This window comes from Nannobrachium achirus, assembly GCF_963921795.1.
Source record: "Nannobrachium achirus genome assembly, chromosome: 11".
Lineage (NCBI taxonomy): Eukaryota > Metazoa > Chordata > Actinopteri > Myctophiformes > Myctophidae > Nannobrachium > Nannobrachium achirus.
The window spans coordinates 1,266,218-1,338,306 of record NC_137820.1 but is presented as its reverse complement, the minus strand read 5'-3'; the positions used below and the strand labels follow the sequence as shown (position 1 = coordinate 1,338,306).

The window sequence follows — 72,089 nt, the reverse complement described above, 5'->3', positions numbered from 1 at the left end:
AAAAGGAGAAAAAAAAATGTTTCTATCACACAAACCCTAGGGTTCCCGGACCCCCTGTTGAAGACCCTTGCCCGAGGGGAATCTGTACCAGCTACTGAAAGTTGGGGTCCCGTTAACTTTAATATACAGGGGAAAAACACAAAATAGATCTGCTTTAAGTAGCAGGTGAGTGAGAGGTCAAAATAGGGATTTTCATGATTCTGCTTCAGATTTAACATACCATCAGTACAGCGTCCATAGCAGGTCTCCACATGTCTTCAGTCCGTGCAGAATAAAGTCTCATCTTTCACACATCCTAAAACACAAGCTGGGATGAAAAAAATAAAAATAAAAAATAGGTGAGTGAGTAGACTGTATATGAATATCAGTTTCTTAGTTTCTCTCTAGACTCATAACCCACTGCTGTCCAAGGATTGTTATAGTTAGTATTAGAGTAATTAATTATTGTTAATTAAACATTTATTAAAACTAGAGAAAAATAAGAAAAAATGTGTTAGTTAACTGGAAAAAGAAAGAAAAACAAAAGGCTTTGCAAAACAGAAACCCATCGCCATTTTGAGGAGGGTGAGGCAGCCAGATCGCCAAACGTCGCCTTGGGGATCATTTTCTGATCATTTTGGTATTTTTTTGACATTTTTTGAGCTATAAATGACCTTTCTAGCTTAATTTTAGTCTAAAGTTACATATTCGAAGGAAGTGACATCATCGATGACGTAACCCGGAAGTCGTTCGGCCATAACATAGAATGGGCCTTTTTACAGCATTGAATGTTGACGTTTTTCTTATCAAACTTTACCATTTCTAGACCGATTTTCATTCGGAAAAAAATGGCTGGACTGACAGATTGGTCACTCAAGAGCAAAAACGAGTGTAAATGGCGTGCGCACGACGTTCGGATCGTGTTTTATAGCTCCCGTTCGGCGGACCGGGAGACATAATGGCCGCCAATGGGCGCCGCCATTATGGGTCTACTGCTGTCCACTCGCTAGTCCAGACTCTAGGAGATTATCGTTGGGCACACTCTAGTGGATAGTACTAGTACTACATTCTTCAACAATATGATCCCTGTTGGGTTAGATTAAAGCTAACTTGGAAATTAATAAAATTCCTGGCAGTATAGGCGCACAAGCCTATTGTAAATGGCTGGGAGAGAGTTAAGTGAAAATTAACTTTTTTTTTTTTTTTTTTTACAAAACCAAGTAAAACTAAACAAAACAATCTGAGTAAATGCCCTAAATCACGCACTGACCTTTTTAAATCTCACATCCAGGGCTGTCACATTTAATACATAAATCGTCTAATCGCAATTGTTTGACATAATCACAATTATTTTGTCATAATCGATCGTGAATGTTGGAAAATGTCATTTGAAGAAATAGTGGAAATAGCAGATCTACAAGCTCACAACGCGTCGTGAGCTTGTAGATCGGCTATTTCCACTATCAACGTTATTTTTTTAATTATAAAGTTGTCAAATATGTCAGTCACTTCTTTCTATATTCAGGTTATGTGTCATATCTGCCATGTGCAACTTCAAAGCCTACAAGCCAAACAGAAATGTGATTGTCAACGACAACAACACAACTAAATTGATAATCGCAATTATTTGAATGACAATTAATCGTCATGTGAAATGTCATATGGTGTCAGGCCTACTCACCTCTTACAAACACCCAAGTAGAATAAAAAAGAAAAAAAAAATAGAAAAAAAAAGAAAAACTAAAACTGAACTAAAGCAAAGCTGCTTCAAGAACCACTTAAAACAAAATGATAACAAAAAAAACTAAAGACTAGTGACAGCAGAACTCCTCCAGTCTAACCTGATGTCTCCTATCATAACTCCTCTAACCTGATGTGAGCTGCTGTCTGTCAGTGCACTGCAGTCCTGCTCATCTGCAGACAGGTGTGTGTGCACGTGTGTGTGCGTGTGTGTGTGCGCGTGTGTGTGTGTGTGTGTGTGTGTGTGCGTGTGTGTGCGTGTGTGTGTGTGTGCGTGCGTGCGCCAGTTGCGTCAGTTCAGTAAAAGCTAAGGTATGGCAACATGACTGGTGTCTTGCACGCGCGCAAAGGCGTGCGTGCAAGACACCAGTCATGTTGCCATACCTTAGCAACAGGCATGATACATTTATTGTAAGAAGTACATTCTATTTTTTTCCCCCGTTTCTACGGTTTCTTGGGCTGGATATGGCAGCCTGGAACGGTTGTTCAAGTGCAGCTAAACTTGGCATGTTAGTAAATGTGCCACAATTAACAATAATGCATTGCACCTGTGCAGCTGACCTGCGGAACCTGGGAATATACCATTCTGTCAAGATGGGGAGAATACAAGTGTGGAGAATATAATTATAATACCTTGTTAAAGTGACCATTTTGTAAATTTTTGCATTTGTAGTTATTTTACTGTAATTTAACAACATAATAACCAGAGCAGATAGACAAAGAGACATTCATGGATTTATATTTAAAAGTAACTTTTATTTTCCCTCCTGGAATCAGGGTATGGCAGCTGCATACCCCTGCCATACCCAATTGACGCCCCCGAGGTGTGTGTGTGTGTGTGTGTGTGTGTGTGTGTGTGTGTGCGTGTGTGTGTGTGCGTGTGTGTGTGTGCGTGCGTGCGTGTGTGTGTGCGTGCGTGCGTGCGTGCATGTTCCAGTGACACAGCAGCAGCCGCTATGCGTCATCATGATAATCCTGCTATCTCTCAGTCAGTGTGGTGACAGTGGAGTCTCTGTACATCAAACACATTCATTCATTCCACAGGGAAAGAACCAACATACCGTTACTCTGCTACTGGACTGGACCGGACCAAAGCAGCGGTTCTCAACCTGTGGGTTGAGATTAACTTTATGTGCAACATTGTTTTCTCACTCAACAGCAAACAAGCCAACATACAGTTTAAGTGTATAGAGGGTATCTGCACATTTCTAAAGTGACACATTGAGGACTATTTAATGCCTCTAAAATGGATAAATAAATCTTGGACAAATGTTCTAATATTAGAGGCAGAAATTGTGAAAATAGCTGATCTACAAGCTCACAACTTCGCAACAAGAGAGCATGTAGATCTGCTATTTTCAATAGAACGGTGTTATACAAAATGTAATTGGATGTCCCCAGTTAAACTGTGATTATTTTGGGGGTCCCCAGTTAAAATGTGATTATTTCGGGGGTCCCCAGTTAATTATTTCGGGGGTCCCCAGTTAAACTGTGATTATTTCGGGGGTCCCCAGTTAAACTGTGATTATTTCGGCCCCAGTTAAACTGTGATTATTTCGGGGGTCCCCAGTTAAACTGTGATTATTTCGGGGGTCCCCAGTTAAACTGTGATTATTTTGGGGGTCACGGCCTGAAAGGCTGAGAACCACTGCACTACTGGACTAAAGACGAGTCCACACCAGAACAACTCCTCCGTTCTCCCCAATGACCGCTGCATGGAGTTGCCCTGGTGTGAAACATGGCCTTAAAACGTTGTTGTTGTTGTTGTTGTTGTAAGGAGTTGCAACTTGTTGCATTGGTGCCACCTGGTCTTTACATACAGTAAGTTACAAGTTACTATAATATAATAATAATAGATTACAAGTTACTTCAGATCAGGGTCCACTCGCTCCTAACTGCATCGCAGACGTTCCAATAATCAGGGTAACTCAGTCCCATTACAACCTCCATACTTAGAGCCATCTCCCTCTGTCTACAGTCTCTACTCTACACTGAACCTCTTTAACTCAGACAGTCCCATTACAACCTCCATACTTAGAGCCGTTAACCTCCGTCTACAGTCTGTACTCTACACTGAACCTCTTTAACTCAGACAGTCCCATTACAACCTCCATACTTAGAGCCGTTAACCTCCGTCTACAGTCTGTACTCTACACTGAACCTCTTTAACTCAGACAGTCCCATTACAACCTCCATACTTAGAGCCGTTAACCTCTGTCTACAGTCTCTACTCTACACTGAACCTCTTTAACTCAGACAGTCCCATTACAACCTCCATACTTAGAGCCGTTAACCTCCGTCTACAGTCTGTACTCTACACTGAACCTCTTTAACTCAGACAGTCCCATTACAACCTCCATACTTAGAGCCGTTAACCTCCGTCTACAGTCTGTACTCTACACTGAACCTCTTTAACTCAGACAGTTCCATTACAACCTCCATACTTAGAGCCGTCTCCCTCCGTCTTCACTGAACCTCTTTGCTGGGCTTGGCATTGTGAGCTTGTAGATCTGCTATTTTCGGCTATGTAAGCGCAAACACAGCCATACTGCTTAATTGGGTTTAAATCCTATTAGTAGGCCTCGTATCTGTACTGTACTGTACTGTACTGTACTGTACTTTTCCTATGCAATCTGATAATAAAGTAATCAATCAATCAATCAATCAAAAAATAAAGCAATTTTTGGCTTAAAGGGGAAGGCCACCCATTTTCAATATTGAACTATGTCATTCCCCCCCTTCTGTGTTGCCTAGAACTGGAGGATTGATTTTGGGGTTTGTATTGTAAAGTACAATGTGTGATGTCATCAAGTTGTACTTTACAATACAAACCCCAAAATCAATCCTCCAGTTCTAGGCTACACAGAAGGGGGAGCTTTTTTTCTATTTCCACACAACTCCTCTAAGGTATATTAATGATATAGTTCAATATTGAAAATGGGTGGTCTTCCCCCATTAAATTAATGTAATGTAAAATGTGTGCTGGACCAACATAACACAAAGACACTTCCCTGTCTTTCGAAAATAAACCGTTTCTGTTGTTCTTCCAAATATTTCTGCCAACGACACAAACAAACCACTGCACAAACAAAGTTCTGAAAGGAAAATAAAGTTCTTTGAATTTGAATTGAATTGACAGTTCACACTGACACCATGAAGGGTTAGAGATATGTCTCTCTCTCTCTCTAGCATTGGATTTGGTGTGCAAGGCTGTGCGGAATCGGCGCTGCGGATCCCAAAAGGAGTCATAAAAGGAGTGATGAGTTTTTAACCGCATGCGACAAGACACACAAATCGAACTGGGTTCGATCGAGAAAAAAACTCGTCGCACGGCTAATTCGGATCCGGTGTGCATGAGGTCATAGAGAATCATTGTTTTCTTTTAAAAGAAATTGTCCGTTTTATCCGTACGGATAAACGCGCCTGTATGCAAAGACCTTAAAGGGGGACTGTCACCTAAAGGGGTACTGTCACTTTAAAAAGTCATCTTAAAATATGAACTAATATTTTTATGATGTCATTGTGGGAATGCGCAATTATAAGCCAATCAAATTAATTGAATGTACTTAGACTACTTACTGTACTGGTCAGCTGTTGTTGGGGGGCGAGGGGCAGATTACACTGTGACATGAGTTTCAGACTGTTTCAGACTGTTTTCAGAGAGACCACGTGACCTACTGTATCATACTATTATACTTTTGGGGCGTGTCAGCGGACCTTTAAGTAAAAGTATAAATATTATAATATAGAAATAATCTTTTAGTAAAAGTACGGAAATTCTAAATGTACGTAAAGTAGGGCATTAACGACTTGTGATTTCGACTCCACTCAGTAAAAAGTTGAGTTGAGGTTGTTTGATGACGTCATCACATCACACACAACCCCCCAATTATTTTGGAGGGTCCCCAGATGATTAACTTAATGTTGTAACATTGTTTTCTCAGTCAACTGTAAACATTACACTGTAAGTGTATAGAGGGTATCTTCACATTTCTAAAGTGACAATTTAAGCTTAAGTTAAAATCCTTGGATAATGATACCATACAGTATGAATGCGAAATGTACCATTTACAGTTAATAAAGATACCATACAGTATGAATGCAAAATGTACCATTTACAGTTAATAAAGATACCATACAGTATGAATGCAAAATGTACCATTTACAGTTAAAATGGCAACATTTAAAATAAACAGTATTCATAAAACCACTGCTGTCCTCACATTTATAGCAATACAAACATATAACATACGTATGCATGCGTGCGTGTGTGTGTGTGTGTGTGTGTGTGTGTGTGTGTGTGTGTGTGTGTGTGTGTGTGTGCGTGTGCGCGTGCCGTGCGCGCCTCAGGGGAATTCTCAGAGTCAAGGAACGGTGAATCCTCTGTGAGTCACACAGAGGAGAGGAGCTCTTTGATGTCCAGGTGTGAGCAGATAGCATCAGATAGCAGCACACATTTCATTAGTTATTAATATATTATGATCTGCTGACCCTGGACTGATATTTATATTAATATATTATGATCTGTTGACTCTGGACTGATATTTATACCTGCTGCTTCGAGAAGAGGAACTGTTGACCTTAAAAGGAAGTCTGGTCTAAAGTTAATCTAAACCTGACCTATAAAATATATCGTCGTTGTCAGGTGGAAACCTTGTATGTCCAAAACTGTTCATTTTTATCATTTAAAAAAAAGAACTAAACTAGTGAAAACATCTGCTGTTTTTACTAGTTTTGTGCAACAGCCTTGTCTGATGAAGCAGGGCTTTACTTTGTGAAGAAAACGTGCACATTTGAAACTTGGAGATACGAGGTTTCTGCCCGTCAGTGACGATATGGTCTAAAAGTTAATCTAAACCTGACCTATAAAATACATCCAAAGCACGACCTTGTTATTCTCCAGAACAAATTGGTTCTCAAACTTTTCAGCAACGCCCCAAAACAATCATATTAGAACTGGACACCCCCCCCCCCCCCCATCTTGAATCAATGGGGGTACATTTATTATACTCAAATGACTGTCTTGAATGCGACAAAAACAAACTATAAAAAAATACACATTATTGACCTCAAGTCTCCATGGGGTTTGGTAATCAATAGAAGATTCATGATTATTTTGGGGGTCCCCAGCAATACTGTTCTGTATTGGTGTTCACCTTTGTTGCTTGGAGCATTGAATGACTGCACTCTCCCACAGTAATGAGGACACATATTGACCACATATTGGCCATTTTTACCCTTTGAATGCCAGCAGAACAACACTTTGGAGGGCTCTATACCCCCCCCCCCCCCCCCCCCACATATGCTCCTAATCCCACACATACCCCATGCTTACAAGCTGTACCTCGTTGTAAAGGTGACTAATCAATGATAAAAACGATATCAAACACAATACCAAGTGTTATTATTGAAGGGGAGATAGAAGGGACCGAAGTCAACTTTCGCCTAACCTTTTAATACAAATTAGGGCATTAACGACTTGTGATTTTTGCAAGTCGACACGACTCAGTAAAAAGTTGAGTTGAAGTCGACTTTATCCTTTGATGACGTTATCACATCACAAACGACCCCCCCAATTATTTTGGGGGGTCCCCAGATGATTAACTTAATGTTGTAACATTGTTTAAGTGTATAGAGGGTATCTTCGCATTTCTAAAGTGAGAATCTAAGGACAAATTGTCAAATATAGAGGCAGAAAATGTGAAAATAGCAGATCTACATGTTCACATCGCGAGGCGTTGTGAACATGTATATCTGCTATTTTCACAATAGAAAGTATTATTATTATTATTTTTTTCTTTTCAACTACGACTTTCGACATTCTCTGGTGGGAGTCGACTTGTGTAATGAAGTTTTCGTTAATGCCCTAATACGAATGTTTTATTCAAAAACAGAGGTAGGCAAGTAAAAAAAGTGATATGAGCTGCAGTACCATTACCACACACACACACACACACACACACACACACACACACACGCACACACACACGCGCACACGCACACACACACACACACACACGCACACACACACACGCACGCACACACAAATGCATAGGAATATCAATCTAGAAACAAAATACAATAACATAGTTAGACCACGCACCTAATCAGTAAAAACGTTTCTCTGCGACGGAACTCGCTATATAAATAATCAAGATAACACACTGGTCTCTCCTTTCAGGCGAGACCACAATAAGTAAGGGATAATGAATGGCTCCTTGGGGATTGACGGTACATAACAGACCCACGGCCTGATATCAGGCTGAAGGGCTGTTATGTACCGTCAATCCCCAAGGAGCCATTCATTATCCCGCTTATTACCCGGCTACTAAATAAAATTAATAATTTGACTCAAAACTAAAAACAAAACAAAGTATTTCCTTGTTTACAGACGGCTGAAAGTGTTCCACAAGTGTTGCGCTGGGCGTCCCCCCCCCCAACGCGACACGGTCGCCTTGGAAAACAAGGAAGTGCGGATCAGATAGAATCCATTTTTCTGATACTACGTCGTCTATTTTCTCGCTGTGTGTTTGTTTACATGGCTGACATGTTGGATACGGCACAAGATTCACGCAGCAGGTGCTCTGAGTCGTACATACTTCGTCCTTACATGGACTGAAGCCACGCGGAACTCCATATTTGGGCAAAACCGACGTCATACCAGATGACTTGTGATGAGAGGAGATCTATTTAAGAGCTGATTCCACACAGTGTGAGAGGCTTGGACATCACAGGACACTTCCTTGTTAATCAGCTGTTTTATGATAGTTCCACTCATCGTCAGCGTGTAGAAATGAAGTCTGCCAGTGTTCTCCTTTCTGAAGATCAGTTCCTGTGTTCTATCTGTCAGGATGTGTTCACTGATCCAATCTGCACTCCGTGTGGACACAACTACTGTTCTATCTGTCAGGATGTGTTCACTGATCCAATCTGACTCCGTGTGGACACAGCATTACTGGGACTCTAGTGATGTGTGTCAGTGTCCACAGTGTAGAGAAACCTTCACTATGAGACCAAAAGTATCTGTCAATACTTTTATTTCTGAGATGGTGCAACAGTTCAGGAGTCAGAAGATGAAAGAAGAATATGACAGAAAGACTGAGGCTGAAATCCAGCAGATGGTCCAGGACAGACACGTGAAGATTCAGGAGGTCCAACACTCAGTAGAGCTCAGCAAGAAGGATGCAGACACAGAGATGGAGGTCAGTGTGCAGGTCTTCACTGCTCTGATCAGCTGTATTCAGAGAAGCCAGGCTGAGCTCATTGGTGTGATTGAAGAGAAGCAGAAAACAGCAGAGAAACAGGCTGTAGGCTTCATCAAAGATCTGCAACAGGAAATCACCCAGTTGGAGAAGAGAAGCTCTGAGCTGAAGCAGCTCTCACACACTGAAGACCTCCACTTCCTCCAGAACTTCACATCCATCAACTCCCCTCCACCCTTCAAGGACTGGACAAAGGTCAATATCCAACTGTCTTCATGTGTGGAGACAGCTTTGAGGACAGCTGTGGCTCAGCTGGAGAAGACACTCAGTCAAGAGATGGAGAAGAAGCTGTGTGATGTTGAGCTGAGGAGGATCCAGCAATATGAGGTGGATGTGACTCTGGATCCTGATACAGCACATCTCACCCTCATCCTGTCTGACGATGGAAAACAAGTGCATTGTGGAAACGTAAGGAAGAATCTGCCAAACAACAAAGAGAGATTCTCTTACTGCTCATGTGTCTTAGGAAAACAAAGCTCCTCCTCAGGAAGGTTTTACTATGAGGTTCAGGTTAAAAGGAAGACTGGCTGGGATGTAGGAGTGGCCAGAGAGTCCATCAACAGGAAGGGATCAATCTATTTGAGACCAAACAATGGTTTCTGGTCTATATGGTTGATGAATGGAAAGTACAAGGCTCTTGCTGACCCTTCTGTCCTCCTCCCTGTAAGAGAGGAGCTCCAGAAAGTGGGAGTGTTTGTGGATTATGAGGAGGGTCTGGTCTCCTTTCATGATGTGGAGGCCAGAGTTCACCTCTACTCTTTCACTGGCTGCACCTTCACTGAGAAACTCTACCCATGCTTCAGTCCAGATTTACACCATAATGGTAGAAACTCTGCTCCTTTGATCATCTCTCCTGTCAATCACACTGATTAGACTAATCATTAAATGCATTTCAACATGGAATGAAACATCCTGTTTTTGCCTTGCAGGTTGGAAAACAAAATAGAATAAAACATAAGAAAACAATCTAAAAAGAAAAAAGAAAAAGAAAAAAAATCACAGAATAATATACATTGGGAGGCTTCACCTCCCAATGTATAAATGAATGGAACATTGTAAGCGCTTTGAGTTCGCAACTTGCTTAGAAAAGCGCTATAAAAATGCAATCCATTATTATTATTACAGAATGTTGTGTTTACAAAACTAACTAAAAACAAAATAAAATCTTGGAAAAACTGCCCCGTGTGTGAAAAACCAGCATAACTAGAAAAGAAAATTTCTAAGAAATTTTAAGTGTGCCTGCAGCTCGCTAAGTCTGTGCAACCTTGTGTAGCGGTTGGTGTTAGCATTAGCGTTACATTTTTTAACATTAGCATTTTTTGCATAAGCTTTAACATTATGGTTCTTCATAAGACACCACCCACATGTCTGTACAACAAACGGTTCACGAGATAAAGGGTCACTTCCTGTTTGGTGAGGGGCACTTCCTGTTTGGCGAAATAGGCCCCAATTAAGGTTAAGGACTCTTAATCAAGTCATTTGATGCCACCCACGCGTCTGTACGACAAACAATTCACGAGATATAGGGTCACTTCCTGTTTGGTGAGGGGCACTTCCTGTTTGGTGAAATAGGCCCCAATTAAGGTTAAGGACTCTTAATCAAGTCATATGAAACCATCCACGCATCTGTACGACAAACGGTTCATGAGATGTAGAGGCACTTCCTGTTTGGCGAAAGGCACTTCCTGTTACAGAGGGGGCGGGGCTTAATCAATTACAGCTCATCCCTATTGGCCGGAAAAAGACCAAAGTTGTGTGTGCATTTTAAAGTTTAAATCACGTTGCTAGGCAAAAGTATGGCAGAGTTATGTGGCGCCAACGTTTCTGGGTTTTTTTCGGAGTCCCCCATTCAAAGTCAAATGGGTTTTTGAGCGTAGTTTTTTTACGAATTACGTTGCCATGGTAACCGCGGATTGGAAAGAAAAGTAATAGCACACCATTCCCGGCCGAGCCGCACATTTTGATGTATATATTGTGAGGGTGGCGTAAATCTTGCGGCAGTTATTACGTGCCGAAATTTCCCCCATTCTAAGTCAATGGGGTTTTTGGGCGTCGTTTTTTGCGAATTACGTCGCCATGGTAATGCGGATCGGAAAGAAAAGTAATAGCAACCTATTCCCGGCCGAGCCGCACGTTTTGATGTATATATTGCGTGGGTGGCGTGAATTGTGCGGCAGTTATTACGTGCAGAAATTTGCAAGAACATTACTGACTGACTTACTTACTTAAGTATGGCGGATTACAATAAGTGTTTTGCCATTGCATTGCATGGCAGGCACACTTAACTAAGTATGGCGGATTACAATAAGTGTTTTGCCATTGCATTGCATGGCAGGCACACTTAATTATGCACCCCTCTTTTCTTTAGGGCCCTTCTCACTTCTCGCCCTTAGGGCGTCTTACTGGTATGTTATTGTATTTAAACGTCTTGATGAGTTGAATACACAGGACCTCAACAGAAACAACAACATCAACTGCTTGCAAGTTGCAACCATCTCCTCCCCAACGGCAGTTTGTAGGAGTTACATTGGTCTTTTGCAACACTGTTTTGTGGTAAGGAGTTGTGACTAGTTGCATTGGCCTGACACATTCAATGCCCAACAATGTTTTTTTTTCCTACCCTTGAAAAATTGAAAAATATTCTCTGTCGTGCGTGCACGCGCACAACTCTCGTAGAATGCGGGGAAAGAATGTGTGCGCGATCGTCTGCTGTTATCAGATCGCTCCATAGACAAACGTGGGAAGTGTTTTTTATTTTGCCACTTCCAAAGAAAAACTGCCATTTCAGCCATGTGATTATTAATGATGTCACTAGTGGCGTTTCCATAAAGCTGTTTAATGTGCATTAAGGCTTTTGCACATAAGGATTTATGTGCAAAAGCCTTAATGCACATTAAATTGTTTCATGGAAACACTTCAAAATGTGAATGACTTTCATTATTCGCAGAAACATTTATGTGCTTGGAGGAGGTGGATTTTGAGGCTTTATCGAAAAAAAAAAGAAAAACAATGGAAACGGGTCAGCCAATAAAAGCGAATAAATGATGACGTACTAGTCCTCCAAGTTAACACTTTGCCCTGCCACTTAGCGTCCGTTGTATAGCAAAACAAACTGGTTGTTACACACAGAGTGACACGGACCGTGTGTAAATTCCTCCCGTTTTCACAACGTGCCAGGCAGCTGTAGCTCTTTTTACAGACTGTTGTGCAAAGACAACCTTCGACAGAACTTAAAACCAAGATTTGTTCAAGCTAAACTTATAACACAAACTGTCTCAGTTTCACGTTCAGTCTCTGTTTACGTGTTGTTTGTTTGTGTCGCTCTTCTGTGACCTGGCGTTTCCCAAGGACCCTAAGCACAACGGTGGGGGCCAGTGGTGGGCACTAGGCAGCGCTTCACTGTGTTCAGCTGGACCGCTGAGCCGACTGTAGCGGCCTCCGCTAATTCGAATGACACCTGCTAAATTCGCTTTGTCTTAACCCTTAAGTTCTGTTCGGGTCATTTTGACCCGTTTTACATTTTCATTTGAAAGAAAAAGGTAGAAGTTTAAATTTTTTCCATCTGAAACTCACTCGCCTTAAAGATTCTACTGTGATTAACATGTAAAAAAAATGTTTTCACTCACTACACCCATGCTACACCCCCCTCATTTATTTTGACCCTCTAATGCTGTTCGCGGGTCATTTTGACCCGGGGGATATTTGGTTTTAAAAAAAGACAATACTAATATAAATTTTAACAAATCATCATCATACATTGACTTTGTCTCAATTCCAAACAATCCAAATGATAGAAATGGTCAAATAAACAGTGAACTTAAAGAGAAAGTGCTGTTCAGTGTGTCCTACAACAGCAGACAGGAAGACAGACTGCTTGCAGGAGGTGCAAGAAGCTCATACTGTATGTGCCAAATATCCTAAGCTGTAATCCTGGGCTCTGCTCTCCCTCTCCACATCCCACAGTAGTCCAGGCGTTTCGGGCAGTATTTTGATGGAATCGTGCACTTTATGAAAGAAGCATGAAGCACAGTTAGAACATGCCATATGGAACATTTTTGGCTATAGGGCCATCGCAGATTTGTCTTGGGAGACTTGTGGGAGCCAATCAAAGTAAAAAAAAAATACTCTATGCTTCAAGTAGCATGTGAGGGGTCAAACTAGGGGTTTATCGGGATTCTGAATCCAATGCAAGCATTTGTTTTGCATGAAAAACATTCCTTGGGGTAAAAATGGCACCCATAAAACCATGGTTTAGTGATGAGTCATCACTTTTCACATTTTTGTGGGGGCCGTTTCTCTGAAAAGGAATATTTTTCGTGCAAAACAAATGCTTACATTGGATTCAGAATCCCCCCCCAACAAACACCTAGTTTGACCCCTCATATGGTACTTAAAGCATATTTATTTTTTGTATTATTTTACTCTATAGTAAAGTAGTATATAGTATAGCAACTTTGATTGGCTCCCACAAGTTTCCCAAGACAAATCTGCGATGCCCCTATAGCCAAAAATGTTCCATATGGCATGTTCTAACTGTGTGCCAAATGTCATGCTTCTATCATAAAGTGGACGATTTTTGCCTGAAACGCTCTGACTAATTGATTGGTGTGACCTTGCAAAAATGGGTCTGTAAATGCATGGGGAAACAAATGAATCGGATAAAAAGGCTTCTTATTAAAGAACACAGAGGATACAGGCAATTATAGAATGCTGTACCGTATTTAGTATGTGTGAGACTTTACTAACCACTTAAGCCCCATATGAGAAGCCGGCTTCCCATAAATGGTAAATGGTGCATTTATATAGCGCTTTTATCCAAAGCGCTTTACAGAGATTCTGCATTACATTCACCCATTCACGCACACATTCATACACCGGTGGCGGAGGAAACCATGCAAGACACCAACCTGCTCACCGGGAGCAATGTGGGGTTCAGAGTCTTGCCCAAGGACTCTTCACATTAACTCAGGGGGAGCCCGGATTCGAACTGGGAACCCTTCAGGAACCCTTTGTGCTCTAATAACGGTTTCTCTACCCCTGAGCTATGCCTGAGCTATGCCGCCCCCATAACCCATAACCAGTCACACAACTGTTTTTGTTCTGTTATTGGTCAATACTGTACATCAATAGAGACAAAATCAAATTACAATTTCAATGTTGATTCTGCTACAGGGGCCCTACAGCACATAGCACATTTTCTTTTTTTTAAGACAAAACAATAAAATAATAATAATAAGCGAATATTCGACTTTGGTGAACAACGTTGAATAGTGACTTTGATATTTGGTGAATTCCCTAACACGCACGCACGCACGCACGCACGCACGCACGCACGCACGCACGCACGCACGCACGCACGCACACACACACACACACACACACACACACACACACACACACACACACACACACACACACACACACACACACACACACACACACACAAGAAATGTTTATTTATGACCACATGAACAGAAGTACAAGGCAGCCTCGTACAAAGGTCATAAACATCCTAGTAAGCATCGAAGCTTACTAGGATGTCAAGTTGACCTGGCTTGTACCAGTGAGTGGACGGTAAGGCTGTCATGAAATGTATGTTTTCCTATGGAAACTGACAACAAACCGGCCCTGCCAACACTTTAAGTTTCCATTGACCAAAATCTACTAGAATCTTTACTAGTGACACAGTAAAGGTGCTGGGGGTCACCATTCAAGATGACTTGAAATGGGACAGCCAGGTGGACTATAGGCTATGCTAAGGCATTCACGAATAGTGATTTTTAGTATTCAAATTATTCGACCTCAAAGTATTCAAATAGTCGAATATTCGACAGGACTGGCCAAACTGTCAAATATTAAGTAAGCAAGAGGCGAACATTGTGAAAATATGTAGATCTGCGGAACCGAGTCACATTAAATGTAATACCTACAATTCCAAGTGCTTGTCAGGGTTCTTATGACTTCCTATCTAGCCAAGCTTTATAAACCATGAAGAAATATATTTTTTAAGACAAAACAATAAAAAAAAAAAAAAAAAAAAAAAAGACGTCGAATAGTGACTTTGATATTCGAATATTCTAATCTTTGGTGAATGCCCTACGATATGCTGACCTCAGCCAATAGAAAGCTGTTTGTCCTACAGTATGTCGCCTCAAGCAAGGACATGTTATTGGTTTGGATCTACACAGGCTATGTGCGCCCAGTGCTGGAGTATAGAGTCCCAGTCTGGCACAGTTCCTTGACTGCCAACCAGACTAAAAGACTGGAAAGAGTTCAGAAACGGGCTTGCAAAATCATACTTGGCCGGAGACACTCAGGATACACAGAGGCTCTCTGCAAGGGCATCAATTGGGTATGGCAGGGGTATGCAGCTGCAGCTGCCATACCCTGGGTCCAGGGGGGAAAATAAAAATTACTTTTAAACTAGTCCTTACCCGTTCAAAGATATGAGCCCCGAAATGATGTGCAGTGTGTGGGTTATGGGGTGTGCACTGTGCACACAGTGAAATGATGTGCAGTGTGTGGGTTATGGGATGTGCACTGTGCACACAGTATATGAGGGATGGAAAGTAACTTTCTGGTGCTTGCATGATAATATGTAGGAGCATCAAAGTAAGAAATACCCGTTTCGTTTAAAGGCTACAGAGATACTGTGTACCGATCTACATGACAACATCTGAAAGAGGGCCAGCCAACACCCCCCCCCCCCCCCCCCACCCACCCACCCACACACACACACGCACATGCACACGCACGCACACACACACAGAGCTGGTTAAACATGTTGCCCCATGCTAGATGCAGAATAGATATGCCTCATGCTAGATGCAGAATAGATAGTAGTTACACCATAAAAATGCTAATATACAGCATATGATTTGTGAAAGTGACAAACGGGCTTCACAGTTATGTCAGGTGTGTTCATATGCTAATGGTGATGCGATTTCAGATCAATTGCTCCAGCCACTGAGGAGAAACGCTGTGACAGACAGACAGACAGACAGACAGACAGACAGACACTCACTCACTCAGACAGACATTCGCAAAATTATAGTATATAGATATAAATCCATGAATGTCTCTTTGTCTATCTGTGCTGGTTATTATGTTGTTAAATTACAGTAAAATAACTACAAATGCAAAATGTTACAAAATGGTCACTTTAACAAGGTATTATAATGATATTCTCCCCATTTTGACAAAATGGTATATTCCCAGGTTCTGCAGGTCAGCTGCACAGGTGCACTGCAATGCACTTGAACAACCCTTGCAAGGAAGTCCAACTTCAGAAACGGGTTATAGGGTTAGGTTATAGTTGTTTAAAACAATGATGATATAGTTATATAGTTATGATTAAAACCATATTTATGGGGTGACCTGAGACAAAAAGGTTTGGGACCCCCTGATGTAGAGTATGTTGATTGCAGGTAAGTCAAGCTTCCTTGTGCCGGCTGCCAACGTGACATAACATTAACTAAACAAAAGTTGTACGTTTGTATATAGAGCAGGGGTGGGCAACTTTGATGATGGCGAGGGCCACTATATATTTCCACCTTCACTCCAGAGGGCCACATTACATATTGCTACGTCCTACTTTGTCATATCTCATACAAAAGAAGCAAAAATAGCAGATCTACAAGCTCTGTAGATCTGATATTTTTTCCTCTTTTGAATTGGAATCCTGAATTATTTGTTGTTATTAAGTGTGCCTGCCATGCAACGCAATGGCAAAACACTTATTGTAATCCGCCATACTTAATTAAGTGTGCCTGCCATGCAACGCAATGGCAAAACACTTATTGTAATCCGCCATACTTAATTAAGTGTGCCTGCCATGCAACGCAATGGCAAAACACTTATTGTAATCCGCCATACTTAATTAAGTCCATAGTTTCGCCACAAATTTCTGCACGTAATAACTGCCGCACAATTTACGCCACCCACGCAATATATACATCAAAACGTGCGGCTCGGCCGGGAATAGGTTGCTATTACTTTTCTTTCCGATCCGCGTTACGATTGCGATGTAATTCGCAAAAAACAACGCCCAAAAACTCCATTGACTTTGAATGGGGGACTCCGAAAAAAACCCAGAAACTTTGGCGCCACATAACTCTGCCATACTTTTGCCTAGCAACGTCATTTAAAATGTAAAATGCTCACACAACTTTGGTCTTTTTCCGACCAATAGGGATGAGCTGTAATTGATTAAGCCTCGCCCCCTCTTTAACAGGAAGTGCCCTTCACCAAACAGGAAGTGCCTCTATAACTCATGAACCGTTGGTCGTACAGACTTGCGGCTGGTGTCATACCTTTTCTTTTTTTCTCAATTTTTTTTTTCTCAAATTTTTTTTTTCTCAATTTTTTTTTCTCAAATTTTTTTTTTCTCAAAAATTTTTTTTCTCAAATTTTTTTTTCTCAATTTTTTTTTTCTCAATTTTTTTTTCTCAAATTTTTTTTTTCTCAAAAATTTTTTTTCTCAAAAATTTTTTTTTCTCAAATTTTTTTTCTCAAAAAACTGTCGTTAAAGTGCGACCCGTGATAACGGCCAAAAATGCTCCAAAACGCCACTAATTAGTCGAAATGGCTGACTTCCTGTTTGGTTTCTGATTGGCTGCTGGCCTTGTGACGTGGGTAGAGCTGCGAGGGCCTGGTCATCGCTGCTTGCAGCTTTAATTCATTAATCGTCCATGACCTTAATTGGGGCCTATTTCGCCAAACAGGAAGTGCCCCTCACCAAACAGGAAGTGACCCTTGATCTCGTGAACCGTTTGTCATACAGACACGCGGGTTGCGTCAAATGAAATAACGCTAATGCTAACACCAACCGCTACACAAGGTTGCACAGACTTAGCGAGCTGCAGGCACACTTAAAATTTCTTAGAAATTTTCTCTTCTAGTTAATTAATTAAGTCCATAGTTTCGCCACAAATTTCTGCACGTAATAACTGCCGCACAATTTACGCCACTCACGCAATATATACATCAAAACGTGCGGCTCGGCCGGGAATAGGTTGCTATTACTTTTCTTTCCGATCCGCGTTACCATTGCGACGTAATTCGCAAAAAACGACGCCCAAAAACCCCATTGACTTAGAATGGGGGAAATTTCGGCACTTAATAACTGCCGCACGATTTACGCCACCCCCGCAATATATACATCAAAATGTGCGGCTCGGCCGGGAATGGTGTGCTATTACTTTTCTTTCCGATCCGCGTTACCATGGCAACGTAATTCGCAAAAAACAACGCCCAAAAACTCCATTGACTTTGAATGGGGGACTCCGAAAAAAACCCAGAAACTTTGGCGCCACATAACTCTGCCATACTTTTGCCTAGCAACGTCATTTAAAATGTAAAATGCTCACACAACTTTGGTCTTTTTCCGACCAATAGGGATGAGCTGTAATTGATTAAGCCTCGCCCCCTCTTTAACAGGAAGTGCCCTTCACCAAACAGGAAGTGCCTCTATAACTCATGAACCGTTTGTCGTACAGACTTGCGGCTGGTGTCATACCTTTTCTTTTTTTCTCAAATTTTTTTTTCTCAAATTTTTTTTTCTCAAATTTTTTTTTTCTCAAATTTTTTTTTCTCAAATTTTTTTTTCTCAAAATTTTTTTTTCTCAAAAATTTTTTTTCTCAAATTTTTTTTTCTCAAATTTTTTTTTTCTCAAATTTTTTTTCTCAAAAATTTTTTTTTCTCAAAAATTTTTTTTCTCAAAAAATTTTTTTTCTCAAATTTTTTTTTTCTCAAATTTTTTCTCAAAATTTTTTTTTTCTCAAAATTTTTTTTTTCTCAATTTTTTTCTCTAATTTTTTTTTTCTCAAAAAAAATTTTTCTCAATTTTTTTTTTCTCAAATTTTTTTTCTCAAAATTGTTTTCTCAAAATTATTTTTTTCTCAAAAATTTTTTTTCTCACATTTTTTTTTCTCAAGATTTTTTTTTCTCACAATTTTTTTTTCAAAATTTCTTTTTCTCAAAAAAGTTTTTTTCTCAATTTTTTTTTCTCACAAAACAATTTTTTCTCAAAAAACTGTCGTTAAAGTGCGACCCGTGATAACGGCCAAAAATGCTCCAAAACGCCACTAATTAGTCGAAATGGCTGACTTCCTGTTTGGTTTCTGATTGGCTGCTGGCCTTGTGACGTGGGTAGAGCTGCGAGGGCCTGGTCATCGCTGCTTGCAGCTTTAATTCATTAATCGTCCATGACCTTAATTGGGGCCTATTTCGCCAAACAGGAAGTGCCCCTCACCAAACAGGAAGTGACCCTTGATCTCGTGAACCGTTTGTCATACAGACACGCGGGTTGCGTCAAATGAAATAACGCTAATGCTAACACCAACCGCTACACAAGGTTGCACAGACTTAGCGAGCTGCAGGCACACTTAAAATTTCTTAGAAATTTTCTCTTCTAGTTAATTAATTAAGTCCATAGTTTCGCCACAAATTTCTGCACGTAATAACTGCCGCACAATTTACGCCACCCACGCAATATATACATCAAAACGTGCGGCTCGGCCGGGAATAGGTTGCTATTACTTTTCTTTCCGATCCGCGTTACCATTGCGACGTAATTCGCAAAAAACGACGCCCAAAAACCCCATTGACTTAGAATGGGGGAAATTTCGGGACGTAATAACTGCCGCACAATTTACGCCACCGCCGCAATATATACATCAAAATGTGCGGCTCGGCCGGGAATGGTGTGCTATTACTTTTCTTTCCGATCCGCTTTACGATTGCGATGTAATTCGCAAAAAACAACGCCCAAAAACTCCATTGACTTTGAATGGGGGACTCCGAAAAAAACCCAGAAACTTTGGCGCCACATAACTCTGCCATACTTTTGCCTAGCAACGTCATTTAAAATGTAAAATGCTCACACAACTTTGGTCTTTTTCCGACCAATAGCTGTAATTGATTAAGCCTCGCCCCCTCTTTAACAGGAAGTGCCCTTCACCAAACAGGAAGTGCCTCTATAACTCATGAACCGTTTGTCGTACAGACTTGCGGCTGGTGTCATACCTTTTCTTTTTTTCTCAAATTTTTTTTCTCAATTTTTTTTTTCTCAAATTTTTTTTTTCTCAAATTTTTTTTTCTCAAATTTTTTTTTCTCAAATTTTTTTTTTCTCAAAAATTTTTTTTCTCACATTTTTTTTCTCAAATTTTTTTTTTCTCAAATTTTTTTTCTCAAAAATTTTTTTTTCTCAAAAATTTTTTTTCTCACATTTTTTTTTCTCAAATTTTTTTTTTCTCAAATTTTTTTTCTCAAAAATGTTTTTTTCTCAAAAAATTTTTTTCTCAAATTTTTTTTTCTCAAATTTTTTTTCTCAAATTTTTTTTCTCAAATTTTTTTCTCAAAAATTTTTTTTTCTCAAAAATTTTTTTTTCTCAATTTTTTTCTCTAATTTTTTTTTTCTCAAAAAAATTTTTTCTTTATTTTTTTTTTCTCAAAATTTTTTTTTCTCAAAATTGTTTTCTCAAAATTATTTTTTTCTCAAAAATTTTTTTTCTCACATTTTTTTTTCTCAAGATTTTTTTTTCTCACAATTTTTTTTTCAAAATTTCTTTTTCTCAAAAAAGTTTTTTTCTCAAATTTTTTTTCTCACAAAACAATTTTTGCTCAAAAAACTGTCGTTAAAGTGCGACCCGTGATAACGGCCAAAAATGCTCCAAAACGCCACTAATTAGTCGAAATGGCTGACTTCCTGTTTGGTTTCTGATTGGCTGCTGGCCTTGTGACGTGGGTAGAGCTGCGAGGGCCTGGTCATCGCTGCTTGCAGCTTTAATTCATTAATCGTCCATGACCTTAATTGGGGCCTATTTCGCCAAACAGGAAGTGCCCCTCACCAAACAGGAAGTGACCCTTGATCTCGTGAACCGTTTGTCATACAGACACGCGGGTTGCGTCAAATGAAATAACGCTAATGCTAACACCAACCGCTACACAAGGTTGCACAGACTTAGCGAGCTGCAGGCACACTTAAAATTTCTTAGAAATTTTCTCTTCTAGTTAATTAATTAAGTCCATAGTTTCGCCACAAATTTCTGCACGTAATAACTGCCGCACAATTTACGCCACTCACGCAATATATACATCAAAACGTGCGGCTCGGCCGGGAATAGGTTGCTATTACTTTTCTTTCCGATCCGCGTTACCATTGCGACGTAATTCGCAAAAAACGACGCCCAAAAACCCCATTGACTTAGAATGGGGGAAATTTCGGCACTTAATAACTGCCGCACGATTTACGCCACCCCCGCAATATATACATCAAAATGTGCGGCTCGGCCGGGAATGGTGTGCTATTACTTTTCTTTCCGATCCGCGTTACCATGGCAACGTAATTCGCAAAAAACAACGCCCAAAAACTCCATTGACTTTGAATGGGGGACTCCGAAAAAAACCCAGAAACTTTGGCGCCACATAACTCTGCCATACTTTTGCCTAGCAACGTCATTTAAAATGTAAAATGCTCACACAACTTTGGTCTTTTTCCGACCAATAGGGATGAGCTGTAATTGATTAAGCCTCGCCCCCTCTTTAACAGGAAGTGCCCTTCACCAAACAGGAAGTGCCTCTATAACTCATGAACCGTTTGTCGTACAGACTTGCGGCTGGTGTCATACCTTTTCTTTTTTTCTCAAATTTTTTTTTCTCAAATTTTTTTTTCTCAAAAAATTTTTTTTCTCAAAATTTTTTTTTCTCAAATTTTTTCTCAAAATTTTTTTTTTCTCAAAAAATTTTTTTTTCTCAATTTTTTTCTCTAATTTTTTTTTCTCATTTTTTTTTCTCAAGATTTTTTTTTCTCACAATTTTTTTTTCAAAATTTCTTTTTCTCAAAAAAGTTTTTTTCTCAATTTTTTTTTCTCACAAAACAATTTTTTCTCAAAAAACTGTCGTTAAAGTGCGACCCGTGATAACGGCCAAAAATGCTCCAAAACGCCACTAATTAGTCGAAATGGCTGACTTCCTGTTTGGTTTCTGATTGGCTGCTGGCCTTGTGACGTGGGTAGAGCTGCGAGGGCCTGGTCATCGCTGCTTGCAGCTTTAATTCATTAATCGTCCATGACCTTAATTGGGGCCTATTTCGCCAAACAGGAAGTGCCCCTCACCAAACAGGAAGTGACCCTTGATCTCGTGAACCGTTTGTCATACAGACACGCGGGTTGCGTCAAATGAAATAACGCTAATGCTAACACCAACCGCTACACAAGGTTGCACAGACTTAGCGAGCTGCAGGCACACTTAAAATTTCTTAGAAATTTTCTCTTCTAGTTAATTAATTAAGTCCATAGTTTCGCCACAAATTTCTGCACGTAATAACTGCCGCACAATTTACGCCACCCACGCAATATATACATCAAAACGTGCGGCTCGGCCGGGAATAGGTTGCTATTACTTTTCTTTCCGATCCGCGTTACCATTGCGACGTAATTCGCAAAAAACGACGCCCAAAAACCCCATTGACTTAGAATGGGGGAAATTTCGGGACGTAATAACTGCCGCACAATTTACGCCACCGCCGCAATATATACATCAAAATGTGCGGCTCGGCCGGGAATGGTGTGCTATTACTTTTCTTTCCGATCCGCTTTACGATTGCGATGTAATTCGCAAAAAACAACGCCCAAAAACTCCATTGACTTTGAATGGGGGACTCCGAAAAAAACCCAGAAACTTTGGCGCCACATAACTCTGCCATACTTTTGCCTAGCAACGTCATTTAAAATGTAAAATGCTCACACAACTTTGGTCTTTTTCCGACCAATAGCTGTAATTGATTAAGCCTCGCCCCCTCTTTAACAGGAAGTGCCCTTCACCAAACAGGAAGTGCCTCTATAACTCATGAACCGTTTGTCGTACAGACTTGCGGCTGGTGTCATACCTTTTCTTTTTTTCTCAAATTTTTTTTCTCAATTTTTTTTTTCTCAAATTTTTTTTTTCTCAATTTTTTTTTTCTCAAATTTTTTTTTCTCAAATTTTTTTTTTCTCAAAAAATTTTTTTCTCACATTTTTTTTCTCAAATTTTTTTTTTCTCAAATTTTTTTTCTCAAAAATTTTTTTTTCTCAAAAATTTTTTTTCTCACATTTTTTTTTCTCAAATTTTTTTTTTCTCAAATTTTTTTTCTCAAAAATGTTTTTTTCTCAAAAAAATTTTTTCTCAAATTTTTTTTTTCTCAAATTTTTTTTCTCAAATTTTTTTTCTCAAATTTTTTTCTCAAAAATTTTTTTTTCTCAAAAATTTTTTTTTCTCAATTTTTTTCTCTAATTTTTTTTTTCTCAAAAAAAATTTTTCTTTATTTTTTTTTTCTCAAAATTTTTTTTTCTCAAAATTGTTTTCTCAAAATTATTTTTTTCTCAAAAAATGTTTTTCTCACATTTTTTTTTCTCAAGATTTTTTTTTCTCACAATTTTTTTTTCAAAATTTCTTTTTCTCAAAAAAGTTTTTTTCTCAAATTTTTTTTCTCACAAAACAATTTTTGCTCAAAAAACTGTCGTTAAAGTGCGACCCGTGATAACGGCCAAAAATGCTCCAAAACGCCACTAATTAGTCAAAATGGCTGACTTCCTGTTTGGTTTCTGATTGGCTGCTGGCCTTGTGACGTGGGTAGAGCTGCGAGGGCCTGGTCATCGCTGCTTGCAGCTTTAATTCATTAATCGTCCATGACCTTAATTGGGGCCTATTTCGCCAAACAGGAAGTGCCCCTCACCAAACAGGAAGTGACCCTTGATCTCGTGAACCGTTTGTCATACAGACACGCGGGTTGCGTCAAATGAAATAACGCTAATGCTAACACCAACCGCTACACAAGGTTGCACAGACTTAGCGAGCTGCAGGCACACTTAAAATTTCTTAGAAATTTTCTCTTCTAGTTATTATTATTATTAAGTATGGCGGATTACAATAAGTGTTTTGCCATTGCATTGCAATGGCAAAACACTTATTGTAATCCGCCATACTTAAAGGGGGCGGGACACCGGCCGAAGTTTAACATTATGATACAGTAGGTCACGTGGTCTTTCTTCAAACGGTCTGAAAAGGAGGCGGGGCCGTATCAGTTATTAGTGAATGTATACTTCGTCCGTTGTGCGGTGCCGCGCACAACGTTGATGTGTTGTTGTTAGCTGGTAGCACCGCACCGCACGGCTATTTTCAAGAGCTATTGTGTTTGTGCACTGTACATACACATACACACACACACACACACACACACACACACACACACACACACGCGCGCGCACGCACGCACACACACACACACACACACAGGCTACCACAGACTTCAGTCCTCCGGAGCTCCGGTGAAGACTGGAGCACTTTTTAGCAGAGATGGCTGCTAAAAAGTGGTCTGTGCTGCGGAGGACCCTCGTTCTAATCTCTGACACCTTTTTGTTAGAAGACTTGTACCCTGTACGCAGTTAGGGGGGATTCTATAGCAGATTATATCAAATTTTTACCCCTAGAACTGCTTGTTTTAAAATTCGTTTTATGAATTGTCGCATTTTCTCCTCGCACAGTTCTGTTGGGGTTGTTTCACTAGATAATACTCAGCGCTCAACTCCGCCCCCTCCCGTCATATTACCCAATCAAATTAATTTAATTCAGTTACTGTACAGAAAGTACTACTTTCAGTACAGTAACTACAATAAATTAATTTGATTGGGTAATTTAACATGGGGGTACATGACATCATTAAAAAAATTGGCTAATTTGATAGCCATAATTAGCTGTTTTGGCCGTGTCATGCCCACTTTAAGTAAGTAAGTAAGTAAGTCAGTCAGTCAGTAATGTTCTTGCAAATTTCTGCACGTAATAACTGCCGCACAATTTACGCCACCCACGCAATATATACATCAAAACCTGCGGCTCGGCCGGGAATAGGTTGCTATTACTTTTCTTTCCGATCCGCGTTACCATGGCGACGTAATTCGCAAAAAACGACGCACAAAAACCCCATTGACTTAGAATGGGGGAAATTTCGGCACGTAATAACTGCCGCAAGATTTACGCCACCCCCGCAATATATACATCAAAATGTGCGGCTCGGCCGGGAATGGTGTGCTATTACTTTTCTTTCCGATCCGCGTTACCATGGCAACGTAATTCGTAAAAAACTACGCTCAAAAACCCCCATTAACTTTGAATGGGGGACTCCGAAAAAAACCCAGAAACTTTGGCGCCACATAACTCTGCCATACTTTTGCCTAGCAACGTGATTTAAACTTTAAAATGCAAACACAACTTTGGTCTTTTTCCGGCCAATAGGGATGAGCTGTAATTGATTAAGCCCCGCCCCCTCTGTAACAGGAAGTGCCCTTCGCCAAACAGGAAGTGCCTCTACATCTCATGAACCGTTTGTCGTACAGACGCGTAGATGGCATCAAATGACTTGATTAAGAGTCCTTAACCTTAATTGGGGCCTATTTCGCCAAACAGGAAGTGCCCCTCACCAAACAGGAAGTGACCCTTGATCTCGTGAACCGTTTGTCGTACAGACGCGCGGGTTGCGTCAAATGACAAGAATAAGAGTCCTTAACCTTAATTGGGGCCTATTTCGCCAAACAGAAAGTTCCCCTCACCAAACAGGAAGTGACCCTTGATCTCGTGAACCGTTTGTCGTACGGACGCGCGGGTTGCGTCAAATGACAAGATTAAGAGTCCTTAACCTTAATTGGGGCCTATTTCGCCAAACAGGAAGTGCCCCTCACCAAACAGGAAGTGACCCTTTATCTCATGAACCGTTTGTCGTGCAGACGCGTGGGTGGTGTGAAATGACTTGATTAAGAGTCCTTAACCTTAATTGGGGCCTATTTCGCCAAACAGGAAGTGCCCCTCTCTAAACAGGAAGTGACCGTTTATCTCGTGAACTGTTTGTCGTACAGACATGTGGGTGGTGTCATATGAAGAACCATAATGTTAAAGCTTATGCAAAAAATGCTAATGTTAAAAAATGTAACGCTAATGCTAATACCAACCGCTACACAAGGTTGCACAGACTTAGCGAGCTGCAGGCACACTTAAAATTTCTTAGAAATTTTCTTTTCTAGTTTTTTAATTGGAACCCTGAAATGTAACATTTTGATTCAATTTCAAACGCATTTAGTTATATACTCGTGTTAACTTCATGAACCTAAATACAAATACATTGGACATAAAAAAATACATTTTAACTCTTTGAGTGCCACCCCTTTCACCACTAGAGGGCGCCCAGTGACCATAGAAAATCCCATAGAGATATGCTGGTATATGCAGAAGCCCTGCAGCCATGACTTGCCTGAACACTTTCCTTTGTGCATGTACAGGAAGAGGATGAAGTTAGCTTGAAGTTAGCTATTGGCTACCAAGCATTTTAGAAGCCTTATTTTCGTCAACTTAGCCATGATTAAACCTTGCACACCTCTACATGGGAAAAAAACAGAGAAGAATGAGCTCTAAAAAATCCAATGCAATCCTGGATTGCATTGGAGTGGATTTGTGCAGTTTGTTCACAGCTTTCAAACAAAAAAATCCGATTGGAAATCCGTTCAGGCATTCTTGAGATAATCGCCATTATGTTTTACATGTTATGTAAACAAACATGGCTGCCCTGTATGTTAGATGGGGTTGTATGGGGGTGGAACATGCAAAATTGCGATTGAAATCATGTTCACCAGATTTGATGGGGTCCAAAAAAAAAAAAAAAAAAATCAAAAAAAATCTTTTCCAAAAAAAAAAAAAAGTTTTTTTTTTTTTTTTTTTTAAAGCCGAACTTGTTCGGGATCGGCACTCTACGATACGCTAATAAAGCCGAACTAGTTCGGGATTGGCACTCAATGAGTTAATACTACTATACTAGTCATTAAGCTACTAAGATAGACTGACTGAATTAAAGCAGGTCATGTTTGTAATTGTAACAGCTGAAATCAATAATATATCAGTATTCCGATATTTTTAACCTGCGGGCCGCATTAAGTGAAGGTGGGGGCCGCATGTGGCCCCCGGGCCGCCAGTTGCCCATGTATGATATAGAGGGTATACGCATGACATCATCATGATTTCAGGAAGTTATGTGGGAACGCCTGCTGAGTGGCAAAAAACTACTTTCTGGTCTTGACAGCCCAAACATCCACACAGAAAAGTCCTGTCTGATTGCAATAAATTACGTTAAACTCACTTTGTCCCTCACTTTATGCATGCGCGCATACCCTCTATACCAGGGGTGGGCAACTTTGATGATGGTGAGGGCCACTATATTTCTACCTTCACTCCAGAGGACCACATTGCATATTACTACGTCCTACCTTCTAGTATCTCATACAAAAGAAGCAGATCTACGAGCTCAAAACGCATCGCAGCATGTTTGCTTCTTTTGAATTGGAATCCTGAATTATTTTTTGTTATTTCTTATTTGGAATCCTGAAATCCTGAAAATTTAATTTCAAACGCATTTAGTGATATAATCATGTTAACTTTATGAACTTAAATACAAACACATTGGACATAAAAATATACATTTTAATACTACTATACTAGTCATTAAGCTACTACTATAGACTGACGAAAGCAGGTCATGTTTGGAATTAGCTGAAATCAATAATATATCAGTATTCTGGTATTAACCTGTGGGCCACATTAAGTGAAGGTGGGGGGCGCATGTGGCCCCCGGCCACCAGTTGCCCATGTATGCTGTATATTGAGGTTGAATGAGATGTAAAACTCCAAACCAACACCAGTAAGACTCCCTAATCAGGATTTAAGCGACCGTGAGGTCGCATACACAAACTTTAGAAGGCAACGGTAGCCAATCAGGAGGGAATATGAGAAATGGGACAGATCCATGTTGATGACATGACTGTAGAGATACTGTGTATACCGCTTTGTGTGGTTTGAGGCCAAAAGCTGTTGAAGCAGTGTCCAAAAATCTGATTTGCAAAAACTGGCCTCATGGTGGCGCTAGAAGAGGGCCATGTGAGAAATGAGGGGTGGAGGTTGTGGTTTGGCAGCCAAGGAGTGTGTGTGCAAAGTTTGGCATGGATAGGGGCACCGGTGACGGAGATATGAGTAGGGCCTGTATTAATTTGTCTAGGCTACAGTGTATGTTGCGAAGACTCTCAATTGCTCTCACGTCATACCGGCAGTTAACAGTTGACATGATTGCGCCTTGAAGTTGAATCTCCATATATGGAAATGACTGACGTATCTCACCTCACCTCACATTCGATATCTCCATATATGGAGATATCTAGCTGCTGACTTCATCAGGGTGATATCACATCGTACACAAAGGAGCGGCCCATATATGGAGATGTTTAGTTAGTGACCTCATCAGGATGACATCATGCTGATGTCACCCATCACGCTGATATCACATCGTACACAAAGGAGCGGCCCATATATAGAGATGTCTAGTTAGTGACCTCATCAGGATGACATCATGCTGATGTCACCTTCATAAACAAACAAGCCCTATAAATAGGAGCCTTTGACACCAGAGAAAGTAGAAGCATTCTTCGACTCAGACCTTATCGCCAGGATCACCTAAGCTTATAGCTTATCATCACCTCCAACCATCTCAAGATACTCAGCTAGTTCTCCCAGCAAGACTTCAGAGCCTCTCATACGATTCAGGGCATCTCGGTTAAGTTCTTACCGGACACCACTGCGGCGGGTCCTAACCCTAGAAACCAGTTCCTTCTGAGTAGCAATTTTACAGTGTACAAGCAGTTCACTCAGGCTCACTTTATTCAGTTTTTGTTTACTGAATTCAGTCATTCAGTAACTGTATTATAATATATATTATAAGTAACAGTAAAAACAGTAACAGAAAGCATCTGTGATGAAGTGAAAGAAGCCCAGTGCTGAAGTAACAAGGTGTGATTATCAGTCGGGTGCACAGTGCTCACACAGTATGTGCTGAAGTAACAAGGTGTGATTATCAGTCGGGTGCACAGTGCTCACACAGTATGTGCAGAAACGCATGACGTGACGTTAATATCATGGCTGATAAATGTATTCTTTGGCCGGTAAAACATAATCCTTCTGGCCGAGGTGGCCCCGAAAATGTCTAGCGGAAACCCTGAAAAAAGTGCATGGTTTACCCAGTGAGCCGTATCACAAATATATGCTAATTAGTGGGGAAGGCCCCGTTCGGGCCGGGCCAGTTAGGGCCGGGTCAGTTAGGGCCGGCCTTCATTTTCAGGCCCATTGAGAACTCTACTGTCCCTACTGCTGTGCTCGCCGAGGTCATTCGACCCCTGACCTTTGACCCCGGGTTCAGTGCCTAAGGGGTTCAGAGAGCGTCACCTGCAGTACCCTCCACGTCCAGAGGAGGGTGCTGTTTCCCACCGCCATCACTCCACTTTTGGTCATATTTATTTATAAACAATTTTTATTTTATTTTTATATAAAAAAAAGAAGAAAAAAGTCCCATTCAACCATTAACAACAACAACGTTCCATCACCATTCACCCTGACCGAGAAAATGCTAAAGAAATAAAAAAGAAAGAAAGAAAGCAAACGTGGAAAAAAGTTAAAGAAACTATATTTACAAACGAAGTCTAAGTGAGAGAAGTTTCTTTGTTTTGTTTATAAAGGTCTCTGTTGTTGAAAAATCACGTTTGTCCTCCAGAAGAAAAACTCAGTAGTTTTCAGAACGCCTCGGTTCCTTATCGCAATGTTTTTTTTTTCCCAGAAGCTTCAGCTCTGGGCCGTCTGTCTGTCTGTCTGTCTGTCTGTCTGTCTCTACAGATCCATCTGAACATATTAGAATATTGTGTAACAAAAGCATTTCAGATGCCATATGCACAGCAGCCCAAATCATCACTGACTGCAGAAACTTCCCACTGGACTTCAAGCAACTCTGACTTCAGAAGGTTGACATTTCTCTGTTATAAATCCTTGTTTTGAGTCTCCTGTAATATTGTAATATTTAGAAATATGGACTTTTGATATTCATGAGCTGTATGACATAGAAATTCAAAGTTTTAACAAAATACGGTTTGTAATAATTCACTGAATGTGTAATGTATCTATGAATAATAGAATATATATATGAACACTTCCAGAAATATATGAAAATTCCAAGAAAAATGTACTTTTACACAACATTCTAATTGTTTTAGATGGATCAGTATGTCCTTCTATCTGTCCTTTTACACAACATTCTAATTGTTTTAGATGGATCAGTATGTCCTTCTATCTGTCCTTTTACACAACATTCTAATTGTTTTAGATGGATCAGTATGTCCTTCTATCTGTCCTTTTACACAACATTCTAATTGTTTTAGATGGATCAGTATGTCCTTCTATCTGTCTCTGTGGGGCCTTTTCCCCGCCTATGGGATGAACCAGAGGTGAGCTTTTCCACCGAGAACCGGAGTTGGTTCTGAACCGTAAAAGTTGGTTTCCGAACGGGAAGCACAAAATCCTTGGTTCCTCTGGTTCAATCTGGTTCAATCTGGTTCAATCTGGTGGAAACGCAAGCCGGTTCACAAGAACGAACCAAGGTTTCAAGAAAGTTGAACCGGTACTGGTTCTGGAACCGGTTCTTTGCCGGTGGAAAAAAATAACCAACTCCGGTTCTCGGTGGAAAAGCTCACTTCTGATTCATCCCATAGGCGGGAGAAAGAACCTCTGGTTCATCCCATAGGCGGGAGAAAGAACCAGAACCGGTTCTTTGCCGGTGGAAAAGGCCCTAATGTGTCTATGTCTCTATGTGTCCAGCTGTCTGTCTGTCTGTCCGTCCTCTGGAGTTGATCTGGTCTTTCCCCAGCGGTCCAGTCTCCTCTCTCTTCAGGTTGATCCGGCGGTCTCATCTCATCTCGTCTCATCTCATCTCATCTCATCTCATCTCATCTCATCTCATCTCGTCTCCTGTCGTCTCTCTTCAGGTTTTTCGTAACATGCGACGGTTCTGCCACGTCTGGAACTTACTGTAGGCCACCTGGAGCATGTCTTCTAGATGTCCTGTTAACTGGAGACACATTAAAGATATTATATAACTTATATAGACATGTCTTCTAGATGTCCTGTTAACTGGAGAGACATTAAAGATATTATATAACTTATATAGACATGTCTTCTAGATGTCCTGTTAACTGGAGAGACATTAAACATATTATATAACGTATATAGACATGTCTTCTAGATGTCCTGTTAACTGGAGAGACATTAAACATATTATATAACTTATATAGACATGTCTTCTAGATGTCCTGTTAACTGGAGAGACATTAAACATATTATATAACTTATATAGACATGTCTTCTAGATGTCCTGTTAACTGGAGAGACATTAAACATATTATATAACGTATATAGACATGTCTTCTAGATGTCCTGTTAACTGGAGAGACATTAAACATATTATATAACTTATATAGACATGTCTTCTAGATGTCCTGTTAACTGGAGAGACATTAAACATATTATATAACTTATATAGACATGTCTTCTAGATGTCCTGTTAACTGGAGAGACATTAAACATATTATATAACTTATATAGACATGTCTTCTAGATGTCCTGTTAACTGGAGAGACATTAAACATATTATATAACTTATATAGACATGTCTTCTAGATGTCCTGTTAACTGGAGAGACATTAAAGATATTATATAACTTATATAGACATGTCTTCTAGATGTCCTGTTAACTGGAGAGACATTAAAGATATTATATAACTTATATAGACATGTCTTCTAGATGTCCTGCTAACTGGAGAGACATTAAACATATTATATAACTTATATAGACATGTCTTCTAGATGTCCTGTTAACTGGAGAGACATTAAAGATATTATATAACTTATATAGACATGTCTTCTAGATGTCCTGTTAACTGGAGAGACATTAAACATATTATATAACTTATATAGACATGTCTTCTAGATGTCCTGTTAACTGGAGAGACATTAAAGACATGGAGATAGTGATATTACAACATTCATATACATGGAGACGTAAACTGTAGATATGATGTCATTTATATAGATCAGATGTCTTGTTAACTGGAGAGACATTAAAGATATGGAGATATTATGTTAACTGGAGAGACATTAAAGATATGGAGATAATATGTTAACTGGAGAGACATTAAAGATATGGAGATATTATGTTAAAACTAATTGACTGCCAAGGCCCGAGTTTCCCAAGTTTTCCCTTTAAAAAAAAAAATTAATCAAAAATGCCTAAAATGTATTAGGCATGATCGCAATCACGAAATTTCATGTTTAGCCCCATAACAAACACATCTTTCAAAATGGCAGCCATGTTTGTTTACATTTGAAGACTTTGAAGGCTTCTATCTCATGAATGCCTGAACGGATTTCCAAGCGGATTTTTTTGTTCTAAAGCTACACACATGGTGTATGATCTAGGCATGGGCTTGCACGATCCGTGCACTAAAAAATGATCCGTGCACTAGATATTTAGGAACTTGGGGGCCATTTTGAAAAGGCAATCAAAGCTGGGACACATTAGATATGTCATTTATATACGGTCATGTCTTCTAGACAGCTTCTTAAAATACTACAGACATACAGACATGTCAGTGTTGAGATATTGTGTAAATACTACAGACAGACTTACGTTAGTGTTCAGATATTGTATAATACTGTATAATACTGTATATTACTGTATAATACTGTATAATACTGTATATTACTGTATAATACTGTATAATACTGTATATTACTGTATAATACTGTATATTACTGTATAATACATACGTTAGTGTTCAGATATTGCCGTTGGATTTTGGCCTGAAAGGGGAGGAGCTTGGAGTTTTGGAATCTTTCCAAGTTGCTCCTCATCTTCACCACCTGAAAGGAGGAAGAAACGTCAACATTAAATAAATGATTAGGGCTGGACAGAGGTCACAGAGAGGTCACAGAGGTCATAGAGGTCACAGAGTTGAACAGATCCATGGATGGACATGAAACAAACGTGTGTCAAAGTGAACTCATATTATCATATTATTATATTATTATCATATTATTCCCCATTTGAGGCATCATCATCTTCTATGGACAGCGAGACAGTTTCAACCCTTGCCTTTCACAATCCACACTCCCTAGCTAGTCGTCTACTACAGTTCAATGCTGCATCTTTAACAGCCAATGAGGGAGCAGCATTCCTGGTGATGTCAGTGGTGGGTGCACCTGGTGGCTCTGCTGGCACCGCGTTGGCACCTCCACAGAGCAGAGTTCTAGTTGTTGGCTCCTCCACAGAGTAGAGTTCTAGTGTTGCAGCATGAGTTCAGGCCTGATTCAATCTGGTTAGAATCCTGTAGAGTACGGAGCCTCCGATTCTTTGAATCGTGTAGTGACTGTGAGCATGTTTAGATGATCTGGTAAGAGAACCTTAAAGGTGATACACCATGAAGATTCACTTTTCCTATTTTAAAACCTTTTTTTGGGGTCCCACTAGCACCTTCTATCCTCACAAAGTCCCATTTCAGACTGTTGTGTCTTTCTCTGGTTTTGGGAAGGTGGAGGTTAAAAGCATCCCACGGGTTCTCAAAACATTGGGGGGGTGGCGCAGTTCAGGCCAAAGGTGGTACTGCAGCTGAAAATGCTCTGAGCCATTCAAAAATGAGAGGCTCTCTATTCAGGAGTGGTAATTTAGCCTCAAACCTTTTGAAAAACGTTTTTGGGACATAAACAATATGACATAAATACTTTTTAAATGCATGGTGTATCACCTTTAAATGATTATCCTGTAGTGTGTAATTCTACCATTATCTTGTAAAGCAAGGCCAGCTTGTGGAGTTGGGAGGTTTTTCACCACTAACGTGGCGTGTTTTCTGTCTGACTTGGTCAGAGGCTCTGAGTTTAGTCCACACCACCACTGGGCTGAACCCAACCCATGCACCTCCCCCGCATCCACTGGACTTCATTTACAGTTTGTCAATAGCAGCCTACAGTACAGTGGTACATTTTACAATGTTGTTCAGCATACATTTAAGCACCATATTATAAAGTAACAGCTAATGGCATTGAAGATATTTAATGATGATCTCACAAAAGATAACGTACGTGCGCAAGCAGAACGCTTTTTTTTCTTCTCATTTCAATGGAAACATTTCTCTCTCTCCCTCGATTGCTCTCTCTCTTCTGCCGTTGCCTTCATGCCCTCATATCAGTGCATCATGTATCGCTAAATGTAAGAAAATGAAAAGACCTTTCCCACCACAAAATCTGGTAACCCTAACCATCTTGCAGGATTGTGGTCGAATACAGAAGCACTAGATCAGGGGTTCCCAAACATTTTTGTCTCAGGGCACCCCATAAATATATATATTTTTTTAATCCGAGGCACCCCTACATTATAATTTTCACTCCCAGCACCTTATATTTATAGCATATCGTCGTTGTCGGGTGGAAACTTTGTATGTCCAAAACCGTTCGTTTTGTATTTATCATCTATAAAATGTACTAAACTAGTGAAAACAGCCGATGATCGGCTGTTTTCACTAGTTTTGTGCGACAGTCTTGTATGATGAAGCAGGGCTTTGCTTTACCAAAAGACGTACACATTTGAAACTTGGAGATACGAGGTTTCTGCCTGACAGTGATGATATTTTAGTGATTATGTTGTGAGGAAAACGTTGAGATAACAGCCATTTTGGTTAGAACTGACTGAAAATAACTTTGTACTTCAAGTTTAAAATGATACTACCCAGGGTGCCCCGTCACCCACTTTGAAAACCCCTGCACTAGAGGATGATGTGTCCCTGCTGTCTGTGTATTTCTCTGGTGTTTGGAAGTTGTGTCATCTCAAATCGGCCGGGTAAAAACAAAAGACCTATTGGCCTACAAGTACATGTGCATACCCCCCCCATGTATTACATGTATTACAATGTAAATTTCGGCTCTCAGCCTGCGGGTGTCGTGGAGATGCACCACCCCAGACCTGCTGCCTCTGGACTTGGTCATTCTAGTCAGTTATTGTCACCTTCTCCTCCAGGAAAGGCGTGTTGATAAAAAAGAGTCATTAATCACCTTCTCCTCCAGGAAAGGCGTGTTGACGGGGAAGCAGGACCAGAAGTGTCTCAGTAGTTCTCCTACAGCCGTGTAAAGATGTTTCAGTTCCTCCTGCACCTCCTTAGGAACCATCTCTGAAACATCAAGAAAACACATATAACTTAATCTGGGATCACTTCACTTTTCTGGTTTGTAACCGGTCTGGAGCGGAAACCACAACACGCCATGTTGTAGTGCTCAAAGGACTACAATTTGGCCGGAACTATCCACCGGATTCAGTTTTAACCCAAAATAATTCCCCTGCGCTTAAGGACATACTTTTAGGGCCAACCTAATAAACTCGTTAATGCGGAGTAGTTTTGCTTTTGAATGAGTTTGGTATTTGCATCTTTTAGTCCAACTGTTAGCGACTGGCAAGACTACACTAGGCTACTGGAGCATTTTAATAGGGATTGGGGAAACAAACGGAGGGAACCAAATCAAAGCGACGCCGCTTCTTCTAGTGGTTTCCGCGCTTTTAGGCGGAAACCAAACGGCCTGTTGTGAACGAACACCAGGCTTTCCCCCAGAAAGCCTGGTAGGCGAGGTTACATATAACTAGAAGCAGTGCTCTTCCGAGGACAGGTCTCCACCAGGCCAGGCGTCCTGGTGGTGCTATAATGGGCCAATGTAAAAGGGGAGGTAAAATCACAATTTTGGCCTGTTATAGCGCCACCATGAGGCTGATTTGAAAAGTTTGAAAGTGGCATTTCTTCCTCGGCCTAGTGGGAATGTGGGAATGAAAACATTAAAATGAAAAAAAAAAAAAAGAATTCAATGACTAGCCCTCAGCTGTGTTGGGTCACATATAGTAGGAATACAACAGGGATGACATTAGTGGTAAACTACTCACGGTTTACAACAGGGATGACATTAGTGGTAAACTACTCACGGTTTACAACAGGGATGACATTAGTGGTAAACTACTCACGGTTTACAACAGGGATGACATTAGTGGTAAACTACTCACGGTTTATGGCGTGCTGCGTCCCCGCCTGCATGAGAGCGCCCCCTGGTGACAGAGCTACGATGGCTGACGTGGCCATGCTGCTGGTCAACACCTGAGAACAGGACACCAAAGTCTGTGTTACACCTCCTGCATCCACTGATTTACACAGGACACCAAAGTCTGTGTTACACCTCCTGCATCCACTGATTGACAGGTCACCAAACACCAATAATAACTAGAAATACTGTTCCTACGAAACAGTGTGGGCTCGTATGTAACACCATGTATGGGCATAAAGATCATGTAACACCATGTATGGGCATAAAGACCTACCCCTTGGCTGCTCCTCATTGGCTAAGGGCCCTTTGTACTGTTGTTATGTTTTCTAGAATAAATAAAGTTCCCCCAGTGTTGCCCTGTCGTGACTATCCTGCTTTTAAGCCGTGACATCATTTTGTAGGCAGAGGAGAATCTGCCCCCAGAGCATTTTCTGTCCCTCGCTATTTCAAAAAACAACGACTAAAAAAAAACGACTAAAGTATAATTCTAACACTTTCCTTTCAACAACAAAGAGAAGAAAAATGTGTAAATAGTAAAAATAGTAAAAAGATTCACAGAAACTGGGGGCAGAAATTCTTCTCTGCCTACAAAATGATGTCATACTTAACAGCAGGATACTCTGCAGCGTGTTAACTGTCATGTGAAGCTCAACCAACACTCCAGCTAACACCACTCCCAGATGTTTAACCAACACTCCAGCTAACACCACTCCCAGATGTTTAACCAACACTCCAGCTAACACCACTCCCAGATGTTTAACCAACACTCCAGCTAACACCACTCCCAGATGTTTAACCAACACTCCAGCTAACACCACTCCCAGATGTTTAACCAACACTCCAGCTAACACCACTCCCAGATGTTTAACCAACACTCCAGCTAACACCACTCCCAGATGTTTAACCAACACTCCAGCTAACACCACTCCCAGATGTTTAACCAACACTCCAGCTAACACCACTCCCAGATGTTTAACCAACACTCCAGCTAACACCACTCCCAGATGTTCAACCAACACTCCAGCTAACACCAATCCCAGATGTTCAACCAACACTCCAGCTAACACCACTCCCAGATGTTTTTACACTCATTTCCAATTGCATCCGAGTAGGTTGAGAACCACGGACATAGGCCAGCTAAAGAGGCGTTACCCTCTGATGTTACTGACAAGATGTGGCGGTTTTCATAGTTTCAACTACCGGTAGTTAATAATACTAACCTGGGTGAGGTGGGGTGAGTAGTCTCTCATCTCATTAATATTCATACTAACCTGGGTGAGGTGGGGTGAGTAGTCTCTCATCTCATACTAACCTGGGTGAGGTGGGGTGAGTAGTCTCTCATCTCATGTTGGATACAACTGACTGAGGAGATGATGTCCTGACTGCTGCTGTAGTGATGAGACAGGAGAGGGACTGGGCCGTGGGAATACCTTTAAATATAAACATATGACCATGTTATTACATTACTGTACATGTTATTACATTACTGTACATGTTATTACATTACTGTACATGTTATTACATTACTGCACATGTTATTACATTACTGTACATGTTATTACATTACTGTAGTGATGAGAGAGGAGAGGGACTGGAAATAACAGGAGAATGAAATGGCTGAATGTCTGCTAAAAGTCTGAAGTTTAAATTGAGAATCCATTCCACACATAAAGATAATGTAGTGTAAATTATGATCCATTCCACACATAAAGATAATGTATGAATAATGTATGAATAATGAACCCATTCCACACATAAAGATAATGTAGTGTAAATGATGAGAGGATCAATCAGTACCTGTCAGACTTCTTGAGGTTTAAAGCCAGTGTTTTTGGTCCGTTCTCTTTCTGCAGATCCTCATATTCTGTGGCTTCTTGTAATTTCACCTGCGAATTATTGTTCACAATTACATTGGAATCATTAAATGACACTGATAATCTGCCTCTACGGCAGTGTTAATGTCTGTGGAGAGGTCATCAATACAGTATATCTGCATGGCTAAGACTCTGGTCACATTATTGTCCAGTCATTTTCTAGGTCTGTGGTTGGCCAAAGGTCACGCCCATCCAAGGGGTGATAGTGCATGCACTAATTGTGTGCAGTGGTGGCTGAGTGGTTAGTGTCCACACCTAGGACTCCGGAGGCCCCAGAGGCCGCAGGTACGATTCCCCGCTCCAGCTACCACTACCGGGAGCAGCTACCGCTGCTCCCCTTCCCCCTTGTGCTCCTTGTGGTCATCACTGGGTTGAGTTCAGCTGGATTAAAGCTGATTAAAAAAAAGCAGCTGGGTTGGGCTGCGATATCTGAATTCCCCCCGCGGGAGGAGTAGGTATTCATCATTCATTAATCCACTCTAGCCCAAGTGCTGGACAAACGGCAGTACAAAAGAAGAATAGAGTCTGGTATACTCAGCTCTGTGTTTGCCCATCCAAGGCCATGAAGGCTGGCTGCTGGACTAAAAACACATCCAAGGCCATGAAGGCTGGGTGCTGGACTAAAAACACTATACAATAGAACAGGAACAGAGTCTGCACACCTCCCAGTTTAAGGTTTACTTTGGTAATGTTTTTACACACCTAACGGACCGTATTAATGTAATGTAATGTTACCTATCTGCTAGTTTTACACACCTAACGGACCGTATTAAAGTAATGTAATGTTACCTATGACCAACATGACCATGAGCCCTAGTTGTACATACCTAACGGACCGTATAATGTAATGTAATGTTACCTATCTGTGACTACAGAGCAAACGTACCTTCTTGACAGGAGTCTGGAACAGGTCTGAATCTCTGGAGTTTAATGTTTTCTATCATTAATGTTAGGGTTAAGGTCTAGAACAGGGTTAGGGTCTATAACAGGGTCTATAACATAACAGGGTCTATCTAACATACCTTCTTGACAGGAGGTTGGAACAGGTCTGAATCTCTGGAGTTTAATGTTTTCTATCATTAATGTAACGTTCCTCCATCTATGACTACAGAGTCATTAATGTAAGGGTCAGGGTCTATAACAGGGTCAGGGTCTATAACAGGGTCAGGGTCTATAACATAACAGGGTCAGGGTCTATAACATAACAGGGTCAGGGTCTATAACATAACAGGTCAGGGTCTATCTAACGTACCTTCTTAACAGGAGGTTGGAACAGGTCTGAATCTCTGGAGTTTAATGTTCTCTATCATTAATGTTAGGGTTAGGGTCTATAACAGGGTTAAGGTCTATAACAGGGTCTATAACAGGGTCAGGGTCTATAACAGGGTTAGGGTTAAGGTCTATCTAACGTACCTTCTTAACAGGAGGTTGGAACAGGTCTGAATCTCTGGAGTTTCCATCAGTGCTGCTGGTTTCACTGGCCTGACAGCTGGGAGCATCCCTGGAGAACATTTACACCTTTAATTAACTCATTAACACCTTTAGTTAACTCATTTACACCTTTAATTAACTCATTAACACCTTTAGTTAACTCATTAACACCTTTAATTAACTCATTAACACCTTTAGTTAACTCATTTACACCTTTAATTAACTCATTTACACCTTTAGTTAACTCATTAACACCTTTAATTAACTCATTAACACCTTTAGTTAACTCATTAACACCTTTAATTAACTCATTAACACCTTTAGTTAACTCATTTACACCTTTAATTAACTCATTTACACCTTTAGTTAACTCATTAACACCTTTAATTAACTCATTAACACCTTTAGTTAACTCATTTACACCTTTAATTAACTCATTTACACCTTTAACACCTTCTCAGCCTGGCCGTACTCCCTCGGACTTCCTACTTGGTCCAATCAGCCAGCCGTCTATTCCTGTACTTTACCGTAATTTATGAAATTAATATCAATTTTTTTTTAAATACAGTCGCCGGTCGTGCTCTGTCTCTTTAAGAAGGCTCTAGACACGTGATCGCGTCAAAAGCGTGATGACGTCATCGGCTGGGGCAGCAGCTGTTGTCCCCAAGCGGCCATTACGTTCCCTTGTATTGTACATGCAGCAGGCTGGCTTAGCCCATCCCCTCTTCCTTTTCGCTGAGACGACAATCAAAATGCAGGCTTTGGAATGAGTGGAATACATGGAATTAGATCGATGTTCGTGCGACGAGGACGTTTTTCTATTTTAAAACCTTTTTTTGGGGTCCCACTGGCACCTTCTATCCTCACAAAGTCCTATTTCTGACCGTTGTGTCTTTCTCTGGTTTTGGGCAGACAGAGATGAAAAGCTTTCCACGGGTTCTCAGAACAGTGCTGTTCTGAGAGTTGACGCATGAGACGCCACACGCGCCCCCCCCCCCCCCCCCCGCCCCCCGCCCTTCAGGTGCAAACCCAGCCCCTCATTTGTTTCTAATTTGCTTAGCCTCCACCTCCATCTGCAGCTGGCTTACTGTTCTGGGGCTGCTCACTCAGTGCTCTCACTCTGCCTCCCAGTCATTTCCTTCTTTTATTCTATCAACATTTTTGCTATCAACATGTCCAAGGAGACGTCTTAACGTTCCTGGATTGCACTATAAATGTGACGTTATAGACTGCGAGGACCCAAGCTTCGTCCCTTCTAACAAGGAAACAAAAGACTATTTTTAATGATCCGAGGCCTTCTGAAGCCTGAGCCTAAATTTTCAATCCAGCCGCGGTGGCCGGGTGGGGGGGCCGCCGGTGAGCGGCGGTCCCGGCCGCGACAAGCAGCTCCGAGCCGCGGAGGCCAGGTGGGTGCTCGCCGCGGAGGCCAGGTGGGTGCTCGCCGCGGAGGCCAGGTGGGTGCTCGCCGCGGTGGCCAGGTGGGTGCTCGCCGCCCAGGCCAGGTGGGTGCTCGCCGCGGAGGCCAGGTGGGTGCTCGCCGCCGAGGCCAGGTGGGTGCTCGCCGGTGGGTGCTCGCCGCGGTGGCCAGGTGGGTGCTCGCCGCGGAGGCCAGGTGGGTGCTCGCCGCGGAGGCCAGGTGGGTGCTCGCCGCGGTGGCCAGGTGGGTGCTCGCCGCGGAGGCCAGGTGGGTGCTCGCCGCGGAGGCCAGGTGGGTGCTCGCCGCGGAGGCCAGGTGGGTGCTCGCCGCGGAGGCCAGGTGGGTGCTCGCCGCGGTGGCCAGGTGGGTGCTCGCCGCCCAGGCCAGGTGGGTGCTCGCCGCGGAGGCCAGGTGGGTGCTCGCCGCCGAGGCCAGGTGGGTGCTCGCCGGTGGGTGCTCGCCGCGGTGGCCAGGTGGGTGCTCGCCGCGGAGGCCAGGTGGGTGCTCGCCGCGGAGGCCAGGTGGGTGCTCGCCGCGGTGGCCAGGTGGGTGCTCGCCGCGGAGGCCAGGTGGGTGCTCGCCGCGGAGGCCAGGTGGGTGCTCGCCGCGGAGGCCAGGTGGGTGCTCGCCGCGGAGGCCAGGTGGGTGCTCGCCGCGGAGGCCAGGTGGGTGCTCGCCGCGGAGGCCAGGTGGGTGCTCGCCGCCGAGGCCAGGTGGGTGCTCGCCGCGGAGGCCAGGTGGGTGCTCGCCGCGGAGGCCAGGTGGGTGCTCGCCGCGGAGGCCAGGTGGGTGCTCGCCGCGGTGGCCAGGTGGGTGCTCGCCGCGGAGGCCAGGTGGGTGCTCGCCGCGGAGGCCAGGTGGGTGCTCGCCGCGGAGGCCAGGTGGGTGCTCGCCGCGGTGGCCAGGTGGGTGCTCGCCGCGGTGGCCAGGTGGGTGCTCGCCGCGGAGGCCAGGTGGGTGCTCGCCGCGGAGGCCAGGTGGGTGCTCGCCGCGGTGGCCAGGTGGGTGCTCGCCGCCGAGCGCGCCTCCTCTCCCCTCACTGTCCCCAAACAGCGATCGCCGATTCTGAACGTACTTTACTATTATATGAAATGGATGCTTCCCTCTGTTTCCCAAACAATGGGTCGGGACCCATTTGTGAGTCGCGGAGACAGTTTTATGGTTTATGGGCTGTTATATTTCATACATTTTTATACATTATACATAAATACAATGCGGGTGGGGTTGATTGTCTAATGTATATTAACGTTCTCTAATGTCTGGTCTAGCAACGGTCGCCCTGTGTCATTTGACAGTAGGCTTATATCATACAACATAGGCCTACAGTAGGCTATAATCAGAGCTGCAACATTATCTGATTTTTGTATTGGCCCAATATTAACATTATGTGTTGTCAACGTTGGAGGAGTGGAGAGGAGGGGTGGAAAAACCCCACTAGATGCGCCCCTGAGCAAACAAAGGCCGTTTTGGTATTGCAGCTGAAGAGCCTAATTATAGCACAGCTAGTAGAAACAAAAGGAATGGTCAGACTGTGTGTTGAGGGTTAAGACCTGTCTAAGACTCAATTTTGAGCATATATTTATTCAAAAAATAGAGTTTTAAAAGCATGGTGTAGTCCCTTTAAGTCTTTAAATGATGTGTGGACCCCCTGGGGGTCTGGACCCACAGGTAGAACAAGGACCCCCTGGGGGTCTGGACCCACAGGTAGAACAAGGACCCCCTGGGGGTCTGGACCCACAGGTAGAACAAGGACCCCCTGGGGGTCTGGACCCACAGGTAGAACAAGGGGGTAGAACGTAGATGGAACCGAGTTTAACCCAGTTTAGCCCTAATAGATTCCAAAATAATAATCAAAATACAAAACCAAACCCGAGTGGTCCCCATAATATTATGGTCTCATCTGATACCGCCCCCATTCCCACTCTTTACAGATCCGTAATATAAAAAGTGAAATTTGTACCGAGATCCTTTTATTTCCGAGATTCCGACAGACCCGACCATTTTATGATTATTAAAGTTCCTTGTGCGTGTGGAGGTCCTCTCACTGCCTGCAGCCGTGCTCTGTGTCACTGATGGATGTCAGAAGACAGAGCGGAGAGGCAAACTATATCGTAATTCATGTAATGTAGCCGCAAATGTTATTTTTTTAAAATATGTTGAATCTAGGGTTGCAATACCTCCCACTTTCTTTTTTTTTTCAACTGATTGTATTAAACAACGTCAAACTCACCAACATTGTGGCTCTGTGGAAAGCTATCCTCTTTCTATCTGCAAAGTGTTTGTTTCATAAAGATCCACTGTAGACGTGTTGTGTTCTGAGCCTCTTTCTATCAAGAAATTCAGTTAAGGGAAGTCACTCAGCGGTCCTGTGTACCAGCTGGTTCTAAATGTCACATGATGCAGGAGGCAGCGGGACGCTGCGTTATAGAAGACGAGCGATTCTAAAGTTCAACACTTAGGGAAAAAAAACACCCGTGTGAAGTGGAGCTGTGTGTGTGTGTGTGTGTGTGTGTGTGTGTGACTGTGTGTGTGTGTGTGTGCGCGCGCGTGTGTGTGTGTAGATCATGTGTACCGATTTTTTTGACATTTGAAGAAAATATGTCGGAAAAGGAGCAAAAAGTGTGTTTTGGAGAAAATTCAAGATGGCGGAAAATCTATCCTGGCGCAAATGGGCGTGGCCTATATCGGGAGATGCGTCTTGACCCAAGGAATCCAGGGAAAAAATAAGTGTAATTTTCCGATCTACGGTTCAAGAGTTACGGGGCAAAACGTAAAGTGGGCCGTTATAGCGCCACCATGAGGCCGAGTGATGTAATTATTTTGCGATTCATTCTTAAAATCATTATGAATCTCCTCTCCGAGGTTTGAAACTGTAGCTCCTATGGTTTACGAGAGAAAAATACTTGAAAGTGATTTCTTGCATTGTCCCATTATAAGTCAATGGGGACAATTAAGCGTCGTTTTTTGCAGATTACGTCGGCATGGTAAGGCGGATCGGAACGAAAGGTAATAGAGCACCATTCCCGGCCGAGCCGCACATTTTGATGTATATATTGCGCGAGTGGCGTAAATGGTGCGGCACTAGTTACGCGCCGAAGTCAGGCTACATACAGGCTACATACAGACAGACACACACACACACACACACCCACACGGCCACGTATAGGGAGCCTGTGTTTCACACAGCTCCAAAAAAAAAACATGTCTGCTGGGATTTCTTGACAGAAAGCTTTGTATAATTCATCCTTTATGTGTCTGCAGCAACACAGGGCTACTGTAGCAGCATCACTGGATTAGGAGATGTGTAGTCAATGTGATGGGCCTAACTGACATATTGTCACCGTTCGCATGCTTAATGCAGCCAGCACCATAGCACTGTGGTGGTTGAATCATTAGGGTTAGGGGTAGAGGGGTAGGGTTATAGGAGGTCTTACCCTCGTCTTGCCCCCGCAGCCAGCACCATAGCACTGTGGTGGTTGAATCTCTTAATGATGGCAGAGTTGCTGTTTTCTTTCACCGTCTTGTTGGAGGAGGAGGAGGAGGGGAGGGCCGCTACGCCATAACCCTGAGGGACATCAAGGGTTAATATGATTAGAATACAGGGTATGTGCATGACATCATCATCATACCAGGAAGTTATGCAGGAACGCCTACTGAGTGTCAAAACAACTACTTTCTGGCCTTGACAACCCAAACATCCAAAAGTCTGATTGCATTAAACAATGTTAAAACGACGTTAAACTCACTTTGCCACTCGATGTACGATTCACTGAATGCATGCACACACCCTCTATAGTACCATACGTGTGTGATTCACTGAATGCATGCACATACCCTCTATAGTACCATACGTGTGTGATTCACTGAATGCATGCACATACCCTCTATAGTACCATACGTGTGTGATTCACTGAATGCATGCACATACCCTCTATAGTACCATACGTGTGTGATTCACTGAATGCATGCACACACCCTCTATAGTACCATACGTGCGTGATTCACTGAATGCATGCACATACCCTCTATAGTACCATACGTGTGTGATTCACTGAATGCATGCACATACCCTCTATAGTACCATACGTGTGTGATTCACTGAATGCATGCACATACCCTCTATAGTACCATACGTGTGTGATTCACTGAATGCATGCACACACCCTCTATAGTACCATACGTGTGTGATTCACTGAATGCATGCACATACCCTCTATAGTACCATACGTGTGTGATTCACTGAATGCATGCACATACCCTCTATAGTACCATACGTGTGTGATTCACTGAATGCATGCACATACCCTCTATAGTACCATACGTGTGTGATTCACTGAATGCATGCACATACCCTCTATAGTACCATACGTGTGTGATTCACTGAATGCATGCACATACCCTCTATAGTACCATACGTGTGTGATTCACTGAATGCATGCACACACCCTCTATAGTACCATACGTGTGTGATTCACTGAATGCATGCACATACCCTCTATAGTACCATACGTGTGTGATTCACTGAATGCATGCACATACCCTCTATAGTACCATACGTGTGTGATTCACTGAATGCATGCACATACCCTCTATAGTACCATACGTGTGTGATTCACTGAATGCATGCACATACCCTCTATAGTACCATACGTGTGTGATTCACTGAATGCATGCACATACCCTCTATAGTACCATACGTGTGTGATTCACTGAATGCATGCACACACCCTCTATAGTACCATACGTGTGTGATTCACTGAATGCATGCACATACCCTCTATAGTACCATACGTGTGTGATTCACTGAATGCATGCACATACCCTCTATAGTACCATACGTGTGTGATTCACTGAATGCATGCACACACCCTCTATAGTACCATACGTGTGTGATTCACTGAATGCATGCACATACCCTCTATAGTACCATACGTGTGTGATTCACTGAATGCATGCACATACCCTCTATAGTACCATACGTGTGTGATTCACTGAATGCATGCACACACCCTCTATAGTACCATACGTGTGTGATTCACTGAATGCATGCACATACCCTCTATAGTACCATACGTGTGTGATTCACTGAATGCATGCACATACCCTCTATAGTACCATACGTGTGTGATTCACTGAATGCATGCACATACCCTCTATAGTACCATACGTGTGTGATTCACTGAATGCATGCACACACCCTCTATAGTACCATACGTGTGTGATTCACTGAATGCATGCACATACCCTCTATAGTACCATACGTGTGTGATTCACTGAATGCATGCACATACCCTCTATAGTACCATACGTGTGTGATTCACTGAATGCATGCACATACCCTCTATAGTACCATACGTGTGTGATTCACTGAATGCATGCACATACCCTCTATAGTACCATACGTGTGTGATTCACTGAATGCATGCACATACCCTCTATAGTACCATACGTGTGTGATTCACTGAATGCATGCACATACCCTCTATAGTACCATACGTGTGTGATTCACTGAATGCATGCACATACCCTCTATAGTACCATACGTGTGTGATTCACTGAATGCATGCACATACCCTCTATAGTACCATACGTGTGTGATTCACTGAATGCATGCACATACCCTCTATAGTACCATACGTGTGTGATTCACTGAATGCATGCACATACCCTCTATAGTACCATACGTGTGTGATTCACTGAATGCATGCACATACCCTCTATAGTACCATACGTGTGTGATTCACTGAATGCATGCACATACCCTCTATAGTACCATACGTGTGTGATTCACTGAATGCATGCACATACCCTCTATAGTACCATACGTGTGTGATTCACTGAATGCATGCACATACCCTCTATAGTACCATACGTGTGTGATTCACTGAATGCATGCACATACCCTCTATAGTACCATACGTGTGTGATTCACTGAATGCATGCACATACCCTCTATAGTACCATACGTGTGTGATTCACTGAATGCATGCACATACCCTCTATAGTACCATACGTGTGTGATTCACTGAATGCATGCACACACCCTCTATAGTACCATACGTGTGTGATTCACTGAATGCATGCACACACCCTCTATAGTACCATACGTGTGTGATTCACTGAATGCATGCACACACCCTCTATAGTACCATACGTGTGTGATTCACTGAATGCATGCACACACCCTCTATAGTACCATACGTGTGTGATTCACTGAATGCATGCACACACCCTCTATAGTACCATACGTGTGTGATTCACTGAATGCATGCACATTCCCTCTATAGTACCATACGTGTGTGATTCACTGAATGCATGCACACACCCTCTATAGTACCATACGTGGGCAACTGGCGGCCCCCACCTTCACTTAATGGGCTTTTTGGATTTGAGGCATTTTGTTCAAATCAAAACGGAGCACATACATCTATCCTGCACATTTTGGAACCCAATTTTAGCCAATCAGCAGACCTGCCAACCCTGGCAAATTTTGCGCGCAGCGCCCGCAGCGCCCGCGCAGCGCCCGCAGCAGCGCCCGCAGCGCCCGCAGCAGCGCCCGCAGCGCCCGCAGCGCCCCCGCAGCGCCCGCGGTGCAATTTTTGTTGTTTTCCCGCACAAAACAGTGTATATTTTGGGGGGTTCCATGCACCATTTTGGGTGGGACCTTTACAGTTATGTTAACAAAGTTTCACACCAGAAATGTAGCACATTGCATGTCTTGACTTACACTAATAGGAGGAGGCAAGATGTTAGAACAACCTTTTAAATAAAAATGCCATTTGGTCTGGAGAAAAAGTAGGCTAGTATTACCAGGCAATACAGTAATGTTGCTTTGGCAATATTGTTGACAAATCTTTAATAAAATATACTAACTGCACTTGCTCAGAGTTAGTTAACAATAGACTAGCAAAACAGTCTCACCAGTGACTTAATGAATGAACATACATCAACATAATCATGTTATTCAAATAGCAACATAGCTTTACATTGTCAGGTAGGCTATTTACCTTTAAATATTTACCTGTGTCTTTGTTAAACATTGTTAATTGAGCAGCCTAAATAAAACCACCTTTCTGTGCATGATTTGCATGACGTTGAAAGTATTCAACTCATGTAGGTTTCTATTGCATTCATTAATTGATATATAGGCCTACATTGTGTATAGAAGGGCTGTCCTCGACTCAGGATTTATGAAGTCGATTCGAGTCGCGGGGGTTAATCTGACGCGTCGACGAATCGTTTTATAGTCTACTTTGTGTAAAAAAAAAAAAAAACACGTCAACATAATACATTAAGAGATGAATTCAATACACAGTGTTTTCGGTGATATCGGTGCGCGAGCACAAATGTTATCTGCATAGCAGTGTACAACCATAGAGTTATAACACACTGTTAAAACAAATACAACATCTCCGCTGTTTCAACTCTGCCCCGTCTCTCGGCAGCGTGCAGTATAGATGAGACATTCGCGAACGATTCCGCTCTCTTGAACGGCTCTTTTAAATGAACGATGGGATCCAGTCCGCAGTCGCGGGACACAGAGCACTGACAGAGTAATGAGTCAGTGTCGAGAACGGATTCATTTCAGAAACGGATCATAAACAGGTGGAGGCACAGCTCCCGCTTGAGCCAGCAGTGTGGACATGTCATGGACGCAAACACAGCGAAACACAATCATTCATCATGGATTACAACACTGGAACAATTCAGAAGCACTTTAATTAGAAAATGTAACTTGTAGCCTACACTTGTGTATGTTAATTTGACTTTAGAAGAGTGTTTACTTCGTGGACGTGCGTTTGTACTGTGGCAGGTTATTTAATATGGGATTCTGAAAGCGTGCTTCCTCCTCTTAACGGAACACTGTCCCGGCTCCGAATGTTTTAACGAAGCGGCGGTTCTGAACCGTTCTGGCCGTTTCGTCTCACTTTCAACCCGACGCTGGTGCGAGACAATAAATAACTGTTCGCCAATTGCTACTTCTCATTGGAAGTACATGACACCAGTCCAGCAGTGCACCGCAGTAGCCTAACTGGTGATATAAAAAAATATATTTTCGCTTCGACTCAAACAATTGGCGTCGATTCCCGGGGATTAAAACGACGCATCGATTCGTCGATTTTTAGAGGACAGGCCTAGTGTATACTATAGATCACATACCGTCTAGTCTGTATATTCATTCATAGAGGATACAGGCTACTCATTGTTAACAAACCATTAATGTCTTCATATATTAACAGGTGATAAATAACTGGTTCACCTTTAATGTTTTTGACAATAGAGATAGTGGAACAGGGAGCCCAGTATTTTATTTTGGATCTTTACTCTAAAGCCTGATCATGGTCAATTATCTATTACTACAGTTCATTGTACCTGGTCACAAGTTTTGACATTTCCCGACTTCATATTCCCGGCTGTCATATTCATAGATGCTGGTCAGACAGAATTTGTCTCACATCTTTCCACAACATATTAGAAAAGGCTCAACTTGTAGATCTGCTATTTTTGGCAAACGTTCTCAGACTATGAACGTTAGGGTTCAAGTGGTTAATATAAAAAAGGAGAACAAACTTTCTATCACTCAAAGATTTGGAGGACCCCCTGTAGTAACTCTGAGGACCCCCTGTTGAAGACCCCTTCAATGCACCAGGGCATTTACCAACAAGTCCACTCAGTCCACTTCATCACACAAGTCGACCCCACCAGGGGAAGTGGAAAGTGGACGCTCTCTGGCCAATCAATGCAGTGACTGCAGTCATATTAATATTTCAATGCTGGTTGCAGTGGAATCTATAATTGCGACCATAGGTCGCATTTACTACCAAAACCTCCACAGGCTGTCCGTCAGTCACACGTCACACGTCACACTCTTGCCCTGCTCATATCCCCGGAGCTCCAGGGACCCCCAGGTCCCTGGGGGTCCCCCAGATGTAAAAAATTACCACATGTGCTAAACTGACCAAATGACCACCCCAACGGGGCTGCTCACGGGGAATTCCCGGGGACCACCGACTCCTGGTGCTCCAGAACGGATGCAAAAGTGGTGGCGCCCCCAGTGGAGGACCCCCTACACTGCAGCTCACATAAAATGCCGTAACTCCTGCTAGGAGCGACCGGGAGAGCCGGGGCCGGTACCTATTTGTCCGCCTCAGCGGCGCGGAGACCCCACCCCTCATTTCTCACATGGCCCTCTTCTAGCGCCACCATGAGGCCGATTCTTGCAAAACACATTTTTGGACACTGCTCCTAAAATGTTTGCCCTAAAATCACGCAAATCGCTACACAGTATGTCTACACTCATCCCATCAACATGAATCTGTCCCATATAGCGCCACCTCCAGGCCGATTTTTAAAAACACATTTTTGGACACTGCTCCTACAGATTTTGCCCTAAAATCACGAAAATCACTACACAGTATGTCTACACTCATGACATCAACATGGATCAGGAAGATTTTGGAAAAACGAATTTTTGCCCTATTTGTGTAGATAAGTGACCTACGCTCGCTTATCTCCCGATTAGGGAGTCTTACTGGTATTAAGAGTCTGTCAGTCTGTCCGTCACGTCACACTTTTATCCTACTAATATCTCCGCCATTGTTGGTCCGATCCATGCCAACCTCATTTATCACATGGCCCTCTTCTAGCGCCACCATCAGGCAGATTTTTGCAAAACACATTCTTGGACACTGCTCCTACAGATTTTGCCCTAAAATCACACAAAGCTTTACACAGTATCTCTAAAGTCATGTCATCAACATGGATCTGTCCCATTTCCCATATTCCCTCCTGATTGGCTACCATTGCCTTCTAAAGTTTGTGTAAGCGACGCGACGGTCGCTGATCTCCCATTTAGGGAATCTTTACTGTTATTAACATCAAAACAAAGGCCATATTAAGGGAGAAAAGATGGCTTTAGGCCGTTCTATGAAGCTCCGAGGTAACACACATGTTCCTGTTTTGTCTCCCGTTCACGCTGTCAATGTGATGACGTCATCAAACGATAAAGTCGACTTTTTACTGAGTCGAGTCGATTCGCAAAAATCAACTCACACACAGATCATCGTGCTTGTATTGTTTCTTCTCTGCGTAAAAGAAAGGTCTTTGAACGGGATCTGCCGCACGCACAGCGGCACCACCAAACATCAGGTCAATAAAATAGGAATAAGCCTTGGCAATTCATCTACACACATCTATGGATGGATGGATATGGCAACACTATGGCAGCATACAGTAAGTGTTCTCTCACCTCGTCAGTGCTTTTATCCTCCAGTTTCAGCAGGTCAACCAGAGGGTTCTTCACTCCTTGGACCACCATGTTCTTTAGACCTTCATTCAACACACAGGGTTCCCACACATTTTTATCAATTCATTTCCAAAACCTTTCCAAAACCTTTCCAGAATATTTAACCCAATTTCCAGGACTAAATAACAATAATTCAGCTCAATAACGAGTCGCTTACTCCAATGCGCAACGCCCAAAGACAGGTAGTGTATGCCAGTGGTTCTCAACCTTTTCAGACCGTGACCCCCCAAATAATCATATTTTTACTGGGGACCCCCCCCCCCCCCCCACCCTGACGAGCACTAAGAGTAGAGGAATTTTGTATAACACGGTTCTATTGTGAAAATAGCAGATCTACATGCTAACAACGCCTTTTCACAATTTCTGCCTCTATATATTTGACAATTTGGCCAATGTTAAATTTGTCATTTCAGAGGTATTAACAAAATCAATAACCAAAGACAATGCATAGCTATTCTTTCCAGGACCTTCCAGGACCCTTGATCAATTCCAAAACTTTTCCAGTACTGGAAAAATAGTTTTCTAATTTCAAAATATTTCCAGGAACTTCATGACCGTGGGAACCCTGAACGCATCAATATTAACCCATTTAGGCATAGAATTATTAATTAATTAATTTTTCAATATATCTTTTTAAAAGCGAACATTTGTAACTCAAATATATGCTTCTGGGGGGTCCCTGGAGCACCATATTTATAGATGATGTGATGCCTACCTTTCTGAGAGCCTACAGATGAGAGCCTACAGATGATAGCCTACATATGAGAGCCTACAGATGAGAGCCTACATATGAGAGCCTACATATGAGAGCCTACATATGAGAGCCTACAGATGAGAGCCTACATATGAGAGCCTACATATGAGAGCCTACAGATGAGAGCCTACATATGAGAGCCTACATATGAGAGCCTACATATGAGAGCCTACATATGAGAGCCTACAGATGAGAGCCTACATATGAGAGCCTACATATGAGAGCCTACAGATGAGAGCCTACAGATGAGAGCCTACATATGAGAGCCTACAGACGAGAGCCTACATATGAGAGCCTACAGATGAGAGCCTACAGATGAGAGCCTACATATGAGAGCCTACAGATGAGAGCCTACATATGAGAGCCTACATATGAGAGCCTACAGATGAGAGCCTACATATGAGAGCCTACAGATGAGAGCCTACATATGAGAGCCTACAGATGAGAGCCTACATATGAGAGCCTACATATGAGAGCCTACAGATGAGAGCCTACAGATGAGAGCCTACATATGAGAGCCTACAGCCTACAGATGAGAGCCTACAGCCTACAGATGAGAGCCTACAGATGAGAGCCTACAGATGAGAGCCTACAGATGAGAGCCTACAGCCTACAGATGAGAGCCTACAGATGAGAGCCTACAGCCTACAGATGAGAGCCTACAGATGAGAGCCTACAGATGAGAGCCTACATATGAGAGCCTACAGCCTACAGATGAGAGCCTACATATGAGAGCCTACAGCCTACAGATGAGAGCCTACAGCCTACAGATGAGAGCCTACAGATGAGAGCCTACAGCCTACAGATGAGAGCCTACAGATGAGAGCCTACAGCCTACAGATGAGAGCCTACAGATGAGAGCCTACAGATGAGAGCCTACAGATGAGAGCCTACAGCCTACAGATGAGAGCCTACAGATGAGAGCCTACAGATGAGAGCCTACAGATGAGAGCCTACCTTTGTCGTCCTGCTTGGCGCACTCAGAGAAGATGTCTTGTGCTCCGGTGTTGATGCGGTCTCTGTGGAAGTAGTGAGACTGGAAGAACCTCGTCCAGAAGTCCTTCTCTGTCAGCGTGTGAGGAACGTTCTCACTGTACTTCTGTCTCACTGGAGAAACACACAACACCTCTTTAAAGAACTACTGTATCACTGTAAACACACAACACCTCTATAAAGAACTACTGTATCACTGTAAACACACAACACCTCTATAAAGAACTACTGTCTCACTGTAAACACACAACACCTCTATAAAGAACTACTGTCTCACTGTAAACACACAACACCTCTATAAAGAACTACTGTATCAATGTAAACACACAACACCTCTATAAAGAACTACTGTATCACTGTAAACACACAACACCTCTATAAAGAACTACTGTATCACTGTAAACACACAACACCTCTATAAAGAACTACTGTATCACTGTAAACACACAACACCTCTATAAAGAACTACTGTATCACTGTAAACACACAACACCTCTATAAAGAACTACTGTATCACTGTAAACACACAACACCTCTATAAAGAACTACTGTATCACTGTAAACACACAACACCTCTATAAAGAACTACTGTATCACTGTAAACACACAACACCTCTATAAAGAACTACTGTATCACTGTAAACACACAACACCTCTATAAAGAACTACTGTGTCACTGTAAACACACAACACCTCTATAAAGAACTACTGTATCAATGTAAACACACAACACCTCTATAAAGAACTACTGTATCACTGTAAACACACAACACCTCTATAAAGAACTACTGTCTCACTGTAAACACACAACACCTCTATAAAGAACTACTGTCTCACTGTAAACACACAACACCTCTATAAAGAACTACTGTATCACTGTAAACACACAACATCTCTATAAAGAACTACTGTCTCAATGTAAACACACAACACCTCTATAAAGAACTACTGTCTCACTGTAAACACACAACACCTCTATAAAGAACTACTGTATCACTGTAAACACACAACATCTCTATAAAGAACTACTGTATCACTGTAAACACACAACACCTCTATAAAGAACTACTGTATCACTGTAAACACACAACACCTCTATAAAGAACTACTGTATCACTGTAAACACACAACACCTCTATAAAGAACTACTGTCTCACTGTAAACACACAACACCACCGTTAAAGTCACGATTATGACTTTTTTACATGACGATTAATTGTCACTGAAATACGGTAATTCTGATTAAGGATTTAATTGTGTTTCTGTCGTTGACAATTACATTTCAGTTTGGCTTGTAGGCTTTGAAGTTGCACATGACAGATTTGACACATAACTTGTCATGTAGACACCAGTGTCTCTTTCTTGTCATGTAGACACCAGTGTCTCCTTCTTGTCATGTAGACACCAGTGTCTCCTTCTTGTCATGTAGACACCAGTGTCTCCTTCTTGTCATGTAGACACCAGTGTCTCTTTCTTGTCATGTAGACACCAGTGTCTCCTTCTTGTCATGTAGACACCAGTGTCTCCTTCTTGTCATGTAGACACCAGTGTCTCTTTCTTGTCATGTAGACACCAGTGTCTCTTTCTTGTCATGTACAGTAGACACCAGTGTATTTTGTTGAGATTCTGAAATCTTAACTCCCGAGTCCCCATCTTTAACACTTGGACGTAAAAGTAAAAACGCATGTCAGTTTGTTTACATTTGGTCGCGAAACTAATTCCCAACCGCTCCCGACCGAGATAAAACCGCAGAGATTCAGGTTTCAGATTCAGAGATTATATTCAGGCGGCTAACAATGCTCCCTAAAAAATCTAGTCTCTGTGACGCTTCTAGGAGCCGCAGTCTACCTCCAAAACTATTATTTTATCTGTAAGAAGTTCTTTCATTGGTCGATAGACAGATAGCCTGCCCTGTCAGGGTCCAATCAGGACCGCCTCTCGTTCTTGTTCGGATTGGTTGACCTGTCTGTCAATCCTTTTAGCCCCGGTCAGCTGGTTCATCCACCAATGAGCTGCTAGTGACAGAGCTTCTTACAGATAAAATAATAGTTTTGAAGGCAGACTGTGGCTCCTAGAACAGTGAAACTCAAACTCCGGCCCGCGGGCCACTTTGACTGGCCCACCAGCTTAATGTCCTCAAAGTTGCGCATCCAACAAGCTTTAAACTGAGCAGATTGGACCTTGCGTTCCAGAGATAATGGCCAAAACATCGTGAAAACTGCCATAGAAATCACCGATTTCTTCTCTTTTTTTACCAGTGGCTCTGCCTCTTCCCAACTTATTAGCATACCCAAAATGTTATTGTAGGCCTATCTAAATGAAGAGACGTACTGTAGCTCTACTTCTACTTCTACAACTGCATCATTAGCCATTTGGTAGCTAAACAGTCTGGGTAATCTATGTTAAGTTTTTTTTTCTTCTTACGTCTCTGTAACTTTGTAAATAACTGTATACTGCTGTGCTACTACTGGACAACTGAATTTCCCCCTTGGGATAATAAAGGTATCTATCTATATCTAAGTAGATTGTTTGATTTTATTTTATTTTCCTTAACTATCAATTCTCACAAGTTTATTTTCTGTAAAAAGACTTTTGTGTTGAATGTGGCAAAGTCATAAATAGCATTGATGTGCTCAGCTATCTTTAATGTTATCCCACTTGATAGCAGGCAGACAGATATCAACCCAGACAAATAGCAGACAAACGTACATTAGTTTGTTTTGGTGTTTTTGTGGAATATGCAAATTTCACATAATTATTAAAAAAAAGAGAAAATGTAGCAAATTACTTTGATTACAAATGTTGTCATTGACAGAATATAAATGGAATTCCAAGCCATAAAATAATCCACATTGCAATTGTCTTGAGTTATGTGGAAATAAAGCAAAACGTTATCAAGTAATGTCATTTTATCAGCTGGCCCGCAGGGGATAGCTTCGCTGTTTCTACAAGCGACTCTAACCCTTATCCTAACGTTAACCTCCGTGGGGTGAGTCGCTAACCCTCTGATCGAAATGATGGTCGTTCGAAAGAGCGAGATTTTACCGGCCCGCGGCCCCTTGTCATTTTTGTAATGTGGCCCACCGGTTCAGAAGTTTGAGTATCCCTGTCCTAGAAGCAACACAGAGACTACATTTGTTTAGGGAGCATTGTTAGCCGCCTGCATGTAATAAAATAAAAATAAACAATTGCCTGTTTCCTGCTTATGTCAGCAGAACACTGCTTATAGCAACTTTAACTGGTCTCTGGACGAGATTGGTGAAGCACCACTGCCATGTTAAACCAATCCAGTGACTTTGATTGGTGCAGGGCTGAACATGGATATAAATACCATATTATCTATTTGACTGCAGATCAGGTTATCATACCAAACCCTTAAATTCAACAAATTCTTTCAATGGACCAAAACCTTGTTTTAATTGATGGCCTTCCTGCCCTGGCATTTGGCCTTTGTGTCCTCAAACAAAGGACAACACCAAAGGCCAAGAGGCCAATTCCAGGTCTGGTTACGATAACACTTTTTAACATGCCGATACGATATCCGAATCAATACCTGCTGGGTAGGTTCTATAGATCAGATATTTACTACCTGCTGGGTAGGTTCTATAGATCAGATGAGGGGAAGTTCTATAGATCTATTACCTGCTGGGTAGGGTCTATAGATCAGATGAGGGGAGGTTCTATAGATCTATTACCTGCTGGGTAGGGTCTATAGATCAGATGAGGGGAGGTTCTATAGATCTATTACCTGCTGGGTAGGTTCTATAGATCAGATGAGGGGAGGTTCTATAGATCTATTACCTGCTGGGTAGGGTCTATAGATCAGATGAGCGTAGGGTTTGTAGATCTAACCTGCAGGGTAGGTTCTGAAGATGGACTCGATGATGTCAGCCGTCAGGTTGTACCTCAGCCCGTTGCAGCCGTCAGTCTGTGGCCGAATGTCTGCCTGAAATACAGATATACAAAACATCTGTCTGTCTGCCTGTTAATGTAGAAACATAGATCTATAGAACATCTGTCTGTGGCCGAATGTCTGCCTGTTAACATAGAAACACAGATCTATAGAACATCTGTCTGTGGCCGAATGTCTGCCTGAAATACAGATATATAAAACATCTGTCTGTCTGCCTGTTAATGTAGAAATACAGATCTATAGAACATCTGTCTGTGGCCGAATGTCTGCCTGTTAACATAGAAACACAGATCTATAGAACATCTGTCTGTGGCCGAATGTCTGCCTGTTAACATAGAAACATAGATCTATAGAACATCTGTCTGTGGCCGAATGTCTGCCTGTTAACATAGAAACATAGATCTATAGAACATCTGTCTGTGGCCGAATGTCTGTCTGTTAACATAGAAACACAGATCTATAGAACATCTGTCTGTGGCCGAATGTCTGCCTGTTAACATAGAAACATAGATCTATAGAACATCTGTCTGTGGCCGAATGTCTGCCTGTTAACATAGAAACACAGATCTATAGAACATCTGTCTGTCTGTGGCCGAATGTCTGCCTGTTAACATAGAAACACAGATCTATAGAACATCTGTCTGTGGCCGAATGTCTGCCTGTTAACATAGAAACACAGATCTATAGAACATCTGTCTGTGGCCGAATGTCTGCCTGTTAACATAGAAACACAGATCTATAGAACATCTGTCTGTGGCCGAATGTCTGCCTGTTAACATAGAAACATAGATCTATAGAACATCTGTCTGTGGCCGAATGTCTGCCTGTTAACATAGAAACACAGATCTATAGAACATCTGTCTGTGGCCGTATGTCTGCCTGTTAACATAGAAACATAGATCTATAGAACATCTGTCTGTGGCCGAATGTCTGCCTGTTAACATAGAAACACAGATCTATAGAACATCTGTCTGTGGCCGAATGTCTGCCTGTTAACATAGAAACACAGATCTATAGAACATCTGTCTGTGGCCGAATGTCTGCCTGTTAACATAGAAACACAGATCTATAGAACATCTGTCTGTGGCCGAATGTCTGCCTGTTAACATAGAAACATAGATCTATAGAACATCTGTCTGTGGCCGAATGTCTGCCTGTTAACATAGAAACACAGATCTATAGAACATCTGTCTGTGGCCGTATGTCTGCCTGTTAACATAGAAACATAGATCTATAGAACATCTGTCTGTGGCCGAATGTCTGCCTGTTAACATAGAAACACAGATCTATAGAACATCTGTCTGTGGCCGAATGTCTGCCTGTTAACATAGAAACACAGATCTATAGAACATCTGTCTGTGGCCGAATGTCTGCCTGTTAACATAGAAACACAGATCTATAGAACATCTGTCTGTGGCCGAATGTCTGCCTGTTAACATAGAAACATAGATCTATAGAACATCTGTCTGTGGCCGAATGTCTGCCTGTTAACATAGAAACACAGATCTATAGAACATCTGTCTGTGGCCGAATGTCTGCCTGTTAACATAGAAACATAGATCTATAGAACATCTGTCTGTGGCCGAATGTCTGCCTGTTAACATAGAAACACAGATCTATAGAACATCTGTCTGTGGCCGTATGTCTGCCTGTTAACATAGAAACATAGATCTATAGAACATCTGTCTGTGGCCGAATGTCTGCCTGTTAACATAGAAACATAGATCTATAGAACATCTGTCTGTGGCCGAATGTCTGCCTGAAATACAGATATATAAAACATCCGTCTGTCTGTGGCCGAATGTCTGCCTGAAATACAGATATATAAAACATCTGTATGTCTGCCTGTTAATGTAGAAACATAGATCTATAGAACATCTGTCTGTGGCCGAATGTCTGCCTGTTAACATAGAAACATAGATCTATAAAACATCTGTCTGTGGCCGAATGTCTGCCTGTTAACATAGAAACATAGATCTATAAAACATCTGTCTGTGGCCGAATGTCTGCCTGTTAACATAGAAACATAGATCTATAGAACATCTGTCTGTGGCCGAATGTCTGCCTGTTAATGTAGAAACATAGATCTATAGAACATCTGTCTGTGGCCGAATGTCTGCCTGTTAATGTAGAAACATAGATCTATAGAACATCCGTATGTCTGCCTGTTAATAAATGTAGATCTATAAAACATCCGAATGTCTGCCTGAAATACAGATATATAAAACATCCGTATGTCTGTGGCCGTATGTCTGCCTGTTAATAAATGTAGATCTATAAAACATCTGTCTGTCTGCCTGTTAACATAGATCTATAGATCGACCAATAAGACTCCCTAATCAGGAGATAAGCGACCGTCAGGTCACATACACAAACTTTAGAAGGCAATGGTAGCCAATCAGGAGGGAATATGGGAAATGGGACAGATCCATGTTGATGACATGACTGTAGAGATACTGTGTACCGCTTTGTGTGATTTTAGGCCAAAATCTATAGGAGCAGTGTCCAAAAATGTTTAAAAAGAAATTGGCCTCATGGTGGCGCTAGAAGAGGGCCATGTGAGAAATGAGGGGTGGAAGTTGTGGTTTGCCAGCCAAGGAATGTGTGTGCAAAGTTTGGCATGGATAGGAGCAACGGTGGTGGAGATATGAGTAGTGCTGTATGTCTGCCTGAAATATAGATATCGTCACTGTCCGGCAGAAACCTTGTATCTCCAAGTTTTAAATGTGTATGTTTTTCTTTTCGCAAAATAAAGCCCCGCTTCATCATACAAGGCTGTCGCACAAAGGTAGTCCAAACAGCAGCACACAACGCCTCGCGGTGCGAGGCTTTGTGTGCTTGTAGATCGGCTGTTTTCACTAGTTTAAGTGCAAAATGAAGAGTTTTGGACATACAGGGTTTCCACCAGACAACGACGATAATATAAAACGTATGTCTGTCTGTGGCCTGATGTCTGCCTGTTAACAGAAATATACTGTAAAACACACTGATGTCTGCCTGTAAATGTAGAAATATAAAACAAACTGAATGTCTGTCTGTGACACATAAGATATACAGTATAACACACTGAATGTGTGCAGAAATCTAGAACACAGTGTATAGTTATTATAGTTATCTAAGAGTTTAACAAACTCTTATTTAGTTTTTAATCATTCAGTGCTCCAAGCTTGTCCAAGATTGACACAACGTTCTACATGGCCACGGGACATTAGCATTATTGTATATACTGTATGTTTTGGACCCAGCAGATTTGCACGGCCATAGAATTGTCTTTTTTTTCTTTTTTTTAATTTGGAAACTGTTATGAGTCTTTTACCCGCCTGGCATATGATCCGTGCACATATTGTCTGCTATGTGCACGAACGTGCCACGCAGGACCATAGCGCACAGCTCTGCCTTTTACTTGAGTTTTTTATGTAAACGGTGACAAATACCTGACAACAGATATGTCTTTTTCCAATGGGATTGTTTTATTTTAAAGCTGTGGTCGGGTCTACACGCCTTCTACATGATACATGCACAGATCGTGCACGTGCCCACGTTAAAAGGTAAGGACATTTTGGCAGTTGCTGAGTTCAGCGATGTTTAAAAGAGCAGCAAATGAGTTAAAAATGATTGGAAAGTCAAAACTCCCATGACATAACCAGTATGTTCTTTGCAAGTGTACTGTATGGTAAGAAGTTTTCGCGAACGGCTGAGCTTCCCCGCGACTAACGATTGTGGATCACAAGAGTGGGGAAGCTTATCTCGGAGCTGCAGGGCGGAGGGAGAGGTTACGAAAGGTAAATGTCTGCAAAGAATGCAAGTCGAGCGTGCTGCTGGCCGTGTACAAGTGTAAATGAGGACGTAGGTGAGAACTGCCTACCCGAGTATTGTTATGCAAAGCAGCTAGCCAGGTAGGGGGACTGAAGTGTTCGTGCTGACCGCGGCTCACACAACTTGACGACGTGCGTGCACGCACGTGTCGTGTGTGCGTGCATGTGGGGCGTGCGTACGTGCAGCTTGAAAAAAAGAAGTCTGGGCTCGCCGAGCCCAACCGAGCCCACGGCATCTCACCCCTGTATATGTGTTCTTTACAAGTGTATGTACACTTTTGACCACACCTGAATCTACACAGTAATTTATAAACTCACCAGAAAGGAGCAGATATTTTGTATATAATTTATATATAATATATAAACTCAGAGATGTGTATAATCTATATAATTTACAGTATATTTATATATAATCTATAATCTATAATCTATAATCTACAGTATATTTATATGTACAGTATATATATATATATAGACTCACCAGGAAAGCAGCAGAGATCCCAACCTCCTGCTTATTGGCTGACAGGCAGGGCTCCGTGTTGTTCAGGCTCAGCCGATTGGTCCAGAACTCCTCAGCGCTGATCACCTGACTCACCACCAGATCCTTATAGAGCTGGAACAGCACCGGATCCTCCTGCAGCATTCTGGGAGAAAACAGAGCTTTAGATCCTCCAGCAGCATTCTGGGAGAAAACAGATCTTTAGATCCTCCAGCAGCATTCTGGGAGAAAACAGATCTTTAGACCCTCCTGCAGCATTCTGGGAGAAAACAGATCTTTAGATCCTCCTGGAGCATTCTGGGAAAAAACAGATCTTTAAATCCTCCTGCAGCATTCTGGGAGAAAACAGATCTTTAGATCCTCCTGGAGCATTCTGGGAGAAAACAGATCTTTAAATCCTCCTGCAGCATTCTGGGAAAAAACAGATCTTTAAATCCTCCTGGAGCATTCTGGGAGAAAACAGATCTTTAAATCCTCCTGCAGCATTCTGGGAGAAAACAGATCTTTAGATCCTCCTGGAGCATTATGGGAGAAAACAGATCTTTAAACCCTCCTGGAGCATTCTGGGAGAAAACAGATCTTTAAACCCTCCTGAAGCATTCTGGGAGAAAACAGATCTTTAAATCCTCCACAAACACACCAGATCTTTAAATCCTAGTGTAGCAATTCAAAATCAAATAGAACGGAAATCAAATATATATTTTTAAATGTCGTCAATTAAATGAAGTTACAGTACATAATTTACAGCAAATTAGATCCTGCACATCAAACATATAATTCTCCAAATGTCTGTCTGAGTGTCGGTCTGTCCAAGAGTTTCTCCTCAGTGGCTGGAATTATGTTATCATCCATTTTCTCGGGGGGGGTGAAGATGTACTATTATGTCCGTATCGTGACATAACTGAAACTCGGACGGTGCTGAGGTCGTCTCATGCGACCTTCACACTAGTCATGTGACGGTTTGATTTTTTTTAAAACCGGTTCGATATTTAATTAAAAATCGAACCGAACCGGTAATACCGGTTTTGACCACTTGGGGGCGCAGATAGAAGCGGACACATTTATGGTGCCGATTTAGCCATAAATTATAACTCTTGTAGAGAACTTTTACAGAGTCCTCATAATCAACAGCCACCTGTTATTTTATCTATATGGATCTTCTCAGTGAGATGTCTCCTGTTTGTACTGTTACTGCTTCTGTGGAATGGGGGGCTCTCTGCCGTGTTTGTGTTTGCTCTGCTGTACAGAGGACCAGTGGATTGGGTCAAAAACAGTGGACTGGGATTGCTTGTAGATCGGCTACTTTTTGTTTTGATCATAGAGGGACGTGCCGACCCTCTATGGATACGGGAGGGCAAGGCACAGGCGGCCGTGGTGGTCCGCGGCCCCCGGCGGACCCCCGCGACCCCCCGCGGACCACCAAAGGGACGGCGCCGCCACGAAAACGCTAGGCTAGGCTAGGCTAGGCTACATGCATACTGTATCCAGATAGCATACATGCTAGGCTAGCTTGCTTCCTCCATGTTGTAGTTTTAGTAGTTTAGCCAATAAAGGTTATTTGACCACGTTCACCCCAACGTTAATCGTCGCTATTGTTGTAAAGACGCAATGAAGACCTGTGTGGCTTCTAACACGTTGTCCAATGTCCACCACCACATCTATAAACAATAGCGCGTGTCCAGTTGTGATTGAATGAAGGAGGAGGCGGGTCGCTGTCGCAGGCAGCAGCACTAGGCTTCGAGCAGCTGTCAACAACAGTAGCAGATCTGCGCTCCACTAGACTCACTCAGTATACACAAACATAAATACAATACAGAATGAATTTGATGCTGTCGGAAAATACACGTGAAGCCCGCCAGCATACGTTTACATTTGTAAGATATATTTTAATTGGATACTTTTCTCTTTTTTTTTTACTCGGTTTAGTCGGTATTCATAAACTGAACCGGTATCATCAAGTAAACCGGATCGAACCGGTAATACCGGAAACCGTCACATAACTACTTCACACTGCTCGACGCGGCAATGTGCTCGCTTGGCGGTGTCTCACGTGGTTCAAGGTCGCCTGAGACGGCGCGCCTCTGTGTTTCCTAAACCCACCAGGCTTGAGTTAAGACCCGCCTCGCGGAAACGCCCCTCTCAATAATCTTAAGTATGAAAGTGCATATATGAACGTTTATAGTGCTCTTAGTGCAAAGCAATACTGTACCTACTACCTACCTACCTACCTACCGATCCATTACAATGATACACACAGCATAATACGCCCAAAGCCATATCCAAACTATAACAATTTAACTGATAATCAGCAAGAGTTTTTATTTTGAGCACAGTAGTGACAAATTAATAGCTTTCTCATTACATTTTTCTCTTTTGCAAAGTTACAAAGTTTCCCTTTTTTAAGCACAGTACAAAGTAAGTTTCAGGTTTTTGTTTAGCACAGTTTATTGTGAGCACTGTAGTGACAAATTAATAGCTGTGCATTGTGCAAATGCAGGCTTTTCTCAGTACAAGTTTTAAGATTGTCTTCATGCCTTTATTGACTTCATCCACCCTCCATGTGACCGTCAAAGATTTCAGCCACTCCTAGAACTTCTCGCGTTTCCGTGAGGCGGGTCTTAACTCAAGCCTGGTAGGTTTAGGAAACACGCGTCATTTATTGGTAGAAACAAAGTGGTGCGAGCAGCATGCGAACCCGAGGAGCATGGACTGACAATCTAATGACCAGCAGCCAAGACACTGAGGAAGCTGCTGAGACGGCAGATGTTCCTCACCTGTTCTTCTCCTCCAGCTCCTTGTCAGCCTTCTTCTTGAACTTGGGCAGCAGCTGCTGCAGCAGCTCCTTGGCAGCGTCGCGGTCCTTCATGGCGGAGCTCTGGTTGGAGAAGTGGAAGGTGGTGTTTTCTCCGGTGTGGAGCACCAGCTGCAGCTGGATCTTAGCCTTACCGTCTGGACTGATCTTCTGACCTGAAACAACAACACAGCAGCAGCAGCATTATAAGGCCGGCGTCTTCAACGTTTTCAGGCCAGGGACCCCTTAGCTGAGAGAGAGATGAAGCAGGGACCCCTTAGCTGAGAGAGAGATGAAGCAGGGACCCCTTAGCTGAGAGAGAGATGAAGCAGGGGCCCCTTAGCTGAGAGAGATGAAGCAGGGGCCCCTTAGCTGAGAGAGAGATGAAGCAGGGACCCCTTAGCTGAGAGAGAGATGAAGCAGGGGCCCCTTAGCTGAGAGAGAGATGAAGCAGGGGCCCCTTAGCTGAGAGAGAGATGAAGCAGGGGCCCCTTAGCTGAGAGAGAGATGAAGCAGGGGCCCCTTAGCTGAGAGAGAGATGAAGCAGGGACCCCTTAGCTGAGAGAGAGAGATGAAGCAGGGACCCCCTCTACATATTATATAAAATTGTGTTGCATATTAAAAATGTTCACAGATTTCTTAAGACAGCTCAGACATGTTTTTGACAACCACTTGAACCGTCAAATACTATAAGCTGCTCTTCTTTTCCCTCCACAAACCGCTTTGCCAAAAATAGCCGATCTACAAGCTTTCAACGCCTCGCAATGTGAGGCGTTGTAGCTCTGCTATTTTTGGCTAATGTTCCACTCAGAATAGGGATGCTAGGGTTCAAGTGGTTAATGTAAAAAACACAATTCTACCACACAAAGATTTGGCAGCCCCCCTGTGCTATATACTGTTTCAAGTACGTATATTATAATAACCTTTTACCAATTCTAGAGGGTTTAAATGGTACCAGATATGCAGCTCTGCAAATAAAAGGTGAATTGATCCCAGTGCATGACGGAGGACGATATCACCATAAATTACATCTCCAAGATACGATTATCGTCAGTGTTTTTCTATAGCGATAAACGATAATATCGCTTTATCCCATCCTTAGACTGGAACTACAGCTCCTGAACGGCGAGTAATTACCGGCTGGCATTACCGTTGATGAAAATATATTATAAAATGTCATTTCTGCTAAGCAGCAAGCTAAATATTCTTAGATGATTTTTATTTATATTAGGATAAATGTGTGCGATGTTAAAAACCAAACAGAAGTGAGGAGGAGGCTTCACTTCCGTCGCCCCAGATTTATGAGGAGGTACTCATCATAAAACGTCCGTCGCCCCAGACTGTATGACGGGAGCATTTGCAAATGGAGGGAGTCAACAGTCTGGCCACGTGACACGACCGTTTCTGTTTGCCCCACCTTTCTGTGTCCACTGTATGTGCGTACATAGTAGGGCATTCACCAAATATTCGAATATAAAAGTCAATATTTTTTATGGTGTCTCTTTAAAAAAATATGTAGTTTAAAAAGCGTGGCTAGATAGGAAGTCATAAGAATGAGTTGTCAATGCCCCTGGTGGATGAATTTGTTAATGCTCTTTAGCAGGGGTTCTCAAACCTTTTTAGGCTGTGACCCCCAAAATAAACATATTTGAACTTGGGACCCCCACCCAGACAAGCACTTGGAATTGTAGGTATTACATTTAATGTGACTCGGTTCCACAGATAAATATTGTGAAAATAGCAGATCTACATGCTCACAACGCTGCATGTAGATCGGCTATTGTCGGAAGTAAGGGTCCATTTGGTTTCATTTGTACACTGTCAGAGTTACCTACTTGTAAGGGTCAATTTACACCTCCCAAAAGGAACCCAGAGAGTCCCTGGACCCCACTTTGAGGACCACTGGTCTAAATGGCCTGTTACTGCTTTTTCTTTTAGTTTTTGTTACCTTGTAAGTGGTTGTAACTGTAAGTAAGTATGTTGTAAGTAACTTGAAAAATAACCTTGAAACCAACATGAACAATAATCGTGATAAGATTGTGTATCATGATACAATAACTATCTGCTTTGCCGATCTACAAGCTAGATCAGCTATTTTCACAATATTTATCAGTGGGACTGAATGTAACCTCAGCTTCAACTCCTACAAGTTGAATTGGATACTAAAGGACCTCAGCCTGCAATCTGCTAATGTTTATACTTAAAATATACAATGTCAGTGTTTTGTAAGAAGAATCATTAAATATATAAATGCTGCTACAGTAACACAATAAATAGAAGAATTGATTTGACGCTGTGATCTGGAATATCCGTATCTGCAGATACTGGTTCCAGTTGATCGGTATCGGCCCCAAAAAACGCAATCGCAGCATCTCTAGATGTCAGCGTACAGATGTTTACTTACAGTGTATATCAGCATACAGGTGGATGACAGAGAAGAGTTAACCCATTCAGGCCAAGAATTATTGAATGCTTTAACCAGTGAAAAATAGCAGATATACAAGCTTGCAGCGCGGCGTTTGAAGAAGTTGTGAAAATCTGTGCAAATCTTTGAATATATGTATTTTCAAAGCGAACGTTTGTAACTCAAATTTTGCTTCTGGGGGGTCTCTGGAACTAAATATTTTGAGAAGGGGGTCCGTGGCCAAATAAATATCATTTTGGGAGTCCTTCGACATGAAAAGATTTGAGAACCACTGACATAGTAGTCTCTCAAGAACAGACTAACTGAGCTCCAGTTGAGTGAAAAGGACCTTTTCTTTGACGATGGCTGGCCAGATTGCTGACATAGAAACATAGGGTTTTCAAAGACACTTATAGAATCAGATCAAAAATCTAATTTTCACGATTTTTCAAAAATAGCAGATCTACAAGCTCACAGTGTGGCACTCGGTGCCGCACTGTGAGCTTGTATATGTGCTATTTTTCAATTGTTAAAGCATAACATAATGATACACTATAATGTGTACCTGTTCCGAATGGGATCATTACAGCGTATATCAGCATACAGGTGGCTGATAGAGAAGAGTTTAATACTTACTAGGGATGTCCCAATACTACATTTATTCTGGTCAAGTACAAGTACGAGTACTTAATTTGAGTACTTGCCGATACCGAATACCGATACTGTAAGTTAAGTGCTTAAATAGTGTGTGGCGCTCCAAAATTAAATGCTTGAAATAATTATGTTGTCATGGCTAGAGTGAGAGAAGGTGAAAACACTGTTCATTAGTTGAACTAACACACACAAAACTGTGTCTTAGGACTAAATGGTATCTGGCGCTGCCGTGAGCAATATGGGACGAGTACGAGTACAGCAAAATAGGCCGTTATCGGGGCGAGTACCGATACTGCGAGTACCGATACCGCATCCCTAATACTTACAGCGTATATCTGCATACAGGTGGCTGACAGAGAACAGTTTACTTACAGCGTATATCTGCATACAGGTGGCTGACAGAGAACAGTTTACTTACAGCGTATATCTGCATACAGGTGGCTGACAGAGAACAGTTTACTTACAGCGTATATCTGCATACAGGTGGCTGACAGAGAACAGTTTACTTACAGCGTATATCTGCATACAGGTGGCTGACAGAGAAGCGGTCTTTCCCCTCGGGTCCCCAGGCGATGCGTTCGGCCATCAGGTACAAAGTCCCGTCCTGCTTCCTCTGACGAACCTTCTTCACCACCAGGAGAACCTCCTCTGACAGGGACGCCATCGCTGGGAAGAACATATCAATAATATGAATAAACTAATTCATCAAATACCGATCTTGAACGCCAAGCATTTCTATTCTATTCTGGGTTTGTGGGAGATCAGCCAAGAAATAGCTGATCTGCAAGCTACAGTATGTCTTGATCGAAAAAGGAGTAGGAGGGGGTTTTGTGAAATTAAACAGGTCCATTTGGTTTCATTTTATGGGTTAGTTAGTTCGTTTTGAGAGGCTAAACGGTGGTTCTGTGGATCAAATGCAGAACACATAATGAACCTTGATGTGAAGAAGGTTCAAACCACTGTTCTAACGGTTACCAGTGTGATTGCTGTTACACTCTGACTCCATGTAGACTAGAGCAGGGGTTGCTGTTACACTCTGACTCCATGTAGACTAGACCAGGGGTTGCTGTTACACTCTGACTCCATGTAGACTAGACCAGGGGTTGCTGTTACACTCTGACTCCATGTAGACTAGACCAGGGGTTGCTGTTACACTCTGACTCCATGTAGACTAGACCAGGGGTTGCTGTTACACTCTGACTCCATGTAGACTAGACCAGGGGTTGCTGTTACACTCTGACTCCATGTAGACTAGAGCAGGGGTTTCCAAAGTGGGTGACGGTGACGGGGCACCCTGGGTAGTTCATCATACAAGACTGTCGTACAAAACGAGTGAAAACAGCCGATCTACAAACACACGTGCTTGTAGATCTGCTGTTTTCACTAGTTTAGTACATTTTATAGACGATGAATACAAAACGAACTGTTTTGGACATACAAGGTTTCCACCCGACAACGATGATATGCTATAAATATAAGGTGCTGGGAGTGAAAATTATAATGTAGGGGTGCCTCGGATTAAAACAATATTCATGGGGGTGAAAAAAAGGTTTGGGAACCCCTGGACTAGAGTTTGTCAGTAATCCTGGTCTCTATACTGCCTCCCCCTGGCCAGCTGGGGCGCTTGATGGAGGGGAAAGGAACTGGTTGGAATAACGTGTTCCTTCCACGCGCTACGTCCAAACCAGGGAAATCTCCACTGTCAGGTGAAAAGAAGCAACTTGGGCTCCACTAGTCTGGGTTCTCCAACATTACATTTGAGGCTCCTCAGGGACATTCAATCCCTCATATACTGGTGCACACCCCCGGGCACAGGACTAGTCATTTGAAAATGTTAGTTCCTTGGGAGATTTTGATTATTATACAAAACATACATACACTTGTGAAATGGGTGTCTTGTTTTTCCAGAACATTCCTATTCCCACATTGAAGGACTTGGCCAAGGCCATGGAGCGCAACACACACGTCAAGAACACATCGCTATCTTTGGTGAACCTTCCCCCCAGAATAGGCATGCTGGGGTTCAAGTGGTTAAACGTCAAGTATAACGTTATTTTCATGTGTGAAACATTGTTTTCTCACTCAACAGTAAACAAACCAACATAAAGTTTAAGTGTATAGAGGGTATCTGCACATTTCTAAAGTGGCAATTTAAGGACTTTTTAATACCTCTAAAATGACAAATTAATCATTGGACAAATTGGCAAATATTAGAGTCAGAAATTGTGAAAATAGCAGGCGTTGTGAGCATGTAGATCGGATGTGTTATACAAAACGTAATGCCTCAACTCTTGGTGCTCATCAGGGTGGGGGGTCCCCAGTTAAAATATGATTATTTTGGGGGTCCCCGGCTAGGGAAACCTTTTCAGGGTTGCGGCCTAAAAAGGTTGAGAACCACTGGCATAGCCTACCATATCTCAGGTGTAAAGATGTACATATTTATGTAAGGTAATATGATGTAAGATTCTAAACATTAACAGTGTAATTCAGATGTGCAGTGGATGAAAACGTTATTTACATTTGCAGACCTGAGTTAAACCTGAGTTGAAAATCCCTGCTTCATTAGACACTAGACAGTACAATTATTATGCTAACAGTCAGACATTAAGGATATAAACAGATAACACAATACTGTAACAGTTATAAATGTAAACAGAGGTCCAGTCAGACATTAAGAGTATACTTCTATAAACATAACACAATACTGTAACAGTTATAAATGTAAACAGAGGTCCAGTCAGACATTAAGAGTATACTTCTATAAACATAACACAATACTGTAACAGTTATAAATGTAAACAGAGGTCCAGTCAGACATTAAGAGTATACTTCTATAAACATAACACAATACTGTAACAGTTATAAATGTAAACAGAGGTCCAGTCAGACATTAAGAGTATACTTCTATAAACATAACACAATACTGTAACAGTTATAAATGTAAACAGAGGTCCAGTCAGACATTAAGAGTATACTTCTATAAACATAACACAATACTGTAACAGTTATAAATGTAAACAGAGGTCCAGTCAGACATTAAGAGTATACTTCTATAAACATAACACAATACTGTAACAGTTATAAATGTAAACAGAGGTCCAGTCAGACATTAAGAGTATACTTCTATAAACATAACACAATACTGTAACAGTTATAAATGTAAACAGAGGTCCAGTCAGACATTAAGAGTATACTTCTATAAACATAACACAATACTGTAACAGTTATAAATGTAAACAGAGGTCCAGTCAGACATTAAGAGTATACTTCTATAAACATAACACAATACTGTAACAGTTATAAATGTAAACAGAGGTCCAGTCAGACATTAAGAGTATACTTCTATAAACATAACACAATACTGTAACAGTTATAAATGTAAACAGAGGTCCAGTCAGACATTAAGGCTAAAAGGATTGAACATACATAAGTCCTGGGGACTTGTTTACGTTGTGGTCTTGTGTATTCAATTCATCAGCATATACAAATAACAGATAATATATAAAAACCATATGACAGTCAACACCATGCTCTGATGACACGATAAACCTTCATTAAATGAATTAAGTTTCTTGATTAAAACATTTAACATTAATTAGCCAACTAAGCTTGATTGATTGATTGAAGACTTTATTAGAAGTTTGCATAGGAAAAGGTACAGTTTCATGATGGTACAGTTCACTGGTACAAGGTCTACTAAAAGGAGATCCATGAAAAGACTAAGCTTATTTCCACTGGAAACCATTGAAGTATCTCATATAACATTGAATGACAGACAAATAGAACACAGTACTATGCAGTAGATATGTAAAGAAAAACAAAAGAAGACAGTAAGTCTAAACAAAACAGTATATACAAAGAAGGGGCAGGGGAGGGTAGGGTTGGGCTAGGTTCTTTTTTTACCAGTTGCGAACGGCTGCTGCCTGTAAGTGGTTTTTCAGGGCAATTTTAAAGGATGCTAGTGATCCACACTCCTTTATGGCCTTCGGTAAGGCATTCCACATTTTTGTGGTGTAGCAGAAGAACGAGTTCGACCCTTTCTTTGAGTTGACTCTGGGTTGAACGTGATCTGTGGCGCTGCCTCTGGTGTTGTAATTATGGACATCCTTAACGTTTATAAAGTATTTTGACAGGTACTTGGGTATCATAGTGGTGTAGTGTATCTTGTACACCAGGCCCATTGCAAGTTGCTGTACTCTGTCATCTACTCTGAGCCAACCCACTCTTAACTGGTGAGTAGCGGTGAGGTGAGTCTGACAGCTAACAATGTTGTCTCTTATTAAAAGCACACGCACACGCACACGCGCACACACACACACACACACACACACACACACACACACACACACACACACACACACACACACACACACACACACACACACACACCGATTTGTTAGTTTACTGGGAACCAAATGGACCCTTACAGCTCTGTGACTCTGAGAGTGTTACACTGTCAGAGTTACATTAACGCAGGCACACACACACACACACACACACACACACACGAAATGATTAATAGTCTATAAGGCAGACTTACGGGTCCATTTGGTTCTATTTGTGTACACCCTCAGAGTTACATTGTTGACACGCACGCACACACACACACACACACACACACACACACACACACACACACACACACACACACACACACACACACACACACACACACAGTGTGTATAAAGTGCTCTCAGTGAATTAAAGCCACCAACCTTCCTACTGGTCGCTGCTGCGGTTCCTCTGGACGCACACAGCTCAGATAAGGACGTTAAAGATGAATAATGTGATGTTTAATGTGAATATAAAGCCATTAAACAGTGTTTTATTGTGTTATAAACTCATTAAACCAGCAGAATGTTTGTGTTGTTTCTACAGCGCTGACAGCCTGTTGGTGCAGCGCTCTAAAGAGTCCGACAGGAAGGAGGAAACAACGAACCAACGGACGGTCGTTCCGTCCTGTGGGTTGTTGTTTTTCCCGTAGCATTTTACCGCCACCTGCTGTTCAACTAGGAGCATTACATGTACTTGAAGTTGCTGTCGGTGATTTAATTTAACCTTAATTTGTTTGGGTCTATTAACTTTTCGCGAATTAAACAATTCAAACTTCAAATACGTGTTTCAAAAGTATTTCATCACTAAAATGTTTTCTTTCCCCCCCCCCCAAAAAACATTAGTTAGTTTAAAGGGAGATATATTATCCACACCTTACTGGATAAAAGAAAAACCTCTTCCACCG

General features: G+C 42.0%; 3 protein-coding genes across 3 annotated transcripts in view; 1 reads left to right on the top strand and 2 right to left on the bottom strand.

Moving 5' to 3' along the window:
- The window catches only part of LOC308293629 (eosinophil peroxidase-like), a gene marked incomplete at both ends in the record, with an annotated part of 56,328 nt that extends 52,813 nt beyond the window's left edge, over positions 1-3,515 (bottom strand). The window contains one exon of the mRNA XM_080736224.1: positions 3,399-3,515. Within this exon, the coding sequence (XP_080592350.1) occupies positions 3,399-3,515 (117 nt within the window). The remainder of the gene's footprint in view (positions 1-3,398) is intronic.
- Positions 3,516-8,765: 5,250 nt separating this feature from the next.
- LOC308293628 (zinc finger protein RFP-like) lies at positions 8,766-9,854 on the top strand (the record flags this gene model as incomplete). Its single annotated transcript, XM_080736223.1, has 1 exon — positions 8,766-9,854. The coding sequence occupies one exon, from the start codon at positions 8,766-8,768 to the stop codon at positions 9,852-9,854; it is 1,089 nt and encodes a 362-aa protein (XP_080592349.1).
- Positions 9,855-30,433: 20,579 nt separating this feature from the next.
- On the bottom strand, positions 30,434-71,700 carry gtf2h1 (general transcription factor IIH, polypeptide 1). Its single transcript, XM_080736541.1, has 15 exons — positions 71,566-71,700; positions 67,361-67,516; positions 63,776-63,968; positions 60,984-61,146; positions 56,627-56,720; positions 52,739-52,888; positions 50,971-51,050; positions 44,156-44,286; positions 39,287-39,374; positions 37,797-37,885; positions 37,312-37,429; positions 35,962-36,052; positions 34,971-35,086; positions 32,697-32,789; positions 30,434-30,939 (listed from the first exon to the last, which is right to left on the bottom strand). Exons 2-15 carry the CDS (start codon positions 67,512-67,514, stop codon positions 30,853-30,855), a joined length of 1,647 nt encoding a protein of 548 aa, XP_080592667.1. The 5' UTR covers positions 67,515-67,516; positions 71,566-71,700; the 3' UTR covers positions 30,434-30,852.
- Between the last annotated feature and the right edge of the window lie 389 nt (positions 71,701-72,089).

Excerpts from the sequence above, each read along its gene's own strand:
- gtf2h1 (XM_080736541.1), bottom strand. The coding sequence starts at position 67,514 with ATGGCGTCCCTGTCAGAGGAGGTTCTCCTGGTGGTGAAGAAGGTTCGT. Across the intron at positions 61,147-63,775 it reads GAGCTGGAGGAGAAGAACAG|AATGCTGCAGGAGGATCCGG; the intron begins GTGAGGAACATC and ends GTTTTCTCCCAG. Across the intron at positions 32,790-34,970 it reads CGCCTTTCCTGGAGGAGAAG|GTGGTGAAGATGAGGAGCAA; the intron begins GTGATTAATGAC and ends TCCTCCTTTCAG.